This window comes from Ostrea edulis, chromosome 1, assembly GCF_947568905.1.
Source record: "Ostrea edulis chromosome 1, xbOstEdul1.1, whole genome shotgun sequence".
Classification (NCBI taxonomy): domain Eukaryota; kingdom Metazoa; phylum Mollusca; class Bivalvia; order Ostreida; family Ostreidae; genus Ostrea; species Ostrea edulis.
Genome location: NC_079164.1, coordinates 77,170,307 through 77,242,395, shown reverse-complemented (window position 1 = coordinate 77,242,395; position 72,089 = coordinate 77,170,307). Strand labels below are relative to the sequence as shown.

The window sequence follows — 72,089 nt, the reverse complement described above, 5'->3', positions numbered from 1 at the left end:
GAGGCTGTCCTTTGGATGAGACCGTAAAGATCGAGGCTCCGTGTCACAGCAGGTGTTGCACAATAAATATCCTTCCCTGCACAAAGGCCCAATATAGGCCTAAATTTTGCAGTCCTTCGCCGGCAATGGTGACGTCTCTATATGAGGGACAAATGCTCGAGAGGGATGTTGAACAATATACAACCAACCATATATTTTGTCAATAACAACCTCATACCGTTTCAATGTATTTCATTTTTTCAAAAAATCGGATCTTTCACCTTGACATAAAAACAAATTAAATTACAAAATTTATGTATCAGAAATAAATGCCTAGTTGACTTGTATTCTAAGAGATACGAAAATTCACACATTGACAATAGATGAAGAATTCAAGATAATTAGCAGTGACCAATCCAACAATTCCTATAAAGAATACAAAATAAAGAGTAGCGCAAACAAAGACCCCACACACCAGGGTTGGGAACAGAAATAAGCATCTCCTGTTGACCGGTCAGATATATGTAGTATCAAAATTGAAATACTCACTTCATGCATTTGTTGTTAAACTTATTGTAACTTGACATTGTAATGAGTCCTCCCCACGCCGGACCAAGGGAATAGAAAACTTGTATTCCTGCTTCCATCCACACCTGAAAAAAATATTCCCATTCAAAGCAGGAAATCCATGGTTTACACTTTATTAAAAGGTTGCATTCAAATGTTTATTGCTCACTTGAAATTTTGAAATTTTAGTAAAGTCTGGTTTCAGGTAAAAAATTATCCCATCCACAGCACCATCAAGCATCAGACCACGAATAAGGATGATGGTTAACAGTATGTACGGAAATGGTACGGTCACATATGCAACCTTATAACAAAAGAAAATGTGAATAAACCTGCAACTAATTGCAATTTAGAGTTGTTTTTAAAATGGAAAGTATAAATATGAGTACTACAATATGTATTTAGGCAGAACAAAGCATTGTGGTCATCACATTTCTACGAACACAATATCACTCATATTTTCTCGCACAGTTATATTTTAAGAACAAATATGAACTGAACCAAGATTCTTTCAGTTAAACGGTCACCATACCTTTCCAACTGAATGTATACCTTTGATAAGACATACAAACGTTAAAATCCAGGCCAGAAGCAACACCAAAACGAGGTGCCACTGAACAGAACCTAAATGTTCGATGCCATCCGAACGTCTCAGGACATTATGCCTACAATGAATTAGACAAAATCATATTTATTACAAGCAACTTTGAGGAGCTCTTTCAACTAGGCTACCAATTATGTACCCTCTTTGTTATAAAGATATTAAGATGCGATTGTGAGACACGTGTGGAATTTACATATTACGTAATTACAAAACATAAGCAATAATTACAAAACCCAAGCAAGTTTGGTTATATACATACTGCCAAAATTCAAATGCAGCAGTGTTGTATGCCAAAGACCGGTTAGGTTGGGAAGCATTAAAGTAGTAGACAACTTCGCTTTGATTAATTGCTGCTGTAGATAGGTTCCTCAAAATAAAAGATTCATTTAGGACAAGTCTCTCCTTCTGACTGACAATACACTGATCTGTGTTCCACCAATTATCACACGTAGCCCATGGAATCTTTGGATAGAATGAATGGAGAAAGTAATAGATAACCCAAGCAATGACTGTGTTGTCGTACCAGGACACCACGAAGGAGATCGTCATCATCAGCCAACCAAGTCCTAAAACACCACAGACAGAATTGGAAATCAATGACAGCAGGGAAATGATGTTATCAGATTATTGAAAATTCTTTTCTAAGATATTGAAATCCATAACTTTGCACATATGAAATTCTGAAAAGCGAAAATATGTACACGTATTTATCAGAAGGATGATCTTTAAAAGTTGGTCAACTGAAAGTTATGAATTCCAAAATAAATCAACTGTTTGAAGATTCGTATAACTTTCTTAAAGCAAAGTAAAGAAGTAATACAGTACCTTTAAATAGGGGTGATATGGACCATACCACTAATGGGCTCTTTCCCGTAAATTGCCCCAAGGATACTTCCAAGAAGTATAGGGGACCGCCACAAGAGAGCAGCAAGATGAAGAAAGGAATCAAAAAGGCACCTGGAATACGCGGATTCACACGAATTCAAAAACTGTCATATATTTCTTTGGTGTATGACTGAAATACGACTGATGTTATACATTTCAAATATCGAACATATCGTAAAATACTTTTATATGAGGATCAGATAATGCACTTCTAAATGTTATGATCACAAATCATTATATAAGATAAATCATAATCAACAGATGAAAATGTTGTTGGATTCCGTCATGTTTCATGTCTTACAATCATTTTCCAAATGCCACGAATCGTATTATCTAACATATCTTTTGACAGATATCACAGAATGTAGTACAATTCTATCTGATCACTATAACTGAATTTTTCTGTGTTTATAAATTCAGAAGGCATAATTAAAGAAAGAATTTTGTAACCAGTGTTTTAATTCATTATGATTATTATTCATTTAGTCATCAATTGATTATGAAGATTTGATCCTTCTTTCTGTACATCTACTGATTTGTACGCACTCGCAGCGAGTTCTGGGCTATTCTAGGAGGTCCGATTACTCAGTTCAACAGTGATCAAATATGGATGGAGGATCGAAACGTACCGGTGACATGACGTATACTACCTTCTCCGAATGTATTGAAGAAGCTACAAAGAGAGTGGGGGTGGACATTTTTGTTTGTTCATTTGTTTAAAAACGTTCCACTCATATTGATTCATATTCACTAGCTGTAGGTGAATTGCCACAAATTTATACCTATGCATGTCGTTTAAGGCCGCAAAAGTGAAGATTTTGAACGTACCAACGTCTACTGCGACGTGAAATCTTGGTTTTGAAGGACTCATTCGAAAGACTAGCTACCCTTGCCTCTAAATGCTGAAGAGTTGGTGATGGAACAATCACTACCTATGATTAGATCTGAGAATGATAACGGCCAAAACACGACCTCACACTTACGCTTCAACCACCGAACGGGAGTGGGCCTCGTAAACCGAGTCGTTAAAGCCAACATGACAATCTATACAAAAATGGCTACAATCTTCAATATAATCAATATTTGGAAGAGGGTAAGAAAACGGAATAAAACGTGAATATTTCCGTGTCCTTTTCAGATTTTCGACCCAGTCCAAATATCACCTATGTTTCTAATCAATTACTATATAGTTTGTGTCTTTTTCAACACAACACAATACCAAGTCAGAATCTTTCTTTTACTTTAGAAAAGTAACAAAGTTCTACCTCTGATATCACAGTGTCAACTGAATCGCACAATTGATGGTATTTTGCATGAAGATATATCCTTTATCAGAAATATAAAGCCGGGTCATGCTATTCTTATGATTTCAGAGGTGTCAGCAGTCTCGTTTGAAGTCAGCATTTCGCACATTCTATGGTCGCTATAACGATCTAGTTTGCCAATACAATCTATCATTGGGTCAAATGCTGTCTGGCGTGTTTCATACCGATTGTTAGACCGTTCTTGGCACACTGACTTTGACTACGGTAAGCTCCGTTTACCTGATCAAGATATAGGGCTCACGGCGGGTGTGACCGATCAACAGGGGATACTTCTCCTCCTAGGCACCTGATCCCACCTCTGGTATATCCAGGGGTCTGTGTTTGCCAAACTCTCTATTTTGTATTGCTTATAGGAGTCATGAGATTGATTGAGATTTGCAAAATGCTGATTTTAATCGAAACTGTTGAAAACTCTGCACCATCACCGTGTTTGTCAGTAGCTTGCTTCGATTTGAAAACTGACCATAAGCAAAACAAGCTCTTGCGTATCGAATCAGTTGAGAGATATAAACACCATATACAGGTGGTGATGGAATATTGCTGCATAAATATGGGAAGCTGACGATGCAGAAGCTGAAATCAACCCATTTGGCACAAAGTTGAGTTGTTAATATCTATTTTGAATAAAATATCTAAGTATGAAGCAGAAGTGGACGACTCTGTGGTGTCTTTTATTTCACATGGATATACCGAATCGACATATGAATGGAAATTATTATTGTTAATAGGTAAAACATCGTCGATATATCTAAATGTCACTTTGAAGGCCATGGTGAGATATTCTTACCTCTAAATATCTACTAGCCATCAGCTACATTCATAACCGTAACAATACGGATGACCCGTGTGCTTTATTCCTAAATCAAAACGTCTTAGCAGAAGCTTGTAAATTCAAAGCATTACAGGATGTTTAACAACCTATTACAAAGACCATCTGGTATAAAATATCAGAGACATTTGAAAGAGTTATATTTAAATCAATGTTTTTATTAACATTTAATTGCTTTATAAAACTTATAAAATAACATCTGGCCAGATGTCGAACAAACATGTACTATTCTTCAATAAAGGTTGCATTTACATTCACAACAGTCATCATATGGACAAACCATTTTCCTCAAGTTATTGTCCAATGCAATGTCTTCAGGACTATATAAGCATAAGAGGGAGTGCAAAGTGGGCCACTTTTCCGTTATGTTTCAGATATTCCGGTTTCCATGTGTCAGTTTGTGATAGTAATAAAATTTAAATATTCTTTAGTTTTTTTTCACCATCATGTTGCAAAAATCATTTGTCAATCATTTAGGATTAATATGACGTCTCATTACACAGATGATGGCATGGGTGGCACTAAACCCGACTTTAAGGTCGTTGGAAAACTGACGTATTAAAAACTACATCAGACCATTGCATTCACATTAAGTGTCCTTTAATGATGGATGTTCTTATGTCATTTGCAAACCTGTCGATAGCACTATTTAGGGACGCATGGTTATTTCCTGATAACATAGATAAAATACTGAAATTCGCGATATGTTTATTACTACTCTGAGTGAAATTCGCGATATGTTTATTACTTCTCTGAGTGATTTTCGCGATATGTTTATTACTACTCCGAGACATGTTATACAAAGAGGGCATGTATTTTACCCTGTGTTAACTCTCATCTAATTTCGCCCAGTTAATTTCTGATGGGTATCTCATTTGTACATTGTCAAGTACAATGCTCTATGCAATATTCACTTAAAATATATCTTTTGATTGCATTATATTTATATACATGTATGTATATATTTGTGTACATGTTTATAATAAAAATATTACAAAGCCGAAATTTTGACAATCTGGTTATTCGTGTCGTTATATATATACTGCCTAAAGGTTAGAGCGTTCGAATCCCGGCCGCGACAGACCCAAGTCGTTAAAAACAGGTAGTGACAGTTCCATCGCCAAACGCTCGCCATCACGTGTGAATGTCCTCAGAGATGACCTTAAAAACGGATGTCCCGTGTCACGGTAGGTGTGGCACGCTAAAGAACCCTCACTGCTCATATATATATCCTAAAAGATCGTATATATAATCAATATTGATGTTCATTGGTGGAAAGGAAATGTCGATTCTGTGAAATTCTGAAAAACCTTTTGTATGTTTGAAATCTCAAATCAACAACATCAGAACGGATGACTTTTCATCACTTTTCATGATCATTCCTCACGATACACGACTAGACTGTTTGGCATCACAGACAGTTGCTTCTTCAATAGAATTAGAAAATGGAAATATTCATATCTAGCGATCAGTCATCCCAAAAATTGCTTCTTAAACACCACTCTGATTCTACTCAGTCTACTCACAAGTACAGAGAAGTTGATATCAGAGAGATGCTGCTGTTCCTCATTGACAAATATTTTCGTATAGTTTTTGGCGATCAGGACTTTCAACAGTCTGTTGGAATTCCCATAAACATAAATTGTGCACCTTTATTGGCTGACCTTACAATGCAGAATGCATTCAAAAAATTCTACATGAGAAGAAAAATATCCTACTGTGCCCTTCAAATCAACATTGACATTTATTGACGACGTTTCATCTATCAAAGATAATAATGTTCATTCATATATTGATTTGAAATATCCCAGTGAACTCAAAGCAAGACAACACAGTCTTCCACATCTGTTTCGTTCTTAAATATTTTATTGAACATAAATGTTAATGGCAAACTAACAACTCATGTTTATGAGAATGAGATATCTTCAACTTTTCCATCGTCAACTTCACATCTTTATATAGCAATATTCCATTATCATCTGCATATGGTGTTTATAACTCTCAACTGATTCAAAATGCAAGAGCTTCCTTTGCGTATGATCAGTATTTAAATCGAGGCAGGCTACTGACAAATAAATTGATGCCACAGGGGTTTCAACAATCTCGTTTAAAGTCAGCATTTTGCAAATTACCGGATCAAGATACACGTATAGGGCTCATGGTGGATGTGACCGGTCGACAGGGGATACTTACTCCTCCGAGGAACCTGATCCCAACTCTGGTGTGTCCAGGGGTCCGTTTTTACCCTTCTCTTAATTTTGTTTAATTCTATAATACTACTAGACTACATGTAAATCTAAACGATTTTTGTATACATCAATTGCACATAACTGATAGTTGAAAGAAAATTTCTAAGTAACGTGTTCGCATTGTGTGACGTGTCACTGAAATTCTCGTCTTATCGATAGTCCTTATTTGCATTTGTTAAAAAAGTAATTTGCCTTATATGTAAGAAAACAGTATAGATTATCTTGCATGCACAATTTTATTACTGTAAAAACATGAGTTAAAATTGCGATGCGGAGGCATTTATAATAAACTATGAAGCGCAGCAGCTTTTTTGTGAGCAACACTGCTCTCGTGATCAACCAGAGCAGTCATGCTAAACGTTTTACATATTGTTGGAAAGGATTGTGTTTTTTTTTTTAGGTTAGATGTCGTGGAAGAACGATGGAGCCATAACGAATAGATTATATTGAGAAAGTCATTATACTTTTCTCCACGTATGTCAGCCACATAATCACCACTTTCCATCGAACTTACGTGCGGGGCTGTTAGCTTCATAGTTTTTGCTTTAATTTGTTTTGCTTGGAATCATTTGTTGCCTCTGTATTTTTCAGTCGAAAGATTTCAAAACCGAAACTGTAATACATATATAGATATACCAAAACCAATAGACGCGGCCTCGATTTCGTGTTGCGGTAAGGTATTTAACACGTTTTTCTTTTATCATATTTGAAGTAGAAAAAATTGAATCTATGCTAAACTTAAGTTTTATATCATTTTGAGGCAGGTTACTGGCAAAGAAGTTGATGCCACAGGGATTTCAACAATCTCGTTTAAAATGTCTTTAAAAATACAAATTCGGTAATTTTATTTCACACATACCTCCTCCATTTCTCATACAGAGATAGGGAAATCTCCAGATATTACCAATTCCTACACAATAGCCAAATAAGGAAAGAAGGTATTCTATTTTTCGACTCCATACCGGTCGGTCCTGGGGACTAGACGTGTCTAATTCTAACAATGATGAAGGGACGTCTCGTACATCCATGGAGACGAATTTGTTGTCCGACACCTTGTATGATCTGATATAAAGAACTAAAGTTTTCAACAACCGTCTTATAGCTTTTAGTAAAAAGGGGCACAATCGATCGAACAGCAATATATGTATTAAATAAAATGTCTCAGTTACCCTTGGTTTAGCTGATATGTTGACGTTGCCAACGTTATGTGGGCACAGGTACATATAAATCCGATGATCCATAATTCTTTTTTAAGGGAGTGGAGTTAACCTCATATAATTTATTTCTTATTGTATCCTTGTCTCTGATTGATCAAATTCCAATTGAGGAACGCAAGTTATTTTTGTATAACCTGGTTTGGTATGGGGACACACCCCTTTGACAACCAGATGCCGGAACTATTTTTCTCTCTCTCTAAATTTACATCGCAGCATTGTTTTCAGCCTTCTATGGAATAGAAAGTCAACGTGTACAATAAGATACTTCGGTTTGGTACACATGTTTTCTCGTTGTCAATATTAATTAGCATCTACTTGTACGCAAATCACTGTTGTGAAACATCTTTCTCTGTATGTATGGCCGAATAATAGATTAAAACAAAGATATTATATTCGAATTAATGATTTGCCAAGTAAGCATTACCCTGTTCATTTTGAAATACATTTCTCATTGGGGAAGGTTGTTTCATTGCTTGATCCGTCTTTCAACAAAGCAAACAAAAATTTATACGTCACATTTTATCACATGACGTCAGACACATTGACATGTGGATTGCGATTTGTCACTTGCTTACACATTTTCTTGTGTCGGATTTACTATTAGCGACAACGTTACACACAGGGGTAAGTTTTCATGTAGTAGTAGTTTTCACAGAGTTAAAAGCCGCAAATTATTGCATTTTTTGATATTTGAAGATTTATTTTGAGTAGGCCTAAACAATGCAATTTCCCGTATTTTCTCAATCTGTCGGAGATAAGCCACTTCAAAGTCAATCTCTATCTCTAAAGGGCAGCGAAATACGCATTGCATGCATAGTCTACACATATTTTCTATCATGACAAACTTCACTTTCGATACAATATATTGATAAATGGCTAGGCTCCGTAGAACTAAGATTAAATATGACGACCTTCGTGAACAGCTAGACGCTTCGTCGTTGTTGCTAAGTGAATCCTTGCGCGCCTCAGTTGACTTGTATTTTTCCGAGTTTATGTACATTTTGATAAACGAAGGTTAGTATCTTTGTCTCTTGCATTAAATTATAAGGAATGACTATAATTCTGGGGCAAATTATACGAGTATAACCTGCTTTGGGCGAATTTACGCTTTTTTATAATCCGCGAAGCGGATTATAAAGCGTAAACTGACCCAAACCAGGTTATACTCGTATAACTTGCTCCAGAATTAAAGTCATTCCATAAGTAATTTTTCTAGGGTGATTCAATATTCAGGTTTAACAGGCATGGGGATAGACAAATATCATATTTTACCGGCCGCGGTAGGGAGAGTGGGAGAGTGTTTCTTCGTAATCGGGAGGTTGTGAATTCTAGCTTCGCTCTTCCCATGGCTGCGTCAAACCTTGACATAGGTAGTGGCCGCTCCTTTGCCGAACGCCCGGCATCTAGAAGTGAGAATCACGGGTTTCTCGGATATCACCTTAAAACGGAGATCCCGTATCGTGGTAGGCGTTGGCACGTTTAAGAACCCTCACTGCTACAGCTTTTAGCGCTATGCATAGATCTTTTGTGTTACTTTATCTACAAGTGGTGACGTCTCAATATGAGTGAAAAAATTCTTGACGTGACGAAAAAGAATCAATCAATCAATGAAACCAAATTTGGGACGGGTGGGACCTTCGTCCTCTATATGCGCACCTGACATTACCTTTACCAATGAAATAAATATGTTTAATAGAACAAATATGTGGTGTACTGAAGATCGTATATTAAGAGAAAGAAATAGTCACATATAACCTAACTTTTTAATTGATAGTCCCCATGTAACATTGATAATGTTAGAGGGATTTCAACAGCGTCGTTTAAAGTCAGCATTTCACAAGTTATATAATTGATTGATTGATGTTTTCCGCCACACTCAACAATTTTTCAGTTATCTGGTGGCGCCCATTTTTTTTTATTGGTGGAAGAGAGAACCCAGATACAATGTACCTGGGAAGAGATCACTGATCTTCCGAAAGTAAACTGAGAAACTTTCTGACTTACCGGCGCGAGTGGGATTCGAACCCGCGCCGAGAGGGGCAAGAGGCCGTGTGATTTTGAGCGCGATGCTCTAACCACTCGGCCACGGAGTTGTTGAAGTATTGATTTAATTTACAAATGCAACCTGTCATTAAATCGAATACTGTTTGTTTCATAGTAATTGTTAAACTCTTCATTACGTACTGATTTTGACTACTGATTACTCCGTTTAACTGATTACTATACAGGTTCACTGAGGATTTGACCGTCAACAGGGGATGCCTACTCCTCCTAGGCACCTGATTCCACCTCTGGTGTGTCCAGGGTTCGTGTTTGCAGTAATCTTAATTCTATTTTGGTATTTATGAAATCAATTACTATTCGTTATATTCACTTTTTAATTTAACCATAGAACATGAATATTGCTACATAAATATGGGAAGTTGACGATGGAGAAGTTGAAATCATCCTGTTTGTCTTAAAGTTGAGTTGTTAGTTTGCCGTTAATATCTACTTTGAATATCTAAGTATGAACCAGAACTAAAAGTTCTTTAGAATTTTTTAGAATCCACATTTGATTTACACCACTTCTGGCGTATATAGTCGCACAGTACATCTGAAGTTTCTCCTTCACAGCTGTTAATATTTTCGAGAGGATGAAAGATAGGGGCTTAGTAGAACAGTTACTGGATCCAGCAATGTATCTTTGTTTGTAAGGGTTTTTATGAAGTTTAGGAATGCAGTATAGGTATGGTATGGTAACTCATATTCATCCGACCCATTGACTGGGATATTAAATGTGTCTAAAACTGAAGTATGGTTTTGAAGAATTTCATCTTTTGAAAGGGAAGTTGGAATATAAGTACGATTACCAAAAGTAGAAGTAATGCCAAGTTCGTTAAAAATACAGTTGTAATAATGAACCTTACAAACGAAGACAATGTTGTTACAAGCTTTGTCAGTTGGAACCAAAACATATTTCTCATGTAACCTATCTAATTCGTTTATCACTTCTGGTTTACTAAACACAGAAGGACAGATGTTACGTACTTTGTTTTCATATGTCTAATGCCGAATTTTAATATTCCTCGTATACTTTTAATCCTTTTTGACAATGTGTTAAGTTCTTTTTCATATTTATCCCATCATCTGGCATAATCTTCGACAGAATTCATAATAGAAATGAAGTTCTGTCGCCAATTGAAAGACCGATATTTTATGTATTTAGGACCCTTTAGAATAAGTGATTTGAGGTAAGAGCATACTTAAAATTTTCAACACCAGAATGCAGTCTGAAATCAGGATTATTGATGTTACCCAAAGCAAGCCTTTAAACCACCGCGGGATACGGATGGTGATCCTTCGCCGTCAGTTGTTTAAGCTTACATTCACTAACAAAGAAATATATGCCTCAGACTGTTGGAATTCCCATGGGCACAAATTGTGCTCCTTTGTTAGCTGACCTGTTTTTATATTCATATGAAGCAGAATTTGTTCAACAACTTCTACGTGAGAAGAGGAAATCTCGTGCTGTGGCCTTCAATTCAACATTTAGATGAAAGGTGAAGATAACGAACAGTATGATCAATCTCATAACTCCTATATGCAATACAAAATAGATAGTTGGGCAAACACGGACCCCTCAACACATCAGGGGTGGGATCAGGTGCCTAGGAGATATATCGACGACGTTTTGTCTATTAACAATAATAACTTTCATTCATATATCGATTCGATATATCCCTGTGAGCTCGAAATAAAATACACCACAGAGTCGTCCATTTCTGCTTCATACTTAGATATTTTATTGGACGTAGACATTAACGGCAAACTGACAACTTAACTGTATGAGAAACGGGATGATTTCAGCTTCTCCATCGTCAACTTCCCATATTTATGTAGCAATATTCCATTATCACCTACATATGGTGTTTATATCTCTCAACTGATTTGATACACAAGAGCTTGTTCTGTGTATGGTCAGTTTTTAAATCGAGGCAAGCTACTGACAAACAAGTTGATGGTACAGGGGCTTCAACAGTCTAGATTATAGTCAGCATTTCACAAATTATATGGTCGTTATAATGATCTAGTTTGCCAAAACAACTTACCGTTGGGTCAAATGCTGTCTGACGTGTTTCATACCGATTGTTAGGCCGTTCTTGGCACAATGATTTTGACTAAGAATAACTCCGTTTACCTGATCAGGATATAGGGCTCACGGCGGGTGTGACCGATCGGCAGGGGATGTTTACTCCTCCTATGTACCTGATCCCACCTCTTGTGGGTCCAGGGGTCCGTGTTTGCCCAACTATCTATTTTGTATTACTTATAGGAGTTATGAGATTGATCACTGTTCGTAATCGTCACCTTTCACTCCCTCTCCACCTTCTTATTTAAATCGGGAATTCAGATCTATTCCAAAGCACATGTGATTAATCAAAGTCAATCATTTAATGTAAAACTTGCATGTTATGCTAAATCGACCCTAATGTAATGGGTGTTTCACATCACAGGGTATACCAAGGAGTTCAAAGTGGTTATTTGATATTTTCATTTTATGATGTAGAGAAACCACAGGTTTGCATTTTCAAAGTTGTCTCTCTGATGTCAAATCAATCCTCTTATGCCAACAATAATCGATACTGCATTTCGTTATACATTAGGCCTAATGTGGCATAATGCATTGTGTAATGAACTACAATACTACATGCAGGATAAAATTGAAATAAATCGGAAGTTAACAATCTCAGGTAAACGAGACATGAATTTGCGAGATAAACAGGACGGTCCTCAGAATTATGGGAGTATTACTTTGACTTGAAAATCCACTGGTCTATGAATGTTTAGACTAGTTGTTTCTCCGGCCTAATCTTTAGAGCTTTCTGCGCTCGCTAAAATTCTAATGTACAACCTAAAATTTTTGATTTATTGTTAAAATAACACAAGAACATGGCTGTTTGTTTTATTGGTATCATGTTCTGAGATGCAGGATTGTTGCATGGTAAAGCGCATCGAAGCAAACAATACATAAGATGCAAACAACCAATCTCGGTTTTGACAGAGGTGGATCATAACACATTTTCCCACGGATAAGTACTATTTTTTTTAGCTCTTAATTTTCCATTGGTAATTGGTCCCGTGGAGACCCGGGTTAGAATAGGTCCTCAGTACCCCTTGCTTGTCGTAAGAGGGGACTATATGGGGCGGTCCTTCGGATTAGATCACAAAAACCGAGGTCCCGTGTCACAGCAGATGTGACACAAGAAAGATCCCTCCCTGCTTAAAGACCGTAAGCGCCGAGCATAAACCAAAATTGACCACAAAAAACCGAGGTCCCGTGTCACAGCAGGTGTGGCACGATAAAGATCCCATCCCTGCTCAAAGGCCATAAGCGCCGAGCATAGGCTTACCTTTTCCAGCCATTCACCGACAATGTTGACGTCTCCATCTGAGTGAAATTTTTTAAACAATATACAACCAACCAACCATTGGTAATTGTAGAGGTGAATATAATTTAAATCGAAGTAAAATTAGAAATTTCTCTTGCAAATCTAGATATTAAGCGTGATACTTCCCTACCATCCCCATATCCACTGCATTTGATTTGTTGAATAAATTATGCAGTGATGGCTCACTTTGATAAAAAAAAAAATTCCGCATGGTACAAGACGCAAGTTCCGATGTGGGAGGATTAGGAAGGATAACTTTTTATTTCTCTGTGGCAGATTTTTTAGACAAGGAAAATCCATAGGTAGGTATAGAAATAGGTAGCACATGTTCGCTCGTGAAACCTAGAACTTATGATAGAGAGATTAAATTGTAAAAAAAAAAAAAAAAAAACCAAACACCGCATGGTACAAGACGCAAGCTCCGATGTGGGAGGATTAGGAAGGGTACCTTTTTATTTCTCCGTGGCAGATTTGTTAGACAAGGAAAATCCATAGGTAGGTATAGAAATAGGTAGCATATGATCGCTCGTGAAACCTAGAACTTATGATAGAGAGATTAAATTGTAATGGTTCTAGAGAAGAAGTATAAAAAAAATGGAAAAAGTTTTAGATTAAAAAAAGAAAGCAGACATGAGATGAGTGCGATTCTACTAAAAGGTTCTCTACCCTCGTTTTCTTCTCCTATACACAAAGAAAACTGGCACGAAATTTGAAAGTAATCTTCCGTTGTGTACCCATAAAGCAGTACCGAAAACATGTGTACAGAAGCTGTCAACTGGACATGTAGAATTATAAACAAATAATAATGTGTATAATATTTACTTCCAGCGACAAAGAGAATTATATTATATCTTTAATAATGTGTATGATATTTACTTTCAGTGGCAAAGAAAATTACATCGTTTTTCTCAACATTCTTTTATCTTGGGACACCTTGTACATGCATGAATGAAAAATACATGTATCTGTAGATAAAAATCAGGAAACTGAGATGATACTTTATACGTAAATTAGATGTACTTACTGTGAAAGTGAATTAATGTTTATTATGTTTAAATACAGTCTGCGTTACTCCACTAGTTGATGTTAAAATAATCAATGAATTGGAGCTATTGTATACGTGTGGTGACTTGGGATCAGTTATTTCATTTTTATTGCAAAACATGAATTATAGATTTTACATCATGCAATATCAATGGCTATATAAGATGATCAATACAACGAAACATAAACAATTTTCATATCTTATAACATTAAAGAAAATTGGAAAGAAGAGTTATTTCATTTTTCTCTCTCTAACTGATGTAGAAAGACTTTGACTATCTAGTCAGTAATGGACGGTAAAGTAAGTGTTTGATCTCTTGTCAACCAAAAACATTCTTTTTGAGTTGATGTAATAGAAGATTATTATACATGAATTTAACAAGATCATCTGATTTATGATATTTGGTACAATTCTTACGCAAGATGGACTGTGATTTTCTGAAATCTCTGAATTGTAAATTTTAACACAGAGTATATTAACCATTCATATTACAGATACTTTGCAAAATGTCACATTGCTACAAATTCAGTTTTACGCTCTAGCATGGACAGTTATCGGTGATTGTCTCCCAGCAGATTGACTTTGATTCTATTTATCAGTCCGCCTTTGTATTCATACATTTTGTATGTCTGCCAGTGACGTTTGCTGTTGGGCCCCCAGTCAGAGTTCGGTCGAGCAAGATTCTTTATTCTCTATAGATAAAAAGAAATGCAAAATACGCTTTGGGAAGCTAAAACAAGATTGAAGAAACAGTCTCAAACTTAAATACTACTACAACAAAATCAATGATGAGTTATTCTGAAACTGAATTCTTCTATAATAAAAGGTGAAGATGACGAACAGTGATCAATCTCATAACTCCTATAAGCAATACAAAATAGTTGGTCAAAGATGGACCCCTGGATATACCAAAGGTAGGATCAGATGCCTAGAAGGAGTAAGCATCCCCTGTCGATCGGTTTCTTCTTTTAAGTTTTAGAGATAGAGGTATTACTATTTATTTGCTATATATATTTCGGATTTCCAATATTTCGGCTTAAACATCACTGAAGAGACATTTTTTGTCGAAATGCGCATCTGGTGCATCAAAATTGGTACCGTATAAGTTTTACATTACAACCCCTGGGTCGAGGACTCTGCTGGTGGACTGTTAGTCCCCGAGGGTCTCTACAGCCCAGTAGCTAAGTACATCTTTACTAGCTTAAAAATACGGATGTATATTTAATTGCTGTGATAAAATTTAGAAATTCATTTCAAAATTAAGGATTATCTCCCTTATGCATAGCTCTGATCCTTAGACGAATTTGGCTCCAGTCTTTGGGACTTTATTTATCCTTTTAGCTCTTACAAGTTTATTGTTATTTCGGATTTTCCAATATTTCGGCTTCAGCATCACTGAAGAGACACTATTTGTCGAAATGCGCATCTGGTGCATCAAAATTGGTACCGTATAAGTTTTGCATAAAGCCTCGATTTTAACTTAATAGAAGTAGCACTATATTGATTTGTAATCGATAAAGTAAAGTAATGATTTTAAGAGTATTGATATTGATACAGTGATTAAGAGAAACATTGATATATATATATATATATATATATATATATATATATATATAACAATGAAGTTCCCTGATTACCTGAACAAGTGTCCCTTTCGATCGAATGAGCTCCCAAATCATCATCACTGGTATGGGCAGGAGAGGAAGTACTGCGAAAAACTGTCCGATCCCGATGGCAAAGTCAGGGTAGGTGTAGGTTGCAGAATTTGGTGGCGAGTACATAATCACTGACGTCAGGAATAACACCTACACAAAGAAATACAATTACAGAAAAGAGTACGCAATCACTGAAGTCAGAAACAGCACCTACACAACGAAATACAATTACAAAAAGAGTACATAATCACTGACAACAGAAACAGCACCTACACAATGAAATACAATTACAAAAAGAGTACGTAATCACTGACGTCAGAAACAGTACCTACACAAATAAATACAATTACAGAAAAGAGTACGTAATCACTGACGTCAGAAACAGCACCTACACAAATAAATACAATTACAGAAAAGAGTACGTAATCACTGACGTCAGGAATAACACCTACACAAAGAAATACAATTACAGAAAAGAGTACGTAATCACTGACGTCAGAAACAGTACCTACACAATGAAATACAATTACAAAAAGAGTACGTAATCACTGACGTCAGGAATAACACCTACCCAATGAAATACAATTACAGAAAAGAGTACGTAATCACTGACGTCAGAAACAATACCTACACAAATAAATACAATTACAGAAAAGAGTACGTAATCACTGACGTCAGAAACAGCACCTACACAAATAAATACAATTACAGAAAAGAGTACGTAATCACTGACGTCAGAAACAGCACCTACACAAAGAAATACAATTACAGAAAAGAGTACGTAATCATTGACGCCAGAAACAGCACCTACACAAAGAAATACAACTACAGAACAGAGTATCGCCAAACTATAGCTTACTGGAAGAAATCCCGTTCTTCCCATTGAGTAAACAGTTGATTTTCTGTGGTTGGTCTCGGTTGGAATCGGAGCTACTTTACATGACCGAGAACATGGTCATGACTCGCTTTAACTCGAACAAAAAAAAAAAAGAAATTTCTGAGTAAAATGTACTTGACGAATATCATAGAAAGCCACATGGTCCGGACGTTTTTCTACAAAGAGAGCTGTAATTCTATCAGGCCTTTTTGATTTGTCCTAAACACTTGTAGTTTATGCCTGTCGTACTTATGGAAACAAGCCCATGTTCAAACAATAAGTGAATTTGGAGCACTCAAGCAATTATAATCCAATATCATTGAAGAATGCAAATCCATAAGAGGGAATCCAGGGGTCCGTGTTTGTCCAACTATCTGTTTTGTATTGCTTGTAGGAGATATGAGATTGATCACTGTTCGTTATCTTCAACTTTCGTTTTAGATATGTTCAGTTTAAAACGACGTAGTTATTCAAAAACATGTCAACTGCATGCCCAGCCTAGATAAAGGCAGATTTCAAAAGTGTTTCTCAAACACTAGAAAATCATATTGAACTTTGGAGGCCGGGATTTAAACATGAATTTATGTAGGACCTGCTTGTATATAACATGAAGACGGTTACCCATAAAACTTAACAGAAAAAGACAAAAGCTTGACTTATTTCATAAAAAACTTCTCTCTCTCTCTCTCTCTTTCATTAAATAGAGTGTGTAATTTCCAGAACAAAATGTCTCGAATGAATATGAAAGGTGGAGATAACGAACAGTGATCAATCTCATAACTCCTATAAGCAATAAAAAAATAGATAGTTGAGCAAACACGGACCCCTGGACACACCGGGGGTGGGATCAGGTGCGTAGGAGTAAGTATCCCCTGACGACCGGTCACACCCGCCGTGAGCCTTATGTCTTGATCAAGTAAACGGAGTTATCCGTAGTCAAAATCTGTGTGCCAAGAACGGCCCAACAATCGGTATGAAACACGCAACACAGCATTTGAGCCAATAATAGGAATACAAATCTGACTAATTACAATTCTTACCAACATAAATAATGGAGAAATTATGCACCAGCTAATCCTCATGGCGAGGGGGATACTTCTTCCTGTCATGAGTTCTATGTCACGATTGAAACGCTCCGCGCCTGTAAAATCGTTATTGTATTAAGATTATTTAGTATATAAAACAATGGCTACAGATAGACATAGTTTATATTCCTACTGTATTACGTACCGTACAGATAGATATATTATACTCCTATTGTATTACGTACCGTACATATATATATATTATACTCCTACTGTAGTACGTACCGTACAGATAGATATATTATACTCCTACTGTATTACGTACCGTACAGATAGATGTATTTTATACTCCTATTGTATTACGTACCGTACAGATGTATTTTATACTCCTATTGTATTACGTACCGTACAGATAGATATATTATACTCCTATTGTATTACGTACCGTACAGATATATATATATATATTATACTCCTACTGTAGTACGTACCGTACAGATAGATGTATTTTATACTCCTACTGTATTACGTACCGTACAGATAGATGTATTTTATACTCCTAATGTATTACGTACCGTACAGATATATATATATATACTCCTACTGTAGTACGTACCGTACAGATATATATATTATACTCCTACTGTAGTACGTACCGTACAGATAGATGTATTTTATACTCCTACTGTATTACGTACCGTAGATCCAGGATATAACGACGGACTCCAGGAATGACCCAAACGTGATACAAAATGAGGCAGAATACCAGTCTATCAACTGGAAGAGGTATACACCTCCCTAAACAGAGACATAAGGTGAAAATGTATGAAAGATAAACAGAATAGCATTATCATTGGAATGTTATTTCTTTAAAAATCTTTCCGGATTATGAATAATTTGAACATATTTTCATTATACAGTATATATTAAAAAGTTCTAAAACCTTAAGGTAGATCTATTTTCGCACTATTGATAAGTTTAAAGTTGAAAAATGCATTTATTTCCATTCGATATAGTTTATTGTCATCAATAATCTAAGAAAATGAATATGTTACTTTCTTTTTAAAAATGTCTATAGTTTAGATAAACTACTACAGTGTACTGGTACTTGATAGAGATAAGGATATAGGGCTCAATAGACCACAGTGGATATCAGGACAATCATTATACATGTACAACATATATACAATACAAACAATTCCAGCATAGGAGTTGTAGTCCTTGACAATGATATCTTGATATCGATAATTTATATTAAAAAAATATATAAACATTTCAGTTTATCAGATTTTTTTCATTGTAACCCGGTGAATAAAATTCGTACAAAAGATACATTTCTATCATGCACAAAGTTAGTTTAATTAACACTTTGCTGAAATCTTACACGTTACATGAGGGTAAGTTACCTTGGGTGTTCTTATATCTTTACGATAGTTTCCTTCTATGAAATACGAGATTATCAGTAAAATGAAATATCAACATATGTGGTGCATGTATGAAAGGTGAAGATAACGATCAGAGATCAATCTCATAACCTCTATAAGCAATACAAATTAGAGAGTAGGACAAGCACAGATCCCTGGATATACCAGAGGTGGGGGTTAGGTACCTATGAGGTGTAAGCATCCCCTGTTGACCGGTCACACCCGCTGTAGGCCCTATATCTTGATCAGGTAAACGGAGTTATCCGTAGTAAAAATCAGTGTATCTAAAGAAATAGCAAATCTTTATATTTATTATAATAAGTGTGTTGTTACGAATCATACTACGGTTACTGCAAAGATTAGAGGAATACCGGCATTATTATTCTGCGATATACTTTCATACGTAATAACTGATTCTGAAAAAGTCGATTTCGAGATCGATGAACATGTAAACAGACATTAAAATGCACAGACATGTTGATTCTCTTCCACGTATAGGTAGTTTTCTGGGACTGTGTATAAAAACAGATGATATAATCCGTCACCATAAAATTAGATACTTGAAATATTAAAAATAAAACATTCCGAACTTGATCAAAAGTTTTTGATGAATCGCAAAATACCATTTAAAGTGGATTGATCCTCATGTGACTTATCAATATTAATGGTTAAAAGTGGAAAAACTGTATTAGTTTCCACTCAATATAGTTTAATTTCATCAATAACCTAAAAAAATGTGTATGTTGCCACCTTTTTAAAGATGTCAGACATACAAAAACAGAAGTGAACATCAACATAAAAAAATCACATATTTTCGTTAAAAAGATTAATGAAAATTAACAAAAACTGGTTGAAATGACAAATTTAAATGTCAACAATATAAGAAAACTGCTAATTCATGCAGAATGTAGATATATATAAAAAATAATTGTGGATATTAGAGAAATCATTGTGTCATAGACATGCAGTAGAGGACATTCCAGCATAGGAGTTGTTGCCCTTGACAACATTTTAAAAACTATAAATAATTGATTATCTGTGGAAAATAAAAACTTTTTCAGTATCAAAAGTTTACCAAATTTTTAAATTTTTTAAAATTCCTCTGAAAGATATATTTCTATCATGGAGAAGATTTTGCAAAGACCTATGACATCATATGATGATCGATCAACCTTAACATGATTTACCTTCATCGATACTCTTTAAGATATTTTGGTATGTCTGAAAAAGCTGAAATACCTGCATATCTTAATATCATATCAAAATAACATTGTGTTTAAAAACAATTATTTCCATAATCTTATTATCGCACTTAAAAGAAAAACAGATTTCTAAATCGTAGTAAGATACTCATGTTTGAAAAGAGGCAACACGTGGGCAGTTTCCCAATAATTGGGAAGTATTTTCTGTAATCGATTTGTTAAGAAGCATACAGGGAGTCTTGGAAATTGTGAATATTGAATATTATTATTTTATGGATTATTTTAGGAACAATCTTTATTAACAGAGAGAATCCAAGAGTGCAATAATAGTCCTTGGACACTATGTTATATAGTTCGCGGTATGAAGAAGAAATATGTCAACTTCCCATATTTATGTAGCAATATTCCATTATCACCTGGATATGATGTTTATATATCTCAACTGATTCGATATGTAAGAACTTGTTCTGCGTATAGTCAGTTTTTAAATCGAGGTAAGCTACTGACAAACAAGTTGATGGTACAAGGGTTTCAACAGTCTCGATTGATGTCAGTATTTCGCAATTTCTATGGTCGTTATACCGATAGTTCGTGAATACAACCTATCATTGGGTCAAATGCTGTCTGATGTGTTTCATACCGATTGTTAAGCCGTTCTTGGCACACTCATTTTGACTACGGATAACTCTGTTTAACTGATCAGGATGTAGGGCTCACGGCGGGTGTGACCGGTCGACAGGGGATGCTTACTCCTCCTAGGCTCCTGATCCCACCTCTGGTGTTTCCAGGGTTCCGTGTTTGCCCAACTATCTATTTTGTATTGTTTCTAGAAGTTATGAAATTGATCACTGTTCCTTATCTTCACCTTGCATGTAATGAATATTTAGATAAAATATTTTTAAATGATAAGTTCTTAGTAAACCAGCTACTCCTCTAAATCGACCGTTTTTTCTGTCCGAAAACCGGCCAGTTTAAAGACGTTTCACTGTAATTAAAAAAAACCCAGTAACTCGGTCGTAATATTTCAAACAGTGCTTAGAGTTTTGTTTTTATTTTTTTTTTTTACTCCTATGAAGCAATAATCTTTACAAATTCACAATTTGAATTGATGTGTATCAATTGATGTATATCTGTTAAAAGACACCACATAGTCTTCCATGTCTGCTTCATATTTGCATATTCTATTGAACATATATGTGAACGGCAAATTGACAACTCAGCTTTATGGTAAACGGGATGAATTCAGCTTATCTATCGTCAGCTTCTAAAATAGTACGGAATCTCCCCTTTTAAGGAGGTATGCTACACCAGAAAAGAAATTTAATATGTATGAAAAGTGGAGGATATGTACAACAATATTTTGAAATTGTGAACTTTCAACTTTAATTCATTTAGTCAAAAAATGCAGTTTTGGTTAAAAGCAATCTGAGAAAAATTCAAAACCCCTGCTGGACTCTAACACGTGATCCACAGTTCAGCAGTCGACGTTCTAACTTACCTACTGAGCTACTTAGTTGTGTAAGATGTTTTTAATGAATAAAGAAATATTGCTGATATTTATATTTTCATTCAGTTTTAAAAGGAAGTCAACCATTATGACGATGTACCTCCATAAGCATTCGGCAAACTGCGGCAGATCCCGGTACCCTACATTTAGATGGAATCGCCCGAGGTGATCCGAGTGCCTCCATAAGATCATATATTCATAACTTGGCTTGAAAAATCAAATGCATGCATATATCATGTACACCATTTCAGATATTAAGACAAACCTTCAAACTCCCAATTTTCTGCATGATTTACATTTTCAAAGACTTAACCTTATTTGTGACGTCATAAATCATAGTCATCAACACTGTATTGATATTTACTACCTTTATACAATTAGTATCCGTTCCTTATTCTAATCTAAACTCCTTGACCTAAACAAATGTAGCTATTTCAGCCTAATCTCATTTAATATGTGAATGAGGTAAAATATTGTTCGAGAAGTCATTAAACAATTATTACAATCTGGAACTTACATTAGTGGTGAAAGGGATCCCCAACAGAAAGAGAAGGATACACAGAATGGCTGTAATCTGGGTTTTTCGGGAATTCAGCTGTTTTGGAAATTTGTCCGCAATGCCACTAGCAACGGTCTCAAACATTGCAAACTAAATATAATGGATTGTAAAATACTAGAATTAGATAAGTGTAAAATCACTGATGTTCTATTAGTGTAAATATTGAAACTTTAATTTCCAAAATATGCATAAAAATACACTCTAAAGAAAGTGTCATCGATTTTTCAACTTTCAATTAAAAAATTCTGCATACGATTTTGTCAGTTTGAATTTTACCTGGCTGTCCACTCCGACAGTAATCAACATGAGAAAGAAAAGAACTCCCCAGATATGTGGCATGGGAAGTCTCGTAATGGCTTCTGGGTACGCCACAAATGCGAGACCAGGTCCTAAATTTAAAATCATCCATGTATAGTTATACTGTATTATTCTTAAGATCTTCACAGAAGTGAAATATTTAATTTTATCCTCACTTCATACGCATAGTACCTGAAGCTGATTTTGAAACTTCTTCCACTGTCATACCGACGTCATGTGCCATAAATCCCAAGATAGAAAACACGACAAAACCAGCATAGAAACTTGTCAGACCATCTACTAAAGCTCCATACCAAGCGTCCCTGAGAGAAAATGACGTGTTGAATAGACAACAGTAAACAGGCATTCCATTAGATATAGTTCTGCCAAATCGAATGAGTGAAATCGATTGGTATATATATATATATATATATATATATATACAATTATATATAGTTGTAAAAAGAATTCAGTATTTGATACAGTGAATGCATCCAATAATAAAAGTCAAGAAACACAAAACTCGAATAACATTTCACTGTTAGCGCTTTCGGCTTTAATGCCTCTTCAGACAGTTATGAAATGAAATACAATTGCTAAGTAACGTCAACATATTGGGATTAAACAATTGTATAAAGTAGTCCTTTGTAACTCTGGTCAAAAAGACTGGAGGATTGAAAAATGTTCAATTATTTTAGCACAGTATAGTCACTGAACATTTTGGCCCCACCTTAATACCAAACCCTCTACCCCTATGATTATGGCCCCCGTGGGGATACGGGTTAGAATAGGTCCTCATCAACCCTTTCTTGTCGTAAGATGCGACTAAATGGGACGGTTCTTTGGATGTAACCGCTAAAACTGAGGTCCTGTATCACAGCAGGTGTGACATTAGAATGACCCCTCCCTCCTCAAAGGCAGTAAGTGCCGACCATAGGCCTAAACTTTTCAGCCATTCACCGTCAATGGTGACGTCTACATATGAGGGAAATATTCTCAAGCGGAACGTTAAACAATATACAATCAACCAACCTAGGATCATTAAATTTTCAAATTTGGTAAAAGACTATTTACTCCTTTTAAATAATCATTTACTTTCCATTTAGTATAAATAGCATTAATTAAGGACTATCTCCCTCATGCATAGCTCTGATCCTTAGACGAATTTGACTCCAGTCTTTGGCACTCTGTTTTTTTTTTTTAGTTCTTACAAGTTTATTGTTATTTCGTATTTCAAATATTTCGGCTTGAGCATCACTGGAGAGATATTATTTATCGAAATGGGTATCTGGTGCATCAAAATTGGTACCGTATAAGTTTTACATTACGACCCCTGAGTCGAGGCCTCTGCTGGTGGACTGTTAGTCCCCGAGAGTCTCTACAGTCCAGCTTCGTTACTAGCTTGAAAATACGGATGTATATTCAATTGCTATGATAAAATTTATTTCAAAATTAAGGATCATTTCCCTCATGCATAGCTCTGATCCTTAGACGAATTTGACTCCAGTCTTTGGCACTCTGGTTTTTTTTTTTTAGTTCGTACAAGTTTATTGTTATTATTTCGGCTTGAACATCACTGAAGAGACATTATTTGTCGAAATGCGCATCTGGTACATCAAAATTGGTACCGTATAAGTTTTACATTAAAGAAAATTTTTAAAAAATGTTTTACACATGGATGAAAGGTGAAGATAAGGAACAGTGATCAATTTCATAACTCCTATAAGCAATACAAAATAGATAGTTGGGCAAACACGGAACCCTGAACACACACGAGGTGGGTTCAGTTGCCTAGGAGAAGTAAGCATCCCCTGTTGACCGGTCACACCCGCCGTGAACCCTATATCCTGATCAGGTAAACAGAGTTATCCGTAGTCGAAATCAGTGTGCCAAGAACGGCCAAACAATCAGTATGAAACACGTCAGACAGCATTTGACCCAATGATAGGTTGTATTCACGAACTAGATCGTTATAACGACCATAGAATTTGCAAAATGCTGACTTCAATCGAGACTGTTGAAACCCCTGTACCATCAACTTGTTTGTCAGTAGCTTGCCTCAATTTAAAAACTGACCATACGCAGAACAAGCTCTTGCATATCGAATCAGTTGAGAGATATAAACACCATATGCAGGTGATAATGGAATATTGCTACATAAATATGGGAAGTTGACGATGGAGAAGCTGAAATCATCCCGATTGTCATACAGTTGAGTTGTTAGTTTGCCATTAATGTCTACTTCCAATAAAATATCTAAGTATAAAGCAGAAGTGGACGACTCTGTGGTGTATTTTATTTCGAGCTCACAGGGATATATCGAATCGACATACATGTATGAATGAAAATTACTATTGTTAATAGACAAAACGTCGATATATCTAAATGTCGAAGTGAAGGCCAGAGCAAGAGCTTTTTTCTTCTCACGTAGAAGTTTTTGAATAAATTCTGCTTCATATGAATATAGAAACATGTCAGCTAACAAAGGAGCACAATTCGTGCCCATTAAATTCCAACAGACTGTTGGAAGACCTGATCACCAAAGACCACGAAGATATTGTCAATGAGGAATTGTAGCATATTTTTTATTTCAACTTCAGAGTACTTGTGCGTGGAATCAGAGTGGCGTTTAATAAAGTTTTTTTTAGGGTGACTGATCACTAGATAAGAATATTTCCGTTGTCCTTTTTGTTGAAGAAGCAACTGCCTTTGATGTCAAAAAGTCCAGTCTTTAATTAATCGTGAGGAATGGTCGTGTAAAGTGTTGAAAAGTCACAGGTTTTGATGTTATTGATTTGGGAAAAGATTGGATACTACATACCAAGTTTGGCCCAGCCGTGGAGCCAGGACCTCTACCTCGGGATCATAAAATTTACAAGTTTGGTAGATGTCTGCCTGCTCTACATCACTATGCATTTAGTTTTTTTCATGTGGTTGTAAAGAAGTTTTAAAAACTTGTCAATTTGTGACAGTTTTTGCATCACCTCTAATTAATTAATTAATTAATATCCCTAATATCCAAGGGGCAGAGGAGTCCTGAAATTTATAACTAATGTCTCCGTTGTTCCACCGATGCTTCATGTCAAATTTGAAATGAAATGAACTGGAATGGTATTTATAAAGAAGTTAGAAATGTGCAATTGGTAATGTAAAATGGACGACGTACGACCTAAGCCGAAGACAAGTTACAATTTATTCAGGTGACCTAATCAAATGTGGACCCCCAAATAAAAAATCCAAAAGTAAATTTTTCACAAAACATTTCTCAAATCAATAAAATCAAAACGTACGACTTTTCAACACTTTCCATGACAATTCCTCATGACTAAGCGTTTTGACTTCTTAAACAACATCTTCGTCAACAGAAATGGAAGAAATTTTTTATCTTGTCAGTCATCCAAAAATGTCTTTGTTAAACACCACTCTAATACTACGCAAAAATACTCTGAAGTTGATATTAAAACATGCTGAATTTACTGATTGACAAAATCATTACGTAGATTTTGGTGATCAGATCTTCCAACAGTCTGCTGGAATTCCCACGGGCACGAATTGTGCTCATTTATTACCCGATCTTTTATGAGATTCTTACGAGGCAGAACTTATTCAAAAGCTTCTGCAGTAGAAGACAAAAATCATCATTTTATTGAACACACATACGAAAGGCAAACTATATTTTCAACTTTATGGCAAACAGGATTACTTCAAATTCCTCATCGTAAATTTTATATATTTATGTAGCAATATTTTATTATCACCTGAATATGGTGTTTATGCCTCAGAGCTTATTCGAGACCCATGAGTATGTTCTGCATGTAATCAGATTTTAAATCGAGGCAGACTACTGACAAATAATTTGATGGGGTTTCAACAATCTCATTTAAAGTCAGTATTTCGCAAATTCTATGGTGATATATCGATTTAATTTACAAATACAACCTGTCATTAGGTCGAATGCTATCTGTCGTGTTTCATGCGAATTTTAATCCGTTGTTTATATACATGTCGAAAATGGTTCAACCATATTGAGATGTTACCAGCTGTAGGTGAATTACCACAAAATTAGACCTATAATGCATTCAAATTTATCAAATGTTTTGTCAATAATGACGTCATATTGTATCAATATATATCATAGTTCAATAAAAGCAAGAATCTTTCATCTTGTCATAAAAGTCAAATTGCGAACTATAAATATCAGGATAAATGTCAAGTTCATATTATAAGAGATATGAAAATTCCAATAATACACATACTCTATTTATCCTTAAAATTAAATTGAAATACTCACTTCATGCATTTGTTGTTAAATTTATTGTAACTTGACATTGTAATGAGTCCTCCCCACGCCGGACCAAGCGAATAGAAAACTTGTAGTCCTGCCTCCATCCACACCTGAAAATAAAACAAATTTAAAGCAATGAATCCTGAGTTTACATTTCATTTACATTTCATTGAAATATTGTATCCATATGTTCATTGCTCACTTTAAATTGCAGAATTTTAGTAAAGTCCGGTTTCAGGTAAAAAATTATCCCATCCACAGCACCATCAAGCGTCAGACCACGAATAAGGATGATGGTTAACAGTATGTACGGAAATGGTACGGTCACATATGCAACCTAATAACATAAGAAAATAGGAACAGAATAAACCTCTAACTAAATGCAATTTGCAGTATATCCAATGGAAGGCATAAAACATGAGCATTACACATATATTTGGTCAGAACAAAGCATCGTGGTCATCAATATTTCAGTTTATAGTCAACTTACAAACACAATACCAGTCATATTTCCTGCTACCACACAGCTAAAAAAAAATAAATATCGAATTTTTCAGTCAAACCAACACCATACCTTTCCAACTGAATGTATACCTTTAATAAGGCATACAAACGTTAAAATCCAGGCCACAAACAACACCAAAACGAGGTGCCACTGAACAGAACCTAAATGCTCGATGCCATCCGAACGTCTCAGGACATTATGCCTACAATGAAATAGACAAAATTATATTGATAACCAGCGACTTGGAGGAGCTCTGTTATCCTAGTCAAACCCGCAGATGAGTCAAAAAGTACGTGACACATCGTCCAATAGCAATACCTTAGCATGTCGTATAATACTGGCGGAAAACTCACACTATAGCAAACATTTCCCCGAAGATTGTTGAACTTTTAAAATCTTTATCTGACGTAGTTATAGAACCTTAGAAATCAAAATATAATGAAATATATACATACTGCCAAAATTCAAATGCAGCAGTGGTGTATGTCAAAGACTGGTTATGTTGGGAAGCGTTAAAAGAGTAAACAGCTTCACTCTGATTAATCGCAGTTGCTGCTATAGATTGGTTCATCAAAGCAAAAGATTCATTTAGGACAGGTCTCTCCTTCTGACTGACAATACACTGATCTGTGTTCCACCAGTTATCACACGTAGCCCATGGAATCTTTGGATAGAATGAATGGACAAAGTAATAAATAACCCAAGCAATGATTGTGTTGTAGTACCAAGCCAAAACAAAGGAGATCGTCATCATCAGCCACCCAAGTCCTGAAACACCACAAACAGAATTAGAGACCAATCTCAGCTGGGAAATGATAACAACTATGGTTTGAAATAGTAATACTGGCATAACGTTATATTCGAATTTTTAATAATTCTTTTGTAATCTACTAAAATGCATAACGTTGAACTTAGCAAGACATTCTGGAAAGCGAAAAAATATACACTTATTCACTCACAAATAATGTTGATTAACTAAAACCTATGGATTATAAAATAAATTCATTGTTGTTCTAATTGTTTGGATATCCATGGAGGAAAGGAAAATAATTCTAATTGTAACGGGCACCGTTAGGGATGTCCCCCAAACTCCTCCTTTTAAAAATAGTGCCATTCTGCTTAAGCACAACCAATCATCTTATATTCCACGTTTTTGTAGTGTGTACCTATAAACAATAACATTCCACTTTAATAATTTTAAAGGTTTAAAATATAAGCCAATCAAAATTGAACGCATGTGTTTGCGCGTGTAAGTGATTTAGGCTACTCGGTAGAGAGTCCAAGAAATATCTGCCTCATAAATTTCAAACCATTTCATTGAAATCTCAAAATGCTATGAATCAAAACTTGTTGAGAGAAGTTAAAAACTACAATGCAGGTGCATAGGTGCATTCATGTGAGAACAATCTGTGGTTCACATCATTCCTTAGGTATTCATAATGTAAACCTACCGCATTAAAAAATATTTTATTTCAAGTCTTTAATTAGAAAGTTACAGTCATTTTAGCACCAAAAAATGAACGAAAAGCAATGCACGTGCACAAACACACATTTTGAATATTACTAAGCACTTTTGTTGAGATCATTCATTATGTATTTGTATATGTATGATATACCTACAGTATGATCACTATCATAATGTTTGCATCCATCAAAAAGTTATATGGTGATCTTATGATCGTCTAATCAGAATTCAGCACACGTGCATTCACGTAATGGCCAGTAATTTCAACGTTATCACATTGTGAAGATTACCAAGATACACCCAAACCATCAACTTAAAAAGATTTTAATGAAGAACAAAAACGTTATTGTGTTTCGTGTATCAAAAATTGCAAAATTGAACCTTTAAACAAAATCCATTACCTTTAAATAGGGGTGATATGGACCATACGACTAACGGACTCTTTCCCGTAAACTGTCCCAAGGAAACTTCCATGAAATATAGAGGAACTCCACATGAGAACAGCAGGAAAAAGAAAGGAATCAAAAAGGCACCTGAAATTCACAGATTCACAGGACATCTTTGGTGTATGACTGAAATACGACTGATGTTTTACATTTCAAATATATCGAACACGTCTAAAACAATTTAAAAAGATGAATCAGATCCTGTACTTCTAAATGACGTAATTACAAATTATTATAAGATAAATTATAATCAACAGATGTAAAAGTGTTTGTATGCCGCCATCGTTTCGTCTTACAATTATCCGAGAATGTCAAGAGCACATATTTATATAAATATCACGGAATGTATGTATGTACAATATACTTTATCAGTGTTGTATTTTTGTCTTCGTTCAAAGGTCGCATTTTATATGGCAAGAATTTAGCCATCAGGTCTTTAATTTAGTATGGATATTTTATTCATGAAAGCATCAATTTGCTGATCATGATGGTTGGATCCATGCAGCTATTGGTTTTGCGGACTCGTAGCGAGTTTTGGGCTACTCCATATTCAGGGATTCCAGTCACTTAGAAATCTTTCACTCACGTTTTTCTATTCCGCGCTCTCTTTACGATAACGTTTTCATTTTTGGGCTACCTGAAGGAGTCCGTTTCTATTTGGGGCTGGCCTGTTGATGACGTATTCATTTTCACGAGGACGTATTCATTTTGCATTTTGTTTGCTTGTTATTCAAACAGTTTGGGAAAGGTGAAGATATCACACAGGGATCAATTTCATAAATCCTATAAATAATAAAAATTTAAGAGGAAACACGAACTCCTGGGTACACGAGAGGTAGACCAGGTGCATAGGAGGAGTAGGCATAACTTGTTAACAGGTTACGTCCGCCGTAAGCCCTATATCAGATCATGAAAACACAATGATCCGTAGTCGAAATTAGCAGTTAAAGAACGGCTTATCAATTCGAATAGAATACACGTCAGAAAGCAGTTGACTCAATGATAGGTTGTATTGACAAACTACATCACTTATAACGACCATAAACTATTCGAAATAATGACTTTAAACGAGACTGTTGAAACCCTTGTCACATGAACCTTTTTTGTCAGTAATATGCCTCAATTGAAAAACTGATCATACGCAGAGCAAGCTCTTGTATATTGAATCAGTTGAGAGATATAAACACCACAGGCAGGTGATAATGGGGAATTGGTGTATAAATATTGGAAGTTGGTAATATGGTGTTGGCAGGTTGAGCATTTTGCACGAGATTAAAAGATTTAACAATTGATATTACCAAGCCCTATCTTAAATTTGGCGCGACAGATGGCGTGTAGGGGTTTGAATATAATGTCCATTAGAATAACATAATTATTGCAGTTTTGGAATTCTATCCAATTATCATTGCGGTGCTGCTTTGGTCAAAATACCCAGCCAATAATCACAATTAACCTATATGTAGCTTTGGTTCATGGCATTAATGATAATACGCCCAAAGAAAACATATGATTTGCCCCATCAATTAATGTAAACCTGTTTGACAACGATGCAAGGATTACTAGACTCCAATCTGACTAATGTCATCAGCATTGTCTATTCCCATGTATAGAAATTTTCATGTGTATAGACATAATATGCAATTGTTTGTCATCCTCACCTGTTCATTTTCATCAATAAATCATGTACACGGCTTATCTGCTCTAATACATTTGCAACCGCAGTCATCATCGCCAGAACGATTAAATTAGTTAACATAGACTACGGTGCTACTATTTCCATTCCGAGTTCCAAACACAGATAAAATCTAGTTTTATTCATCTTAGTTTTCATTTCAAACTTTGTCAATATGTGATTGTTAATATTTTTGAGACCCGGACTCGGTGAATATTGTATTTCCCAGGGTTAGGGTTAACCCTGAGATCCGACTCGTTGAATATTGTATTTCCCAGGGTTAGGGATAACCCTGAGATCCGGACTCGGCGAATATTGTATTTTCCAGGGTTAGGGTTAACCCGGAGATCCGGACTCGGTGAATATTGTATTTCCCAGGGTTAGGGTTAACCCTGAGATCCGACTCGTTGAATATTGTATTTCCCAGGGTTAGGGATAACCCTGAGATCCGGACTCGGCGAATATTGTATTTCCCAGGGTTAGGGTTAACCTTGAGATCCGGACTCGGTGAATATTGTATTTCCCAGGGAGCTAACGCATCCAATTGACCTTGAGAATAATAATAATCATTTTCTCATTGAATAATTTATCAAAACTTACTATGAAAGTTTTAGGAGAGATCCATCTTTGTGTACGTTTAGACTAGAAGACCCAGTCAAAAAGTGTTTGGAGACACAATTTTTTCTTTACTAGTGCATTTGTTCGTAAAACTTTATTATGTTCTAGAAAATTTGAATTGAAATGATTCGTTTGCTTTCACTGAAAATTTGTCCAAACTGTCATCTTAGGCTAAACTGTTACTCATAAATCACATGTCGTTGATTTTTATGACAAGAAATGTGTGATGCCTTTCATAAAATGATTGCCATGGCAGTTATCTATCTGCAAAAATCTTTATTTGAATCTTCATAAGACGATTTAGTTAGTTTTGAATAAATTTTTCTATACATATAGCTACTATCTTATTTCACACCTACCTCCTCCGTTTCTAATACAGAGATAGGGAAATCTCCAGATATTACCAAGTCCCACACAGTAACCAAACAACGCCAGAAGGTATTCTATTTTTCGACTCCATACCGGTCGGTCATTGGGATTTGACGTATCCGATTCCGATTCTAACAATGAAGACGGAGTGTCCTGTACCTCCATGGTGATTTTGTTGCCTGACATCTTGTATAATCTGATACATAAAATTAAAGTTTTGAGCAACGGTCTTATAGCTTTTGTAAGACAAGACGTAATCGATTAAACAGCAGCATAATGTAATTATACATGTACAGATATGAAAAAGAAATTCTAATGAATAAATTCAAAAATTCTAATGAAAAAAAAAGTTAATTACTTGTTTTATTTTTAAGGAAACGGACGACATAAGTAATACATGAAGGTTTTTGTTGTATTGGTATAAGGTACTGTGAGGAGAATTATGTTTAGATATTCAGAGATTCTTGACTGAGTATGACAAAATATGCCCATCTGAAGTCGTTGCACGGTAAATCAGATTAAGTTTGCCTTTTGCATCGCATATAGTAGCAGAAGATATCATTATTTCTTTAACAGATGTGACATCATGACAATCAAGTCCATTTAAGAAGATGTGACATCACAATTGATGCCCCCAAACATTTACAGATTTTTTTAAAATAACAAATAGAAAAGTCTTTTTATTTCAAGATTTTCCTAGATAAAATACATCAAGGACAGGGTAATGAAAACCATTTACTATATTCTATTACTTTTGTCGATTACATTTATTGTCATCAATTAAAAAATATTTGCAGTGGTAATTGTGCTATAATGGAGACAAAAATGAACAAATTCAAAATTTTCGAATGGGTGAATAGAGTGGTATTTTATTGACTGGAGGAATGCGACAACCTTCGTTAAACAGTATCTACGCCATCTGTGTTAGCCTCAGTGTTGACAGAAGTGGATAACACATATTCTCCCCACTGCTTTTAAGTTCCCATATGTAATTATAGAGGTAAGTACCACATGTGAAGCGAATTAAATTAGAGATTTCTTTTGTAAATCTAGAATTTACTAGCAAACATGTGTTACACCCATACCATCCATATACCCTTTGAGGTTGATTTGTTGAACAACCTATACAGTGCTGTCTCACTCTGATAAAACCCATACATGAAGCATGTTACATGTATTTAGGAAGGATAACTTTTTATTTCTCTGAGTTGTTAGGAATCCATAGAGTTATAGAAGTAAGTACATATAGCATCTGTTCGTTCGTAAAAAACGGAATTTATGAAGAAAAGATTAAATTGTAATGATTAGATCAAAATAGAATATGAATGATTTTAAAGATAATATATCCAGGGGTCCGGGTTTGCCCAACTCTCTATTTTGTATTGCTCATAGGAGTTATTAGATTAATCACTGTTCGTTATCTTCACCTTTCATATGTTTCTTTGAGAAATATCTAAATAGCCTAATGACGTATTTCATATCAAAATGCACGTTTTTCCGATAAATGTCGGAGTAAGAAATTAAATGTAGAGCAACATGAACAAATGAAGATAACGAAGGATCTTATAAAGAATGTAGAATTAAGAGAAGGTAAACACGGACCCCTGGACATACCATAGGTGGGATCGGGTGATGAGAAAGAGTAAGCACGGCATGTTGTCCTGTTGACCGGTCACCCTATATTTTGATCATGTAAATGGAGTAATCCTTAGTCAAAATCAGTATGTAATGAACGACCAAAAAACTGGTATGAAACACGTCAGACAACCTTCGACCCAGTGACAGCTTGTATTTGCAAATTAGATCATTATAACGGTCATATACTTTATAAAATGCTGACTTTAAAGGAGACTGTTGAAACCCCTGTCGCATCAACTTGTTTGTCAGTAGTCTGCTCCGATCTAAAACCTGATATATTAATATATTATATGCATTAAGATTTTTTAAAGAATGCGATACCGGTCCACGAAATGTTGGTACAATCCTCCTATACGTATCAGATGGTGTACTTTGGAGTTTTTAATATACACATGTATATTGAGGGGTAAACAATGTCAAATTACATTCATGTCACAATACCTTCACCTTTCATTCATGTCTTCAAAACATCAGGGTCTGGGCCCAGGAAATTTAGATGAGCTCACTATTGACTTCGTCACACTTTTACATAACACATTGTTTTCATAGGGCTCAGGGCGGGCGTGACAGTTTGACAGGGGATGCTTACTCCTCCTAGGCACCTGGTCCCACCTCTGGTATATCCAGGGTTCCGTGTTTGCCCAACTATCTATTTTGTATTGCTTATGGAAGTTATGAGATTGAGCACTGTTCGTTATCTTCACCTTTCATAGAAGCAAGAGTTACATCAAAAGTGTGTTTATCTTAGTTTTATGACCCCAAGGCCAGCTGCACGGGTATTATTACATGTCATCATCTACTTCACAAGTGAACTCAGAATGCCAGATGTAGATTTTATTCGGAATCTTTTTAATAAAGATATTACAATCTATTTATCTATGAAAGGTGAAGATAACGAACAGTGATTAATCTCATAACTCCTAAGAGTTGGGCAAACACGGACACCTGAACATACCAGAGGTGGGGCCAGGTGTCTAGGAGGATTAAACATCCCCTGTTTATCGGTCACACCCGCCATGAGCCCTTAATCAGGTAAGTGGAATAATCTGTAGTCAAAATCAGTGTGCCAAGAACGGCCTAACAGACAACATTTGACCCAATGATATGTTGTATTGGCAAACTAGATCATTATAACGACCATAGAAATTGCGAAATGCTGACTTTTAAGTGAGAAATCCCTGTAGCATCAACTTGTTTGTCAGGAGCCTGTCTCGATTCAAAGCTGATCATACGCAGAACAAGCTCTTGGGTATGGAATCAATTGAGAGATATAAACACCATATACAGATGGTAATGGAATATTGTTACATAAATATGGGAAGTTGACGATGAAGAAGCTGAAATCATCCCGTTTGTCACAAAGTTGAGTTGTTAGTCGGCCGTTAATGTTTTGCAATAAAATATTTAAGTATGAAGCAGATGTGGAGGACTCCGTGGTGTCATTTGTCTCGAGGTCATCGGGATATATCGTATCGACCTCATTTTCACTGAAAATTATTTTAGTAGATAAAATTGTCAATATATCTAAATGTCAAGTTGAATGCCACAAGATATTGTTTCTTCCCATGTAGAAGTTTTTTTTTTAAATAAACTCCGCTTCAGAAGAATATAAAAACATGTCATCTAATACAAGAGCACAATCCGTGTCCATGGGAATTCCAATAGATAGTTAAAAGACCTGAACACCAAAGACCAAGAAGATATAGCCAATGAGAACTCCAGCTTAGTTTTATTTCAACTTTAGAGTACTTGTGAAGTGTTTAATTAAGTAATTTCTGGATGACTGATCACTAGATGTGAATATTTCCTTTTTTCTATCTATCTTACTATCTACTTACCTATATTTATCTATCTATCTATCTACATGTACCTACCTACCTACAGTACGGGCAACGCGGATCCCGTATTAGACTGCGCTCCCCCCGCGATATGTTAATCCTTCCCGCGCTATCCCGCCGAGGGATTTCATCGCGGGGCAGAGTTACACCGCCGTGGTGTGAAGTATCGTTGTTTACCTGTTAGGGCTATCTACCTGTACAATAGCTATTTTATTCGTCGGCAGAAAATTATTACGGCTTGATTATCGTCAGCTTTCTGGCATTACATACCGGCATATAAAATAAATCATTTAACAAAAAATAAAAACGGGAACGTTTATTAGTCCTTACTAAAACCAGATATACTTAGGATTTACATGTATCATATTTAATAGAATGTAGGACAGAAAGTCACAGGAGAAAAAGTCACTGACAAAAAGTCGCGGACAAAATGACCATGGACAAAAAGTCACAATAAGAAATTTTATGAAAGTAGCACAAAATGTCACAGGACAAAAAGTCAGTTTTATAGGAAAATAAGACAAAAAGTCATAATTAGAAATTTTATGAAAGTAGGACAAAATGGCACAGGATAAAATCACAGTTTATAAGAAAATATTAATTTTGGTATATATTTGAAAACATATCTGTTCTTTTTGCAAAGTTTAAGAAAAAGTATATGCAAAATTTATATTTTCTATGAGAATCTATATAAATTTCAAACTATATAAATTAATAATAATCTTTATTCCTTTTATCATATTTATTGTAAAATATTAATTAGATTTTTAAAAAAAGAGAGATATTCTATTGATATAAAATAATATAAATAAAAAAGCTTTGTGATCATTTGGTTTACTAGTATACATGTACTACATATTAATGATTGTCAAAACAAAATCTGATGGCAGAATGATGGTTGGCTTCCTTTCACTCCAGATTATTGTCAAAACAAGAAGTAAGTGAACTGTCATATAATAATTGCTACATGAACAAGTTATTATTATTATTTTTTTGTTTCTTATTCTTTAATAATGAACTGAAAGTGCGAAATGTTGCAAAACAAATAACAAATGATATGAATGATGACATGCATTCCCTTAATCTACCTCCCATCCACTGTAAGAAATGACTGGTGTCTGAACAATGGCTTTAGTGAGCATTTGGGTACCACCTGTTACATTTAGCTTAAAAGTATATATGGGGTCTCATTTGCTAAGTAATTTTTGTGACTTCTGCCCTACCGATTTTGTGACTTTTTGTCTTGTGACTTTTATCCTATCTAATCAAAAGTCATCATTGTGACTTTTTGTCTTGTGACTTTTTGTCCGTATATCATTTAATACACCTCAATTTTTTTTTATTCTAAAAAAAAATCCGTTATTGAATTTTGTTTTTTTTTCTCCCTATTTTTATGCTCCATATAATGATAATGTACATTGGATAAGAAGCTGTGTGCTAATGATATTTATATTGAATTTTTTTTAACAAATGACCGTATATGAGTGCAAGATTAATATGTTTTTTATGTTTTAATGGCATTTATGTAGACTTTGAGAATTGATTCAAAAATTTATTTATAACAAAATACTATTTTGTATTTTTTAGGAATAAAAAAATGTAAATATTATATTATGCTAAAAGATTTTGTCCTCCCATTTCAATCGAACTTCGTTTATATGTACACCTGTTGGGTCCGTGCTGCACGTGTTCTTAAAACAACACACGGGGGAGAAGTGGACATGATAAAAATCCGGTGTGTATATGTTCATATAGGACGTGAAAATTGTAATGTCTCAACTCAAGAGCATGCAATCTGCTTTCTTAATTCTTTTGATTACGGTACGAATGTAAGCAACATCAAAGCATAGCATATGTTTAATCAAAATCCGACATATTTTGTAGACTAATCGCACATAAGGCGGGTGGCGTATACCCCAAAAGTGCGTTATGATTCATTTTCACCTAGCTAAAATTCTGAAATTGTTATTCACTGTCAGAAAACAGACTATAGGTTACCTGTCATTATTTTCCTATGTTCTTTGACACCCTTACCTGTGCACCATTCTTGTCTAGCTAAAACCAGTCACCCGTACAGATTTCAGAATTTTAGCTAAGTGGGAAGACACCGTTGAAGCAGACAGGAAGCGTTATGTAACATATATACACATACATTGTACCTAGATATAGACGTACCTGAAGCCTCTCCAGCAGAGCGGGCGCACGCGAGTGCTCACGGATTATATTGGGAATGTTCGCGGGCGCCCGCTCTGCTGAACAGGCTTCTGTTTTCATAGATATATACAGTATGTTGTTGTTTAATAGTCAAAAGCAAATACAGCTTATAGACATAGTATACAATGTAATAAATCTAAAATCATATAAAGGTCAAGAAAGAATAGAAATTGTGCTTATACATTGATATTTCTAATTTCAAAGGAATTCTTAATAAATTTACCCAAGTTACATAATTCCTTTACATTCTGTGTCGATAAAAGTTGAATTAATTTAAAGACAGAGGGTCTGATATAATAATATTTTTTCAAAAATTTGATTCTTAAATGACTGTAATAGGTACACTTAAAGAAAAAATGAAACTCATCTTCTACATCTAAGGTACATAAAGGACACAAACGTCTTTCTAAAGGAACAATTTTTGTATCTACCGGTTTCAAAAACTAACCAAGGAGACGATAATCTTAATTTACAAATAATTTTTTTTTATACTGCATAGGAATTCTTTTAGTTAAGTAGGATTGCAAAGTAAAATGGTCAATCAAATGTTTATAAATTCTACATTTTGAGGAAGAGTTGATTTCAGAAAGTATTGTTTGTTTACAATTATCAAAATACATTGCTTAGCAACTGCAAACATGTATTGTGGCTTCAAAGTACATTGATTTAACCATAGGTTCATCAATCCAACATTTGACAAAATACCTTTAACATTTACTACCCAATTTTTACAGTTTTGTTTACTACTCATTTCATCACACATATAGTCATAACATGATTTCAAGATACAATTTTTTGTTGACAAAAGCTTTAACCAATATTTTTAAAATTCTTAATTTCCTCACACATTGCAATGGTAATCTACCAAATTCACAATAAATCATTACATTAGGAGTAGCACTTTTCACACCCAGTATGCTTTTACAAAAATCCATGTGAACTTTTTCGATATCAGGAGCTGAATGAGCACCCTACACTTCACATCCATAATTTGCAATGCTTCCTACATATGTATCAAATAAGAATATTAGTGTTGTGAAATTCAAGTTCATATTAGAACATTTTCTTTTTAGTGAAAATAAAGCTTTCTTACATTGTAATGATAACTGTTTTTGTGCGACATAAAATTTTCCATTAAAATTCAACAATAATCCAAGATAACAAAATTTATTTACTATTTCAATTTGTTCATTATCATAGAGCCATTTATCGTTTGATCGTAAAATACCAATACTTTTGTTTTTTCCAACATTAACCGTTAAAAACCATTTTTCAGTGTAAATTTCCAATGAATTCAACATAAGTTGCAAGTCAGGGGCCGATTCAGCTAATATAACCATATCATCTGCATACATTAATAGAAATAAAGATAATAATTGTAGCTCGATGGGAGCATTGCCCTTAAGCAAAAAGTCCTTCTCACAGTCGTTTACGTTCAAAGAAAAAAGTAGGGGAGAAATTATCTCCCCTTGTAAAACGCCAATATTATTTACAAAGAAATCTGATAAATTTCCCTTTAATAGAACACATGACTTAATATTATTGTACAATGATCGAATAATCTTAAGAGGCTTGCCTCTAATACCTAGCATAGAAATTTTGTTCCACATTTTAGCTCCGTTTACCGAATTAAACGCACGTTTAAAATCTATAAAACAGCAGTAGAGCCTCTTTTTCTTAGAAAGATATTTATCAATTACAGTTTGCAAGGCAAAAATGGCATCAACAGTTCCTAAAGAAGGTCTAAAACCGAATTGTGCGTCAGAGATGACATCATTATGTTCCACCCAAACTATAAGTCGTTTATTCAAATTTGAAGTAAATAGTTTAGTTAAACAGCTCACCAAGCTAATTCCCCTGTAATTCGCTGGGTCATTAGTACTTCCCTTTTTGTATATAGGAACAATAAGCGATGTGCATAATATGTTAGGAAAATATCCAGTGGAAAACATTGCATTAAATATGGTATGTAAAAACGGTAACAGAATGTCTTTAAACACAATAAAATACTCATTTATAATACAATCCTTTCCGTGACTTTTAACCGTTTTTTAACTTTTGATAGCATCCTCAATTTCTTCTAAACTAATTTCCTCTTCTAATTCTTCAAAAATAACATCATCTTCATTATTTAAACTATCTTCATGGGTGAGGTTTACATCAGAAGCCAAAGATTTAAAATGCTCATGTAAATTTACTTTGTTTTCTTTTTTGCGAATTTTGAGAAAAACAAGTTCGGATTTGCCTTCCTAATTCTTTCTAGCATATTGCCCTCTTCATACAAATAGTTTCTTTTACATCTCTGTTCATGAATTTTATATTTTCGTTTGCTTGAAGTTAAAAAACAGTGATTATCAACAGAAATCAAACAGCGCTTTATAATAACTAACATAAAGACGCTTACATTCACGATCAAACCAAGGTTGACTTTGTTTTGGTTCAACAACACTTCTTTGTTTCTTATGCAAGGTGAAGATAACGAACAGTGATCAATCTCATAACTCCTACAAGCAATACAAAATAGATAGTTGGGCAAACACGGACCCCTGGACACACCAGAGGTGGGATCAGGTGCCTAGGAGGAGTAAGCATCCCCTGTTGACCGGTCACACCCGCCGTATCATTATCGTAAAAAATAGGTACCTTGTGAAAATCGAACATCAAATTAGCTAAGTTTTCAACAAAAGACTTTACACAATTTTCTAAATGATTTCCCTGTTTTACATCAATACCATTAAAACAATCTTGAAGTAAATATACATTCTGTTCTAAAAATTATTTACAATCTTCAGTAAATTCCTCATTCCAACGGTATTGAGAATGATCATTGTTATATACAGTTTTGTCTTCTCTATCATCAGACGCATTTACAGTTACTTTCATTTCAATATGTAATGGTGCGTGATCTGAGTAAGTATTGAAACTACCAACAATAAATTTGTGAAAATACTGAAAGATGTCAACTGTAGCTAAAACAACCAATAACACTGCAACCGTTAACACCACAATATGTAAAGTCACTGGCCAATTTACCAATATGCCTACCATTCAAAATTCTCAAACCGGTTTCAATACACAACTGAATCAACTTTAACCCATAAGTATTTACTGATTTATCAGGACAAATTCGGTTAACTAATATATCGTCCTCTTGGTAATCACAAAGCGGTGATAAGTATTCAGAAAGCCTATCGTGTATTCTATCACATTCAATGTAATCATTCAAAGTTGAACATCTGCTATTCAAATCTCCAACAATAATTATTTTTCCTTTCTCAGAACATTCTGCAATTTGATTTTCTAATTCGTAGAAAATATCACAGTTATATTGTTTAAAGAAAGATGATTTATCAGGAGGAATTTATGTACAACAAATATATAAATCTTCATTCATGGCATGCGCTGTACTATCTAATTTAAGCCAGACAATGATATCAAAATAAACCTCTACTATTTCTAAGTATTTCTGTAATTCATTCCTAATGCATAAAGCCATTCCACCTCCTTGTTTCGATCTACATAATTTTCTGGGTACAAATATACAATTAAAACCTGGTATATCATATTCAAAATTGTTTTCTATCCAACACTTTGACAAAAATATCAAATCATATATACATATAAAATTCAAAAATGATGGATCGTTCAATTTTTTCTCTAGCCCTCCGTTTGTATTCCATGCCAGGAACTTAATGTTAAAATCACAGTCACAGTCATTTTGCCTTTGGCCCTCAAGTCTGTCCTAACTAGATCGAACTCGCGGACGTTTACGGTTTTGTCGCTCATGTGGTGATCCGGTGTTCTGATGTACGGTTAAATCGTCACGATCTTCTGCGGGTATGTACTCAACGCCGTCGATATACAGTCGATCACGGACAAGCTTCACTTTCTTATGCTGTCGTCGGGCATCACGCATAACAGGAAACAGGGATTTTCGCCGTTGTTCCACCTCGGCTGGAAACTGCTCCTGGACGTAGTATCCCGTACCTTTCAGGGTTGTAGGAGCTTGTCTCCTCACCAGTTCTCGGTCTTTGAAGCGGAAAAACTTCGCCACGATGATTCTCGGACGCGAGTTAGGCTTGGTCGAGAATTTTCCGATGCGGTGTACTCGTTCAAAGTCAATTTCCTTTGTGACATGCATATTTGTCTTTATGAATTCCCTCACAGTCTTCGTTTTCTTCCTCCGGTATCCCAGAAAAAAGGAGATTATCCCTCAAGGATCTACATCTCAGATCGACAACTTCCTCCCTTAGATCATTACAAGTGTTCACAAGCTCCTCCTTCATATCTTTAAGACCACTACTACTGGCTGAAACACTGACTTTCATATCTCTTTCCATACCTTTGACATTAAAGTATTTGTATGTATAAACTGACAACGCAAGTAATCGTTTATATATGTATTCAGTGGTAATCATACAAGACTTACAATATTATTAATGTGCAATCGTTCCACAAGGATACACAGCAACACACCACCATTCACTTTCCAGACCAGACGACAACAACCTCGTACATGCGCATCACACACGGTGTCTAGTTAACTCGTACCTGTACACACTCATACCACACTACATTCATAGGCACAGGTGTTGATGTTTATTCTAAAGGGACTTCCTCTCGAGTTAGACATCATGATATTGGGGGGGGGGGGGTGAAACAACAAAAACTAATGCAAGATTTATTTCACAATACAAACAAATGATAGATACCTATTCAAATACGTAAAAATACGTGTGAATATGACGAAAGTTATTCAATTTAAACAATTTTCAACCGCCATGGTCTCGCATTCGGTATCCTATACCATGAGCCCAATGATGTGCACGTACTGTACTTTACGGTGATTAGCCTCACCACAAATTCTCAAGAAATTGCACAAAAACAAAAACAGTGGTTAAACCGAGAAATATTACTGACTGAAGCACGGTAATAAATCTGGAATTCGCCTAACTTACTACAAATTATTGCTTATTATGTATATAATCTACCGTGACTACATGTAACGCCTGGCAGTTTCCCGCCACAAGAAAATTCAATACACAGTTTCTCGTGCAGAATCGATTGCTCGCAGCGCCAGTAAAGTATTTGTATGTATAAACTGACAACGCAGGTAATCGTTTATATATGTATTCAGTGGTAATCATACAAGACTTACAATATTATTAATGTGCAATCGTTCCACAAGGATACACAGCAACACACCACCATTCACTTTCCAGACCAGACGACAACAACCTCGTACATGCGCATCACACACGGTGTCTAGTTAACTCGTACCTGCACACACTCATACTACACTACAACATCTTTCTTTATCTCAGTGCTTATTATGTTCACTTCTTTTGACGCACCATCAAATAAATTGCTGAGCCCATCCAGACATGTTTCCATCTCACTTTGATTCTTTTTCACTTCTTTTAAATTCCTCTCAAGAGCAGATACTGAAGACTCGCACTTTTTCAACTGGTTCTCCACAATTTTTATGCGATTCATCATATCCTCGATTTTGGCGAGTTTTGATTCTAATGAATCATTTTTGTTTAGTTTCTTGTCCATCCTCTTTAACATTTCTAAAATAGTGTTCAAATCCTGCCTGTTATCCTTCTCAATCGGTACATTTTGACTTGTTCACTATTGTTAAACTCTCGTGCACAATTTCAGACGTTTCGGACATTGAAGTGTTGGCCATTGTTCACTGACTGATGCGTGAAAACTACTCACATGTAGCAACAATCCAAAAATTAGAAAATGTTTCTCCTCAAAATCTAGAAAAACTGTGCTGGGAAACGTGAAATCTTGATGTAAATCCACTCTAGATAACAAAATACCGCATCCTATATACTTTTAAAAACACGAATAGCGTTTAAATAAGTGTTATAAAATTTAGAAATTCATTTCAAAATTAAGGATTATCTCCCGCATACATAGCTCTTATCCTTAGACGAATTTGACTCCACTTTTTTGGCACGCTGTTTTTGGCTATAATAACTCTAAAACTTCATTGTTATTTCGGATTTCAAACATTTCGGTTGAGCATCACTGAAGAGACATTATTTGTCGAAATGCGCATCTGGTGCATCAAAATTGGTACCGTATAAGTTTTACATTATGACCCCTGGGTCGAGGCCTCTGCTGGTGGACTGTTAGTCCCCGAGGGTCTCTACAGTCCAGTAGCTAAGTACTTCGTTACTAGCTTGAAAATACGGATGTATATTTAATTGCTGTTATAAAATTTAGAAATTTATTTCAAAATTAAGGATTATCTCCCTCATGTATAGCTCTTATTCTTAGACGAATTTGACTCCACTTTTTTGGCACGCTGTTTTTGGCTATAATAACTCTAAAACTTCATTGTTATTTCAGATTTCAAACATTTCGGTTGAGCATCACTGAAGAGACATTATTTGTCGAAATGCGCATCTATGCGCATCTGGTGCATCAAAATTGGTACCGTATAAGTTTTACATACAACACTTTTCTTAGGAGCCGAAGAACACACCACTTTCTCTCAACTTAACCTTTGACACAATAAACAGTATGCATGTGCTAAAATCTTGCAGTGTCAAATTTTACCATTTGTTATTCTAAGAGGAAAATCAGATTTAAAATACGGCTGGATGTTTTGCTTTCCTGTTGAAAATGAGATAAAAAGGGTGTCCGGGTAGCGCAGAGGTAGCGCTCTCGTTCCTCACCGCTGTGACCCGAGTTCAATCCCCGTGATCGGCAGTGGTTGTATGTGAGAGGGTATGGCACTCGCCCACTCGGACACGTGGGTTTCCTCCGGGTACTCCGGTTTCCTCCCACATAAATAACCCCCTAGCGCAAACATCCGTGCACCAAAGGACCCCATTGGAAATAAGCTTTCGAGCTTTCATGGGTTATCCTTGGTATTTATATATGTATGTTTGTATGTATGTATATACCGAATAAATATTTATTTATTTATTTTAAAATTATTCACAGAAATCATCAATGTTACAAAAAAATTGAGGAAGCATTGGAGAAACAATTTATTCATAAGTACATCTGATCATGTTTAAAAGTAACAAATAGATCAAGAGAACCACACTCAAGAAATCACATCCTCAACTGTAGAAACTGAATTAAACTTTCCAGATTTTCTAGATGATGCTTTGAACATAATACCGGATATTCTGCCGGATAGTGTTCTCGAAAACAAAGAAAATTTTGAAAACAATTACATGGCTACCAACAATGTCCAACTCCCTAATTATAACGCTACCAACAATGTCCAACTCCCTAATTATAACGCTACCAACAATGTCCAACTCCTTAATTATAACGCTACCAACAATGTCCAACTCCCTCGGAGTTTTTCCATTTAAAATATCAGTGGATCTAATATTCATTTCCATCTTAATAACAATTAAATTGCCAAAAATGATTCTTGTAATGTTAGAATGGAATTTTTTGTGTAAATGTTAATTGGTTAACTTATTTGTTATTGTTGATTTCAAAACTTTATTAAAGTTAAAAGAAGCTATATGATGTCTTGCCTTACATTGATGTGTCTGACACAAGTAAAGTTACTTTGGTGTAATAAAATACCTATTTACTGGCTATGAGGACAATAGCAAGTTTATTGTCCCCCTCAACAGCAACTATTTCCCGAGGCGCAGTTTAAGAATGTGAAAATTAAATGCACTGCAAAAATGCATTCCTGTAATATAACACAAATGAGGTCGTGACTCGATAGTTGCAAAACATGTGCCCCGTTTATTTTGAGTATAAGATGGGCGTATTCTACTAGTACCTTACACCAGCACTCTCCCTAATTATACCGCTACCAACAATGTCCAACTCCCTAATTATAACGCTACCTTTAAGAATAGTCAGTATCTAGATTGAAATTCTTTTCTTTTTTCTGACATTTTTTTTGTCCCTGTCAGAGTCTAATTTGCATGATCACCAATGCATTTTTTTCATCTCGATAGAGTGTTTTGTGTAACCATTTTATAATCATACGAAAATCATTTTGTATTTTTCGATAAGCATGTACGAAGTAGACTAAAAATTCATCAGCTACAGGACTAGTAATTTGAAAACTGGAACATACCTGACGTAGCCGTGTTAGATGTCAGAGTGTAACCGGGTATCTAGACAGAAAGTTGTCGGGGCAATGGTTCAGTGACTTAAAGCTGACATAAATTCTGAATAATCGTTGTTTTAGGTTTTAGTTAAATTGCGATACTGTCGTATAAAGCACACTTTACGATGTATTGATACTGTACTAGGCATATTAATTAGATCGCACAATAACGTATTTTCCAAGTGAATATGGCAAAAATTTAGAGGTTCATACGAAAACAAAACCGCATACATTGATACACAGAAGGATATATAGTATATACTCAGTATCACTGACAATGACAAAACCGCATACATTGATACACAGAAGGATATATAGTATATACTCAGTATCACTGACAATGACAAAACCGCATACATTGATACACAGAAGGATATATAGTATATACTCAGTATCACTGACAAAGACAGTTGAATTTTCTCCTCAAGACTCTAATAGTTTGGTGTGCTATTTTGGGAATGATTTTGTCCTTTGTTTCTTAAAAGTTGTACAGGGATTTCGTCTCCCATGCAAATGATTCCTTTACAAAATTGTGGACACTCTACTTAAAATACTTTAAGCAATCCACAATCAATTACTTAACTTTTTTATTTAAAGCTGGTTATTTTGTGATATGATTTTCCTCATCTAATGTAGAGAGTGAAAAAACAACGGGGTAATGTCAATCATACGCATAAATTAAAAATAGTGAATCATTCACATACTCGGAATTACTTTTAGACAAACCATTTAACTAATACCTTTGTTATGATACTATATTAGAGTATCATAACATAAGATTTAAGTAAATCATTAAGTATTTCAAAAGTAAATTATTTTTCTCTCTCAAATGCCTTTACCGTGATAAATGAGTCAACTTGTTTTTTGTTTTTGTTTTTACTTATGTTTCATTGAAAAAAAAGTTTGTTTAAAATAATTCTGAAGTCATTTATGTTATAACTATTTTAAAATCTAAAGCATTTATTATGAAATATCTGGACGTGGATATTCAAAGCTTTAACTAACAAATACAGAGATACGACAATTGAAATTCAAACTTTTAGCACTCCATTTCGTTGTATAATCCTTCGTAAGAGTAGAGTGAAACCCTGAGTGTGCATGGAGTTACGAGTGTTCATAAAAGAGTTCAAACAAATTGAATATAATATAAAAATTCAGACCATAGATGATTTGATTAAAATAGTTAAGAAAAGTGCCTTTTTTCAAGAAATTATATTGTGAAATAGAACATAACCCATCTATGGCACGACTCAGTATATTTTAGTCATGAATATGTTGAACATTGCATTATGATTGTTGATTCAATCGTCACACATGTACGATGTAATTGTCTTTGTGTAAAAATAGCATTATTACATTACTTCTCAATATCAATTATTATGTTACTAATCAATACTTTAAAATTAATTAATATTGATAAGTAAGTTAATAATTAAAATTATTAACTTACTTATCAATATTAATTATTACGTCAAAACCGAGATAGAATATTCATGCTAATCAATTCCTTTTACGTTGCGTATGACTTTTCTCTTTAGTTCACATTGGTCTATCATCAGTGATCTTATCTTACGTGTCATTTTGTAATATATGTGCATCTAAGACAGATATTTCTTTTTTATTAAGAGTATGTATAGAGGTGGGTCATAGGAATATCCCTGTGTCTCATGTAGAATAAAACCAGACCAAAGGCATTTCATATTGGGATCTTGATATGATATATATAGAGGGTACCTAGGCCTCGTGATCTTCATATGATAGTTATATATAGAGGGTACCTAGGCTTCGCGATCTTCATATGATAGTTATATATAGAGGGTGCCTAGGCCCCGCGATCTTCATATGATAGTTATATATAGAGGGTACGTAGGCTTCGCGATCTTCATATGATAGTTATATATAGAGGGTACCTAGGCTTCGCGATCTTCATATGATAGTTATATATAGAGGGTACCTAGGCCTCGCGATCTTCATATGATAGTTATATATAGAGGGTACGTAGGCTTCGCGATCTTCATATGATAGTTATATATAGAGGGTACCTAGGCTTCACGATCTTCATATGATAGTTATATATAGAGGGTACCTAGGCTTCGCGATCTTCATATGATAGTTATATATAGAGGGTACCTAGGCCCGCGATCTTCATATGATAGTTATATATAGAGGGTACGTAGGCTTCGCGATCTTGATATAAAAGTTATATATAGAGGGTACCTAGGCCTCACCAGCTGCCAGGAGAAATATGTAACAACTAGTACTACAAGTTCTACTGATCAACTTGTGTATTTAATTCAATGGACAAGACTGCAGACCGTGTTGCGAATTCATTAGATATTATGAGATTGAGATTGATCACTGTTCGTTATCTTTACCTTTCATAGCAATGATCCAGCATATGAACTCTTAGTTAAAAAAGACAGTGAATGTTAAAAGTAAAAAAGTGATTCCTCTTCCTAGTATAGAATCTTCTGGAAAGAGCTATTCCAGTTGTGTGATTTGTTAGAGGAGATACTAAGTTTACGTCCACATCATATTCGCAGAAAACTTTACTCTGTTCCATTGAGAGTTTTACATACGTTATTTCAAGAAGCCACAGCTAGTCTATACTTGGACTTTTCTACACCTGAATATAGACTGAACTCTGTGATTATGGATGTTGCCAATCACAGGCTCTTTAAACCGTTACGGGTCATGGATGATATCCCCTCCAAATAATGCCGGCAGTTCCTTAAGCTCAAATTTACAAACAAAGGAGTAGATGCCGTCAACAACAAGCAACATTCTTCGTCATAAAAGAGTTCAGTCGTGTATTCCAACTTATTTAAAGTTCAAGTCTACACTCAGTATTTCCTACAAATATATTTCTACAAACTTTGCAGTGCCTAGATATAGACCATCTTATACTTAATCCACCTACGTGTTCTTGTTCTTCATCTCTGGTGTGTCCAGGGGTCCGAATTTGCCCAACTCTCTATTTTGTATTGCTTATAGGAGTTATGAGATTGATCACTGTTCGTTATCTTCACCTTTCAAGAGCAAAATAGGGTGTTTGACATTGGGCAAATTTTGGCCCTCAATGTTCCTAGTTCTTTTTTAACACAGTTCGTACATCTCCAAACGTTAAATAAAAGAAATATGATACAATATTTACCTGTCGGCAAGATGATTATCTGATACTTTCAATGGTATTGAGATCCTGTTGTATTTAATGTACTTTGACCTTGGGGTACGCCGTGGGTTTGTCATTGATTACTTCATGCGAAACTCAGCATTTCTTTCATGCTCCAATAAAGTCCAGTATTGGTGTTTTTAAAATAGTTGTAATTATGTGAAAACATTTACCATATATGTGTTTATAATGAATTTTTCATGAAAAGCAATAGTGAAAATCCGAAAAATTCTGGATTTTATGTTATTCTTTTATCATTACGTGGTATCTGTTTACATGTTATGCTTTTTGGGGTGGAATTATACTTATGAAGTTAAGTATCTATTGTCAACTTAATGACTTACATATGTATTTTGTATCATGCTTTGTTTCAGTTTTACTGAACCCTGCTCAGATTTGCCTTGATGAACCTCTTAAGATTTCTGCAGTACTGTGATAAGTGTGTCAGTCTCGTTTATAAGCATTGCTGTCAACCAAGAATGAAGTTGTTCAACGAAATTTAATTGAGCACACCGTCAATCCCTTTAGGCACCGTAACAATAATCCTAAAACGACAATAACACCGGCACCGCGCACTCTGTCGTACATGTGTAACTAGCAAAAAAGCCACAATAGTTATTTTAAAGTTTCCTTGGATATACCTGATCAAATTCATAAAATGCTCAGGTGAGAATATGATCTCTGGGCGGAATACATTACCGCTACATTGCCAACAATTACATTTTTCATCTCGATTTCAGACGTACTTTAGCGCTGACTAAAGATAACAATATTTAGACCTGATGATGAGCATGTGGGGGTAATTTAAAGCAATCTGGCCTCTTATGTTAGTATTTCATATAATTAACCCATACTTAATAACGAATAAATTCATAAGTTAATAGATAATGCATTATCTTTGAAAAGAAGTTGTGGAAGGAAGAAAATATCCTTACTACCAACACAAATATATTCTTGTTGCATATGACGATTTATTTTGTTCGTCATTTTTTCCACCTCATTTGCCCCTCAAGGTAAAATAAGAATATTCTGAAAACTTATTGCACATCTAAAGGACGCCACCAATCATATCCGAAAGATGATTTGGCTACTGTATAAAATGTAAGAGGATTCCAGAAACCATGTTTTCCTATTTAAAAACATTGTTTTTCAACCCATAACTGGTTTCTGATGTGAAAATGAAAAATCTGAAACCTTATTGCACATATATAAGACATCATCAATGATATTCCAAAACATTAAATGGCTACTGCGTAAAATTTAAGAATTCTGGAAACCAGTGGGGTTGTATTAATAATAAAATAAAAGTCGTTTTTCGACCGTCATTGGGCTCCAACTTAAAATAAAAGAGTGGTTTGAGGAAGAAGAAAGCGTGGGAGAGGGACGGACCAGGGTAACACCAATATACCTGAACTTTCTTTAGATAGTGCGGGTATAATTATCAATCGCACGTTCCCCCCCCCCCCTCTTTTACTTCTCTACATCAACATAATATTATACTTATTTCGTCATTTTCAAAATGTCAACCTATTTTGCCTTTTATAACTTTTAATTTAACTTAAAATGTGCCCCCATGTTTTACTCAATCTGTGATACCAATAACTTTTTATCGACACGTGTTTTTAATTTTATGCATACAACTGTATTACTATAAGCTGCTCTATAAAAATTCTGCAAATATCATTTGTGGTAAATGCTCCTTACAACGCACTTTGGATTAATGTTATTATCCTTGGGCAAAACACCTCAGAACAGATTAGACAGGGTTAGCATAAAACATATGTTAGCATGTGATGTTAGTAGGACGATGGCAGAGCTGTCTAAACGCTTCCTATTTTCAAGATAACATCTAGATACATGTATTAAATATAAAACTAATGTACTTTCACTGACATTAAGTTTACTCTATTTAATTCGAAGAAACGGAATAAGATGGTTTGAATGGAACAAAATATATTACCCATACAAATTATTAATGCGCTATAAATGTGCATATAGCGAAACACATTCATCTATGATATTATGTATGCAATACCTTTGCTGCAAGAAGCAAAACTTAAATAGTCATTTAAGAGAAGTGATTTTCAATTTTGAAAATAGATGCGGGTATGAACTGCAAACATGAACAGTATGGTAAAAAGCATGTCGTTGCAGTTCATATCCTTAAATAGTTAAAAGAATTAAAATTATTCTTAAGTTTACAATCTACTTTCATTTTTGTTGGGATTTCCAGCCGCTCAAATAAACGTACTGTATTTATGAAAGACATTTAGTTTTGTATTCATACGCGCATTGTGTACAACAGCATCGCGTTCATGTGGAAATTCCTGTCATTTCAATTTGTAAAGATGTTATAGGCAAAAACATTGGAAATGTAAATATGATAATATATTTTTGTAGACATATGCTCACAATATAAAAAGATCTTTATAAGATCTTGCAAGTAATTATTTACAAGTCAGTAGAGAAAGGTTTAATTCAAAATCAACTTCTGGGGTAAATTGGCAACTAATACCCCTGCAACATCCATGCTATCTTCATTCTCAAAGCTTGAAGACAAAAATACCTAAGCTGTAATACTGCAAAATACATGTAACCATCATTCTCATATATTGAAAAAAGAAACTCAAAAACATACACATCTCTACATTTTGTATATTAGACATTGTAAACCAAGGTTAGCTACAAAGCATGTGTTTCCTTGTCCTGTTTTATTTCAACAGTTATCGGCGATTGTCTCCCAGCAGATTGACTTTCATTCTATTTATCAACAGTTATCAGCTATTGTTTCCATGCAGATTGACTTTAATTCTAATTATGTAAACTTGGTAAATACCTATATAGATGTTCATCTATTAGATCCCAGTTATTATAAGACTATCCTCAGTATGAAAGGTGAAAATAACGAACAGTGATCAATCTCATAACTCCTACAAGCAATATAAAATAGATAGTTTGGCAAACACGGACCCCTGGACACACCAGAGGTGGGATCAGCTACTTAGGAGGAGTAAGCATCCCCTGTCGACCGGTCACACCCGCCGTGAGACCTATATTCTGTTCAGGTAAACGGGAGTTATCCTCAGTCAAAATCAGTGTGCCAAGAACGGCTTAACAATCGGTATGAATCACGTCAGAGAGCATTTGACCCAATGATAGGTTGTATTTACGAACTAGATCGTTATAACGACCATAGAATTTGCGAAATGCTGACTTCAATCGAGACTGTTGAAACCCCTGTACCATCAACTTGTTTGTCAGTAGTTTACCTCGATTTAAAAACTGACTATACGCAGAACAAGTTCTTACATATCGAATCAGTTGAGATATATAAACATCATATCCAGGTGATAATGGAATATTGCTACATAAATATGGGAAGTTGACTATGGAGAAGTTGAAATCATCCCGTTTGTCATAAAGTTGAGTTGTCAATTTGCCGTTAATGTCTACTATCAATAAAATATCTAAGTATGAAGCAGAAGTGAACGACTCTGTGGTGTCTTTTATTTCGAGCTCACAGGAATATATCAAATGGACTTATGAATGAAAGTTATTATTGTTAATAGACAAAACGTCATCGATATATCGAAATGTCGAATTGAAGGTCACAGCGAGAGATCTTTTGTTCTCACGTAAAAGTTTTTGAATAAATTCTGCTTCATATGAATATAGAAACAGGTCAGCTAACAAAGGAGCACAATTCGTGCCCATGGGAATTCCAACAGACTGTTGGAAGACCTGATTACCAAAGACCACGAAGTTATTGTCGATGAGGAACTCTAGCATATTTTTTTTTTCAACTTCAGAGTATTTGTGCGTGGAATCAGAGTAGTGTTTAACAAAGTAAGTTTTTGAATGACTGATCACTAGATATGAATATTTCCGTTTTCCATTTTTGTTGAAGAAGTAACTGTCTATGATGTCAAAAAGTATAGTCTTTAATTTATTGTGAGGAATGGTCGTTTATAGTGTTGAAAAGTCATAGGTTTTAATGTTAATGATTTGGGAAAAATTCTGCGATTTCAAGTTTACTAAAAGTTCTTTAGAATTTTTTAGAATCCACATTTGATTAACACCACTTCTAGCATATGTAGTCGCACAGTAAGTTTGAAGTTTCTCCTTGACAGCTGTTAATATTTTCGTGAGGAGCAAAGATATGGGCTTGGTAGAGCACTTAATGGATCCAGCAATGTATCTTTGTAAGGGTTTTTATGTAGTTTAGGAATCCAGTATAGGTACGGTAACTCATATTCATTCGACTCATTGACTGGGATATTAAATGTGTCTAAAACTGAAGCATGATTTTGAAGAACTTCATCTTTTGAAAGGGCAGTTGTAGTATAAGTACGATTACCAAAAGTGGAATTAATGCCAAGTTCGTTGAAAGTATCTATCCTGTCCATGTACATCAGTACGATATATTATGTTCTGTTACTATTTCATTGTATAGTTTGTTGTTGTATATACTTTATACTTATGAACGGTGTTTGGTCAATAAACAATGAATACAATTTATCATTACAGTTATCGGCGATTGTCTCCCAGCAGATTGACTTTAATTATATCTATCAACAGTGATCGGCGATTGCCTCCCAGCAGATTGACTTTATTCTATTTATCAACAGTGATCGGCGATTGCCTCCCAGCAGATTGACTTTAATTCTATTGATGAACAGTGATAAGCGATTGTCTCCCAGCAAATTGACTTTAATTATATCTATCAACAGTGATCGGCGATTGCCTCCCAGCAGATTGACTTTAATTCTATTGATGAACAGTGATCGGCGATTGTCTCCCAGCAGATTGACTTTATTCTATTTATCAACAGTTATCGGATATTGCCTCCCAGCAGATTGAGTTTAATTTTAATTATCAACAGTGATCGGATCACGTGGGGATCCGGGTTAGAATAGGTCCTCAGTACCCCTTGCTTGTCGTAAGAGGCGACTAAATGGGGCGGTCCTTCGGATGAGACCGCAAAAACCGAGGTCCCGTGTCGCAGCAGGTGTGGCACGATAAAGAACCCTCCCTGCTCAATGGCCATAAGCGCCGAGCATAGGTCTAAATTTTGCACCCCTTCACCGACAGTGGTGACGTCTCCATATGAGTGAAATATTCTCGAGAGGGACGTAAAACAATATAAAATCAATCAATCAATCAACAGTGATCGGCGATTGTCTCCCAGCAGATTAATTTTAATTATATCTATCAACAGTTATCGGCGATTGTCTCCAACCAGATTGACTTTATCAATACTTACATCTAATTCGCATTTGAATTAGATGGTTTTATCGAAGACAGTAGAATACGCAGTTATTCCCCGTGTGTCTAATTCACCGAAGTCCATTCTGATTATTTCCTCTTGGGCTATATATAGGCGGCGGGGCGTTGTCTGCCTCTTCCTTTTTCAAACTTACAGCATCATATCAGGTCGGTGATGAAATCAAAGGGTTTTTGTCTGTAAAACCCACCCTCCCTCCACTTTATTTGCCTTTTCTGCGTCGTCTGTTAATTTCTACTTTCAGGAAAACCTCGTCTTCCATGCCGATATCTCAAACGGAGGCGAAGGTGTCCTAGTTCATCAACTTTAGCAAATATTGCATTCCGGTACGACTGTGTGCGGTGTGACGTTGGTATCTGGTTTTAGCACTTACGAGCGGCACTGTCAGAACTTATGATGAAATGTGAAAATCTACAAGTCCTTGACCTCTGCACCTTCCAGGGTCTAAGGTCATGAGATGTTTGACCTCTGTACCTCCCAGGGTCAAGCACTCTTTGATATCCTTTGAACTGTGAATGTTCATATTTTTAAACTTTGAATTTTGACTTTGCAAGAGAATATGTTGATGTTGAATTTGCTTTTGATGATGCTTTTGTTGTTTGTTGGAGCCTGCACTTGATCATGCTGGCGGTCCGTCTCTTTCGTGTTGTAAATACAGCTGTGCCCATAAACGCCATAATAAAGAAATAAGTATTCATATATATTTTTTGGTTCATTGATACACTGTTCGGAGATAATTCTATTTATCAACAGTTATTGGCGATTGTCTCCCAGGAGATCGACTTCAATTCTATTTATCAACAGTGATCGGCGATTGTCTCCCAGCAGATTGACTTTATTCTATTTATCAACAGTGATCGGCGATTGTCTCCCAGCAGATTGACTTTAATTCTATTTATCAACAGTGATCGGCGATTGTCTCCCAGCAGATGGACTTTAATTCTATTTATCAACAGTGATCGGCGATTGTCTCCCAGCAGATCGACTTTCATTCCATTTATCAACAGTGATCGGCGATTGTCTCCAAGCAGATCGACTTTAATTCTATTTATCAACAGTGATCGGCGATTGTTGATCCCAGCAGATCGACTTTAATTCTATTTATCAACAGTGATCGGCGATTGTCTCCCAACAGATCGACTTTAATTCTATTTATGAACAGTAATCGGCGATTGTCTCCCAACAGATTGACTTTCATTCTATTTATCAACAGTGATCGGCGATTGTCTCCCAGCAGATTGACTTTAATTCTATTTACCAGTCCCCCTTTGTATTAATACATTTTGTGTGTCTGCCAGTGACTTTTGCCATTTGGTCCCCATTCGGTCATGCAAGAGTTTTATTCTACACGAATCAAAAGGTATGTACGTGTATTAGAGCTATTTGACTTAGCTATTTTACTGACAACGGTATGTACCTGATTCATAGCCCGATATTCAAATGGCCGTGACATAGCGTTGATCAATTACTTCTTCAATTCCGTCTACCCGTCTTCTGCCCGTCCGTCGTCAATCTTTGAGTTTATTTCATTTCTTTATTAACTTAGGGAGATGCCTTCATCAAACATTGTATATAAAAATCTTGATGAAAGCATTGTAATTAGGCACACGCTTTTGAAAGTTGATCTGCCTCATGACCTTGACCTCACGTTAGATTTTTTATTTGTTTTTCGACTCATACACATAGGCGCCTGGGTGAAGAACATTGCTAATGCACTATAACAAATGTAAACAATGGGAGAAATTTGAACCATGACTAAATATTTCTCTCTGACTTATGTTGTCTCGTTTGACATTTGTTTATGTTTCAGGAAGCTTAACTTCTTGTGTCATTACCACAAAAGTACAGAGGTGTCCATTCGGCGTTTGTAATCGATGTCTTAATTTCCCATTCTCTGTAAAATGTAAACATAAACAAATAAACACCAGACTTGAGTATAATATTTACTTCCAGCGTCGTAGACAATTACATCGTTTTTGTCACAATGGTTTTTGTCTTGGAGCAGCTTGTGCATACATAGATAATACGTGTATATGTAGATAAAAATCAGGAAACTGACATGATGCTTGATGTATAAATTAGATATACTGACTGTGTAAGTGAACAAACGTTTAGCATGTTTAAATGCAATCTGAGATACTCCACTAGATATTACATACCATTGATATTACAGATACTTTTCAAAATGTTACATTCATGAAAATTCACTTTTCTATTATAGCAGCAACAGTTATCGGTGATTGTCTCCCAGCAGATTGACTTTAATTCTATTTATCAGTCCGCCTTTGTATTCATACATTTTGTATGTCTGCCAGTGACGTTTGCTGTTGGGTCCCCAGTCAGAGTCCGGTCGAGCGAGATTCTTAATTCTCTACAAATAGAGAGAACATTGCAAAAAGAGAGAATTGCAAAACATGTCTTTGGAAGTTAAAAAAGATTGAAAAAATAGCTTCTTCAAATACATGTACTACTGCAATAAGATAAATGAGTGATTCTAAAACAAAATGTGAATTCTTCTGAAAATTCTTTTGTTAAACTTTTGAAACATTGATATATATAAACAACAATGAAGTTCCCTGATTACCTGGACAAGTGTCCCTTTCGATCGAATGAGTTTCCAAACCATCATCACTGGTATGGGCAGGAGAGGAAGTACTGCGAAAAACTGTCCGATCCCGATGGCAAAGTCAGGGTAAGTGTAGGTTGCCGAATTTGGTGGCGAGTACATAATCACTGACGACAGGAATATCACCTACACAAAGAAATACAATTACAGAAAAGAGTACGTCATCAATGACGTCAGAAACAGCACCTACACAAAGAAATACAATTACAGAAAAGAGTACGTAATCACTGACGTCAGAAACAGCACCTACACAACGAAATACAATTACAAAAAGAGTACATAATCACTGACGTCAGAAACAGCACCTACACAACGAAATACAATTACAAAAAGAGTACGTAATCACTGGCGTCAGAAACAGCACCTACACAAAGAAATACCATTACAGAAAAGAGTACGTAATCAATGACGTCAGGAATAACACATACACAAAGAAATACCATTACAGAAAAGAGTACGTAATCAATGACGTCAGGAATAACACCTACAGAAAGAAATACAATTACAAAAAGAGTACGTAATCACTGACGTCAGAAACAGCACCTACACAAAGAAATACAATTACAAAAAGAGTACGTTATACGTACCAACATAAATATCGGGGTAACTATGCACCAACTAATCCTCATGGCGAGGGGGATACGTCTTCCTATCATGAGCTCTATGTCACGATTGAAACGCTCCGCTCCTGTAAAATTGTAATTGTATAAAATATTTCTTTTGGTATATAATACAATCGCTATAATTATTGTGTAATAGCTACAGATAGATCAATTTTGTGTTCCTACTATTTTACGTACCGTAGACCCAGGATATAACGACACACTCTAAGAATGATGCAAACGTGATACAAAATGTGGCAGCATACCAGTCTATCAACTGGAAGACGTAAATTCCTCCCTAAACAGAGACACAGGGTGGAAAATGAAATCCATTTTTTCAAAATAGCATTACATGTACAATAGATAAAAAGAATAGCTCTATCGCTTGATTTTCATTTTATTTTAATTGATAACATCGCTCGTATTAATAGATTTTTGTGTCTTCCCAAAACATTACTTGAAATAGATGTGTAATTCATGTTACAATACAAACTTTACGATATGTTCATTTGCTTCGAAAAACGTAATGAGACATGATTCATCAACTTTGGTCGTTTTTCCGCCGTTAATTCCGGAGATTGTCGAAGATTGCAAAGCGATGGACTCCAGCGCAAATGAAGTACATATAAGTCGTTCTTCAGTTAATAACTTTAAGATTCGATGTACAAGATGTATTGTCTAATGAATGGCACGCTTGCACGCTTTTGTCGCATCCACCATCATCAGCCGAAAGTAACATAATAGTATGTGCAGTGCACTGTCCGAGTGAGGCCCCGGAATATGTGTAGGCTCTTTTTTGTTTGTTCAGGAATCAAAACTTAGTTTAGAAATGGGATACTCTGTTCATTCATTACATAAGAAAAATACGTGAACGTAATAAATATTCATACATGATAGTAATGAAATATGAGGAATTATTGCATATTGTAAGTATAATCATTAACATAATATTGTGTATAGCTTTGTACTTGTATAGAAATAATCATAAATTTATTTATATGAATTAGATATTGATATCTTTGATGAATCTGTGAACAGCGCATAGAAAATATATGTAATTTTGCGCTTTATAAATGAATTAAATAATGATAATAATAATAACAGCAAAAAGAAAAAAAGAAAAGAAAAAATGAAGCGATAGTATCTTATGATAAACTATCATTGCCTCAAAGTAGATAATGTTTATCAATAAAATCCAATTCATTGATTAAAAAAACCCACCAGATTCTCGCATTGGAATAATGCTATTACAGCTGTCGTAATCGTCATGAAACAAGCTCAGTTTTTACGTTTCAGTTTCTCTATTTCTTTAAACCAACAGGATCATCAGATTAAACATACATGTACATGTGATATGTCCCAAATAAGTGAGTTACGTGTACAGATGAGTGACCCGACAAACTACCAGCTGGATATTAATATAACAAACTGTCCATAATTTTACTGACGCAACTCAAATGAGACACGGGTTTGTAGTTATTGGTTAGAGACGAAGTTTTTCAAAAACTGGGAAGTACTCTATCTGCTAAAGATTTGTTTAAAAAACATACAAAGAGTTTTTGAAACAGTTAATATTACGCTTGATATTAGATATTCACACAATCCATGACTTACAGTGTTATCCGTTTTGAAGGGCATATTCGAAAGTCCCATTACTCTCTCATTTCTAAATACCGAGCACCTGCTACTGTAGTATTTTTACGTCTTAATGGTAGGAGTAGGGCACGTACCCGATCACGAAGCCAACACCCTCATCACCGACCTACCACGACATGTCTAACAACTGAACAATCTCACAAAAGTATCCAAATACCTTCACAAAATGCTTTTAGATGATTTGGCTGTAAAAATTAAAATTCACATCTTAATACTACCGCTATGTTTCCAAAACTTACAGTATTATCAAATGTACAATATCAAATATCTAATGATAATTTAATTTTACTAATAACACGTAATTTGATTGGCTGAACACACTGAAAAAATTCGTTGATATTGTGTAATGTAACTTGGTATGAGGACACGCCCCTTTGACAACCCCAAAACAGCGGTACTTTTTTTCCCCATTTGTTTTACATCGTAGCACCTTCGTAGGTCTTCTATGGAATAGGAAATCAATGGAATAAAACGTGCACAATAAAATATCTTTGTTCGACGTTTTTCTCGATGTTAAAGAAGGCGCATATTTTTTTTTTACTTGTAAGTACACAAAACATTAGCGGTAAAAACTCAATACTAACTCTGATACAATAATATCATTTGCGAAATAGTGGTATATCAAGTACTTGCAACTTTGCTGTTTCATTATAAAATATATTTTCACTTGGGAGATTGCTTCATCTGCCTATGAAAGCATAAAATGCATCATGTTTTAGAAAATTTACCAGATGACCTCACGCCAAATCGATTGACATGTGGATCGCATTCTGTGGTTTATTTTTTTTTTTACATTTAGTTTAAACTTTTATAAAGTCAAAAATCCGCAAATCATGTAGCATTTTCTGATGCATGAGATATTTTGTGTGACGTCAGGTTTAGAATTAAAAAAAACACTTTCCGGTCTGATATTTTCTGTTGGAGCAACTCAAAAGTAGATCTTACGCTGTGCAGTAAACATGAGGCCTAAATATGTAGCCTACACATATCTCTTGTTGTCAAGATTCCTTGCAAACACCATTTTGCGTTTTCAATTTTGATTAAAAGCACATCTTCCGGTTATGCGAAGAAAGAGGATGGTGGTTATCTCGGTTGACTCTTCGTCAGTCTGTCGCTACGTGAATCTTTGCGAGGTAGAAGTGATTTCTATTTTTCAGTGTTTGTTTACTGTTTTGTATAAATGAAGACTTCCTCAGTGTAGTTTTGTCTTTTTACATTTAAAAATCATAATGAAGCTAATTTTGGAAGCGGAATATAAAGCGTGAACGGCACCTAGTTACATTATATCGTATAAAATAGGTCAAAATTAGCTTCATTTCTTACATAACCTTGAACTTATCAATTTTTTGCTTAATTTTTACCAAAAATGAAGATGAAGCTATATTCGTGACGTCATGATTAATATTCACTAATATCTTATTGCTGTTTATGACAAACTATAACATCAATATAATTTCCTTATTTGAACTACAATCATAGAGCTAAGAAAGCAGTCAGCTATTTCAACCTACCTGATACATGTATATGAAACCTGTGAATGTGGTAAAAGTCATTTGAGAAAATCTTTAAAATTTGGAACTCACATTAGTGGTGAAAGGAATCCCCAACACAAAGAGAAGGACACACAAAATGGCTGAAGTCTGGATTTTTCGAGAATTCAGCTGCTTTGGAAATTTGTCCGCAAAGCCGCTTGCAACAGTCTCAAACATTCCAAACTGATAGATGGGTAATAGAGCATGAGAATTAAAATGTGTGAAACAAATATCACTTAGTTTTAACACATCAGAAAAAAATGGTCCATGTACAACATCGCTCACATGAGTCACCATGGTCCATGGGCTATTTGTCAATTTTGTTTTTGTTTAAAAATTTTGACGACATAACTAAACTTGATTTCTCACAACATGGGCTTGCCTCAATTTCAATGACTAGCATGACCTTACTGTTCTGGAGGAGGTCAAGGTCACAATGTCAACAATGCATAGTTTGAAATTAAAAGGTTTGCAAAACATTTCATATACAAAAGATGAAAGCTTCACCTTTTAAGTAGTTCAGGAAATATTGAATAAGTTATGATATATTAAAAGTAGTCAGACTCCGTGTAAAAAACATGTGACAAACTTTGGTACCATAAAAAAGTTCTTGTCACCAGGAATATACTATAGATACGAGAGTCTTAACAGTCACCATTCTAAAGTTATGAACAAGGTTGACAAGGTTGAAGTTTTGGAAAGCCAGACAGGACAAAAACAATATATCCACGACTATATATAGTCATGGGGCATAAAAACTTGAATCCACAAAATTTGGGAATATTTCAATTTTGAAATGATTTAGTGTGACCCTGCTTCTCTTAAAAATAATTTGTTTTAATTTATTGGTATATATTTCCATATAAAACTTGGATCTCTTGTTGTGTCCCCACACTGTGATAGCACTTGAATTGAATTAGATGTAGATGCTTGCATATCTTAAAATTATTATGTTGTTATTGAGATGAAGATTTTTAAAGATATTTCCATGTAAAACTTCGACCCCCCAATTGTGCTTCACAAGCCATAATTTAAACAAACTTGAATCTGCACTACCTAGGGATTCTTGCATATCAATATGACTAATTACGGCCATGTTTGTTTTCTTTAGAAGATTTCCCCCAATATATTCGCATATAAAACTTTGATCACCTACTGTGACACCATCCCACCCCGGGGGACCATGATTTGAACAAACTTGAATATATTTATATCAGCAAAATTTTATGTAAATTTCAACTTTTCTGGCCAATTGGTTTTTAAGATTTTTAAATGACCCCACCCTAGTTTTGCCCTTTCTTAATCATCTCCCATTTGGAAAAACCTTTCATTTGAACAAATTTGAATTTCCTTCACCCAGAGATGATTTGTGCCTATATTGATTGAAATCGCCTGAGGGGTTCTTTCTTAAAGGTTGCTGCAAAATTTTCACAAATTCGTAATTATCTCCGCTTCGAAAAGAGTGTGGTACTTCATGTAAACATATGTGGGTTCTCTTTACGCAAACATATTTTATGGGAAGTTTGGTTGAAATCAGCCTTGTGGTCCGGAAGAAGAATCGAAAATGTTAGAAGGTTAATTAATAAAGGACGAACAGAAGAACGTCATGCAAAGGGTGATCAGAAAAGCACACTTGAGCTTTCAGCTCAGGTGAACTAGAAATAACACTCCAAAGGAAATTTTGCTGATTTCCCAACTTTTTATAAGTGAAAAATCACGTATATAAGAACATGACCAGTACTCTGCACACACTGTTATCAGTTTTAATTTTACCTGGCTGTCAAGTCCAATAGTAATCAACATGAGGAAGAAAAGAACTCCCCAGAGATGTGGCATGGGAAGTCTCGTAATGGCTTCTGGGTACGCCACAAATGCGAGACCAGGTCCTAAATTTAAAAATTATGCATAATTTATGTATAACTACATGCAAGGCGAAGATAACGAACAGTGATCAATCTCATAACTCCTACAAGCAATACAAAATAGATAGTTGGGCATACACGGACCCCTGGACACAGCAGAGGTGGGATAAGGTGCCTAGGAAGACTAAGCATCCCCTGTTGACCGGTCACACGCGCCATGTATACTGTATCATCCTTAAGTTCTTTACGGAAGTGAAAGATTTACTTTTATCCTCACTTCATACACATAATACCTGAAGCTGATTTTGAAACTTCTTCCACTGTCATACCAACGTCATGTGCCATAAATCCCAAGATAGAAAACACGACAAAACCAGCATAGAAACTTGTCAGACCATCTGCTAAAGTACCATACCAAGCGTCCCTGAGAGAAAACGACGTGTTGAATAGACAACAGCAAGCAGGCATTGCATTAGATATAATATAGTCCTGCTTTAATGAATGATTCCGTGGTTGTCTGACACAAAGATTACAATATATCGACATTCATTTTTAACCTCTATTAAATAATGCGAATTTTCTATGTTGTCAAAACATATCGACAATAGATTTTCATGTAATACATTTTGATTTTACCAAACGTTTTTTCCCATGCTATTTCATTTCTCAACAAAAGCAAGAATCTTTCATCTTGGCATGGAAAAAAAAATTAAACAATGAATGAATATCAGGAACAAATATTTAGTTTATGATATGTACTTCTATAATATAAACACCCACGCATTTATCCCTTAAATACTAATAACATCACAATTGAAATACCCACTTCATGCAGTTGTTGTTAAACTTGCTGTAACTTGACATTGTAATGAGTCCTCCCCACGCCGGACCAAGCGAATAGAAAACTTGTATTCCTGCCTCCATCCACACCTGAAAAACCCGCCATTTTTGAAGCAATGAATGCTTGGCTTACATTCTGTTAAATTTATCAAAAGGTTGCATCCAAATACTCATTGCTCACTTGAAATTGTAAAAGTTTGGTAAAATCTGGTTTCAGATAGAAAATTATCCCATCCACAGCACCATCAAGCATCAGACCACGAATAAGGATGATGGTTAACAGTATATACGGGAATGGTACGGTCACATACACAACCTTATAACATAAGAAAATGTTAATAGAATAAACCTGCAACTAACTGAAATTTACAGTTGTTTTCAAAATGGAAAGTAGAACATGAATACTACATATGCATATGGTCAGAACAAAGCATTGTGGACATCATCATTACATATCATTGTCAATTAAAAAAATATCGGTTACCTTTCCTCCTACCCCACAATTAAATTTCAAATAATAATATAATTTCGAGTCTTTCAATTCAAACATTATACCTTTCCAACTGAATGTATACCTTTAATAAGGCATACAAACGTTAAAATCCAGGCCACAAGTAACACCAAAACGAGGTGCCATTGAACAGAACCTAAATCTTCGATGCCATCCGAACGTCTCAGAACATTATGCCTACAATAGATTGGACAGAATTTTAACCAGAGAGTTGGAAGAGCTCATTCACTTGGGTCAAATAAAGTTAAGAAAATGGAGACAATGTGATTGTGAAAAACTCTGGATCCATGTGTAGCATAGTGAAAGCAATATTGGGTCATGAAAGTAGGAAACACACGATCGAACAGCGAGACATTGACACATTTGACTTTAATTCAATTTTTTAATCGAGGCAGGTCACTGACAAATAAGTTGATATTACGGGAGTTTCAATAGTCGCCTTTTACTTCAGCATTTCTCAAATTCTGTGGTTGCTATAATGATCTAATTTGCAAATGCACCCTGTAATTAAGTCGATTGTTGTCTGACGTGTTTCATTCAAATTGTTAGAACGTTCTTTACATACTGATTTTGAGTTAGGATTACTCCGTTTACTTCAAGATCCAGGGTTTCAAGGGTGTGTTTGACCGGGAACAGGGGACCCTTACTCCTAGGCACCTGGCCCCACCTCTGGTGTGGTTAGGGATGTGTGTTTGCTTTATTCGTAATTTTGTATTTCTATAGGATTTATAAGATTGATCACTATTTGTTTCATTAATATGTCGTATAACATTGCCGAGGAAAGAAAACTTTCACTAAAGCCGATATTTTTCCTAAGATTGTTAAAACTTTATAAAATACTCATCTGACGTAGTTACAGAACCTTAGAAATTAAAATATAATCAAAATTATAATGAAATATATACATACTGCCAAAATTCAAATGCAGCAGTGGTGTATGTCAAAGACTGGTTAAGTTGGGAAGCGTTAAAAGAGTAAACAGCTTCACTCTGATTAATCGCAGTTGCTGCTATAGATTGGTTCATCAAAGCAAAAGATTCATTTAGGACAAGTCTCTCCTTCTGACTGACAATACACTGATCTGTGTTCCACCAGTTATCACACGTAGCCCATGGAATCTTTGGATAGAATGAGTGGACAAAGTAATAGATAACCCAAGCCATGACTGTATTGTAGTACCAGGCCACCACGAAGGAGATCGTCATCATCAGCCACCCAAGTCCTGAAACACCACAAACAGAATTAGAGACCAATTTCAGGTAGGGAAATGATAATATTTATGGCACGAAATAATGATATTTTCAGGGACAATGACGTTTTTAAATCATTCTTTTGTAAGCAACAACATGCAAAAAGATAATGTTCTTCAAAATGACACCTGAAAAGAAAACAATATACACATATTCATAAGAAGGAAGCTCTTTAAAAGGTAATAAAATAATAGTGCTCTGAATTGTAAAATAATTTGATAGTACATTTATTTGTTTTAATGTTCATACAACTTTCTACCATACAGAAGCAAAAAGAAACAAATACAATACCTTCAAATAGGGGAGATATGGACCACACGACTAATGGACTCTTCCCCGTAAACTGTCCCAAAGAAACTTCTAAAAAGTACAGGGGAACTCCAGAGGAGAACAGCAGGAGAAAGAAAGGAATCAAAAAGGCACCTGGAAATCACAGATTTATGAGAACTTATTGGTTTTCTCCTAAATGTCATAATAACAAATCATTTCAAAATAAGTCATACCGGAATCATCAGATGTAATTCTTTTGGGATTCCTTCCCCTTTTTTATACCTTACGATCATTTTCCGAATACCTAGTACCACGTAGGATTGGTCGAAACTTGGGGCAGATTTTATTACCATACAGTTAGCTGAAATGTTGTTGAATTCAATGTTCTGGGACAATAATTCATGGTAGTTTGTGGCCTGTGGGCTGATTTTAAAAATGTAGTTTTGATGATTATTTCATGCGCAGACGTGTGAACGTAGATTGTGTGTGAATTGCTCAATGTATGGACTGAAAGACACATGTTTTTCCCTACACAACACATACCTTCTCAATCCATATATATATACAGCCTGTCTCTATACATGTCATTGCTTATTCTATATTCATTGATGTCTTATCTCGCTACCATCTTCTCCCAAGTACAAGTAAATAGCCACAGTTTCCTATTTTACTCTAGCATAATATCTTGGATGACTAGATGCAGCCTCAGCTCATTTGTAATGCAAAAGTTTGTGTTATTGATACTGATTTATGATTCACTACATAGGTATTTCTAGAATTGTAGTTTTGCCTATTTCCACGTACCAGACATCGTCTGCTGTATGTTACATTGTTTACGCTTGATTCATTGATTGTACATTGTTAACATTTTCACTCATATGGAAATGTAATCATTGCCGGGACCTCGGTTTTTGCAGTCTCATCCGAAGGACCGTCAGAGTTTGTCACCTCTTACGACACGCAGGGTGTAAATTCTAATCCGGATTCCCATGGGACTGTTTATGCATGACATATACATATTTTATAATGAAAGGTGACGATACCGAACAGTGATCAATCTCATAACTCCTATAATCAATAGAAAATAGAGTTGGGTAAACAAGGACCCCTGGATATGCCAGCTGTAATGATTAATAGTTATAGTGTATTAGGTCCATGTCTTCCAAACGCAGAAGTGATATATAATTTGGAATAATCCAAGGACCTGATCGCCCCTTTTGGATAGACATGGTCCAGTAGTATATAAGAGCCTGCAGTCGAGAAATCAGTCAGTCTGATGTGAACAGCTCAAGAAGCAAGAAAGAATAATAATAGGTAGGCTAAAAATAGAAATAGGCTAGGGAGAAAAGGAATAAGCACAAGTGAAAAGAGCTTAAGGAATTGCAGTGGGGTACTGGGTGCAATTATCCTGAATAAGGGTGAGGCACCCTGTACTTTCACTAAGCAATAGGAACTTGGCTCAGGAACACAGTGCAAGTAGCCCAGCCAGCGAACTACCCTCTGTGTATGATTAGAAACCCGAGATAAGTAACTCGATACCAATCGAAGCTCGGACAGAGAAATAGAGAAAATTGTTTTAATGATAAATCAACAGCTCAAGTAGAGTAAGAGGAAAATTATAAATATATGACCCCATCTCTTGTAAAGAACCCAGTAACACGTTACATTTTGGTGGCAGCCGGTCAAGGGATGGGGTATATTTGTGATTATTTTTTATTAATCTATTAGAATTTGTATATTTGCTTTGAACCTCAGTTTTATATGTTTCATTTGGGTTGTTAGTGCACAAGTGTAATACACGTAGTTTTAACACCATAACCAAGTACCGGGTGTTAAATTAGGGGACGCGGTACAGTATACGGTGTTCGGTGTACAGAGTGCTATTTAGAAATACATACAATTTAGTTCATAGTACAATGTAGCAGTGTTGTGGGGTTTTTGTTATTCTTCATTATAATACATTTGAATTGCTGAAATGACTGAGCACGGGTCAGATCTATGGGATGAGCTAGGTGCCATTGACGCAAAGCGACAAAAATTAAAGGAAACTTTGGACAGACTTAGTTCAAAGCGTCAATTCATCAAGGCACCTAGTTTTCCAGATTCAGGGTTGATATACAATCAAAGGTGTGTGATACAAGTATAGAGGAATTGACAGGAAAGAAAGCCACAGAAACACGTAGTACAAAGCAGTCTGCGGGTCAAACCGAGCAATATACACCAGGTTACTTGCCCTGTGACCCTGATGAATGGGACAATCAGGACGAGAAGAATAAATACAAGTTGTTTAGTCCATGTACATCAGCTACACGTCCTTTGGTTTCTACTGAAGAACACAGGGTCAGGCAGTCAACACCAAGAATTAGCTGGGATACTTTAGGGACAGACAGAGTATCACATGATCTCGATAGGAAAGTGTCAAAGGATATCATGCCTCCTATTTCACACAGACCAGTGCTAGATTCTATCGTCAGTGGTGGTGACGGTGAAGCTCAAGGTAGAACGGTTATGAAGCCTGCTACTTTTGATGGTACTGGGTCATGAATTGACTATAAGGCACACTTTGAGGCATGTTGCAAGATAAATTCCTGGAGTATCAGACAAAAAGGACTATATCTGGCAGCGTCGCTTAGGGGACAAGCACAAACGGTTTTAGGTAACATGAAATCGGATGATGTCTGTGCTTATGGGGACCTTTGTGAGGCTTTAGAAGCGAGATTTGCCCCTGCAAATCAGACTGAGCTCTATAGAGCTATGCTTAGAGAGAAACGCCAGAAACCCAAAGATACTTTGCCTGAACTAGGAGAAAGCATTCGGCGATTGGCGCATTTAGCGTACCCGACAGCACCTAGGGAGGTTACAGAAATGATTGCAAAAGATCATTTTGTGGACGCACTCAACGACTTTGACATGAGACTTAGAATACAGCAATCCAGACCCAGAACTCTGAATGACGCTATTCGACTTGCAGTCGAAATAGAAGCATTCTGTAGGGCAGAAAGACAACGAAGGCAAGATATCGGTTTTGTCAGAGGAGCTAATAGTGTCAGTAATGAATCTAAAGATTTGGATTCTAATGTGCATGTGAATCAAGAAATCAAATAACTGCGTGATGAATTAAAATCTTCTTTAAAGGCTATGGAGGACAAAATAGCTCATTTGACTCTGTCTAAAGAAAACACAAAGCAACATAGCGTAAATGAATTTACGTCTTCATCGCTGAGTTCTGGTAATGCTTTCCCTTTTAGATGTCACAATTGTGGAAAGCGGGGACATAAAGCAGTATACTGTTACAGCAAAAAGAAATTAAGTCCAAGAAAAAGAGATTATGTACCAAGTAAACCAGTGGAACAATCTGAGACACGATCAGATGATAAAGGGTCCAGGACTACAAGTGGTACAATCACTCAATCTAGAGTAGATATTCAATCTGGATTATTCACTGAGGCCACTGTCAACCAGGTTTCTTGTCGTTTATTGGTTGACACAGGGGCCACTATGACAATTTTGTCGCATAAGATATTTGAGAAAATTGAAAGCACAAGAAGGAATGAATTGACCCCTGTTACACAAGAAATAGTGTTAACAGATGGAGCTCCATTGCAGGTAAAGGGTAGGTGTAAGCTCCAAGTATCACTGGATACCTTCTCATTCAATCATGACGTGGTCATTGCTGATATCAGTACTGAGGGAATATTGGGCCTAGATTTTCTTAAACACCATAAATGCCTCGTTGATGTGTCATTGGGCAAACTATATGTGGGAGGAATTGAGCACGAGCTACAGCTTCAAGGTCACCTTGGGTGTTTTAACATAAGTCTGAGGGAGACGGTAATAATTCCACCCATGAGTGAAATGATCTGCTCTGGTCGTTTACTGCTGCCATCCGATAAAAATATCGCAGGATCATTGATGGTGGAAGCTAATGAGAAGTTTCAGAAATCGGGAAAAGCCCTAGTGGCTAGAACTCTCATAAATGTAAGGGAAGACGTAGCACTAAGACTTATGAATGTATCTGGTCAGCCACAGAGAGTGTATAGGAATATATTAGTTGGAAAAGCATCTGCAGTTATGAATGTCATTGACTGCCCAAAACAATCAGCCGAAACAAGCTTTGAGAATGCCATACCTACTCATTTGAAAGAGTTATATGCGGAGACAACCAGAGATCTGAGTGCGGAAGAGGCTGCCAAAACAAAGAACATATTCCTGAAGTATCAGCATATATTCTCTAAATCAGAGGATGATTTTGGAAAAACCTCTTTCATTAAACACAGAATTAACACGGAGAACGCTAAACCCACAAAACAACCCCCACGAAGGCTACCGCATCATGCAGCTGAATTTATAGACAAAAAGGTTGACAACATGATTCAAAAGGGAATAGTAGAACCATCCTCTAGTCCTTGGGCTTCTGTGGTTGTCCTTGTTGAAAAGAAGGATGGCACAAAGAGATTCTGTGTAGACTACAGGTCCCTCAATAGCAAAACAGTCAAGGATGCGTATCCTTTACCAAGAATTGACGATTCTTTGGATCGCTTACGAGGAGCAGCTTGGTTCTACACATTGGATCTGCACTCTGTCTACTGGCAGGTAGAAATGGAAGAGTCAGATGAGCCAAAAACTGCCTTTGCCACAAGAAACGGACTTTACCAGTTTACGGTCATGCCTTTTGGGCTATGTAATAGTCCTGCAACATTTGAGAGACTTGTGGAGACAGTCTTGGCAGGGTTGATTTACAGTATATGTCTCGTATACATCGATGATATCATTGTGTTTGGTAGTACCTTTGAGGAGACTCTTAATAACTTGGCTCAAGTATTTAGCAAACTTGAAAAAGCAGGGCTTAAATTAAAGGCCAAAAAGTGTTCATTATTTAAAAAGGAAGTCTTGTTTCTGGGATACATAGTGTCAGGAAGAGGAGTGCAAACCGATCCTCAAAAGATCAGTGCCATTTCAAACTGGCCGACGCCTCTAAATCCAAATGAAGTGAGGTCATTTATTGGACTCTGTAGTTACTATCGCAGAGTCATTTATGGCTTCTCCTCTCTTGCGAAACCTCTGTTCAAACTCACCGAAAAGAATAGAGAGTTTAAATGGACCACGGAGTGCCAAGAAGCATTCGAGAAGTTAAAGAATCACCTGACCACGGCACCAATACTATGTCACCCAGACTTCTGCTATTCCTTTATACTTGATACAGATGCCAGTCAATTTGGACTTGGTGCTGTCTTATCGCAAGAAATTGACGGAAAGACACGAGTTATCTCTTATGCCAGTAGAACATTGTCAAAATCAGAGAGGAAATACTGTGTCACACGCAAAGAACTTTTGGCTGTAGTGTTTGGATGTAAGCATTTTCGACATTATCTATATGGTCACAAGGTAATTGTAAGGACAGACCACAGTGCACTTAGGTGGCTTCTAAATTTTAAGAATCCTCAGGGCCAGGTAGCAAGGTGGATAGAATTTCTTGGTACCTACGATATTGAAATCAGACATAGACCAGGTGCCAAACACTGCAATGCAGATAGCTTAAGTAGGCACCCCTGTCATCAATGTGGTTTCCCTGAAGACTGGGAAGAGATCAATGTCCATGGCAGTAACAAAGATTCTCGTTCAAATTACATACGTCAGATTAATACTGTATCTGAAGGCAACCGGAACTGTGTTACAGGGCATGCAGGATAATGACCAGGAGCTGTGCAAAGTAAAGCATTGGGTAGAAACGAAGAAACGCCCAAACTTTTCAGAAATCAAGCATGAAAGCAGAGTTATCAAATCACTTTGGTCACAATGGAATCATTTGGAGATTAAAAATGATCTCTTATGCAGGAAATGGATTGGTGATAAACAGGTTTACCACCAAATCATAGTTCCCTTGTCTGAAAGGAGAGATATTTTGAAAGAATGTCATGACTCGAGGACATCAGGTCATTTGAGTGTAAACAAAACTCTACAAAGAGTTAGAGATAAATTTTACTGGACAGGATTACAAAGTGATGTACGTAGCTATGGTATTGGATGCGCACAGTGCAGAAAGATGAAAAATCGTTCGGCAGGCAAATCTTGTATGCAACTGGATCAAAGTGGCAATCCAATGGAACGTATAGCAACAGATATAATGGGACCACTACCTGAATCTGAGGAAGGCAACAAGTACATTCTCGTAATATCAGATTATTTTACGAAATGGACGGAGGCATTTCCACTTAAGAACATAGAAGCACAGACAGTGGCAAGAGTTATAGTGGAAGAATTCATAACCAGGTTTGGGGTGCCAGAGGTAATTCATAGTGATCAAGGTCGCCAATACGAAAGCCGACTATTCCAAGAGCTCTGTGACTTGCTTGGTATACGAAACACAAGAACAACAGCATTCCATCCCAAATCAGATGGGATGGTAGAGAGGTTTAATAAAACCTTAGCTACCATGTTATCTGCTTATGTTTCGGATCATCAACATGATTGGGACCGACATCTACCTTACGTTCTAATGGCATACCGGTCCGCACAACATGAGAGTACTGGGTATAGTCCTAATATGCTTATGCTGGGGAGAGAAGTTTCCACCCCACTGGATCTCATGTATGAACTCCCTAAAGACATGATACCGTGTAATGTCCATGACTACGTTTGGAAG

At 35.6% G+C, this 72,089-nt stretch overlaps 3 protein-coding genes across 7 annotated transcripts in view; all 3 read right to left on the bottom strand.

Annotated features, from left to right (window-relative positions):
• LOC130048167 (sodium- and chloride-dependent glycine transporter 2-like) overlaps nucleotides 1-1,699 on the bottom strand; it is a 13,136-nt gene extending 11,437 nt beyond the window's left edge. The window contains exons 1-4 of the mRNA XM_056144513.1: nucleotides 1,410-1,699; nucleotides 1,079-1,211; nucleotides 716-850; nucleotides 529-632 (exon numbers count right to left, since the gene is read on the bottom strand). Coding sequence (XP_056000488.1) covers nucleotides 529-632; nucleotides 716-850; nucleotides 1,079-1,211; nucleotides 1,410-1,699 — 662 coding nt within the window. The remainder of the gene's footprint in view (nucleotides 1-528; nucleotides 633-715; nucleotides 851-1,078; nucleotides 1,212-1,409) is intronic.
• Nucleotides 1,700-14,223: 12,524 nt separating this feature from the next.
• On the bottom strand, nucleotides 14,224-45,859 carry LOC125680472 (sodium- and chloride-dependent glycine transporter 1-like). 5 transcript variants are annotated; one of them, XM_048920102.2, is made up of 14 exons: nucleotides 45,809-45,859; nucleotides 32,029-32,234; nucleotides 29,335-29,466; nucleotides 27,924-28,236; nucleotides 27,538-27,670; nucleotides 27,166-27,300; nucleotides 26,970-27,073; nucleotides 22,871-23,001; nucleotides 22,658-22,770; nucleotides 22,340-22,471; nucleotides 18,388-18,487; nucleotides 17,705-17,805; nucleotides 15,770-15,937; nucleotides 14,224-14,824 (listed from the first exon to the last, which is right to left on the bottom strand). In XM_048920102.2, exons 2-14 carry the CDS (start codon nucleotides 32,222-32,224, stop codon nucleotides 14,684-14,686), a joined length of 1,899 nt encoding a protein of 632 aa, XP_048776059.1. In that variant the 5' UTR covers nucleotides 32,225-32,234; nucleotides 45,809-45,859; the 3' UTR covers nucleotides 14,224-14,683. The 5 variants fall into 5 exon arrangements, 4 of the variants coding, with proteins under 4 accessions (XP_048776059.1, XP_048776045.1, XP_056017019.1 ...); XM_048920088.2 differs by lacking the exon at nucleotides 45,809-45,859 and adding an exon at nucleotides 42,158-42,253; XM_056161044.1 differs by lacking the exon at nucleotides 45,809-45,859 and adding an exon at nucleotides 40,133-42,228.
• A 10,420-nt stretch (nucleotides 45,860-56,279) lies between these two features.
• The window catches only part of LOC125672956 (sodium- and chloride-dependent glycine transporter 1-like), a 24,945-nt gene continuing 9,135 nt past the window's right edge, over nucleotides 56,280-72,089 (bottom strand). The window contains exons 2-13 of the mRNA XM_048909198.2: nucleotides 65,468-65,599; nucleotides 64,836-65,148; nucleotides 63,971-64,103; nucleotides 63,597-63,731; nucleotides 63,402-63,505; nucleotides 62,869-62,999; nucleotides 62,487-62,599; nucleotides 60,765-60,896; nucleotides 57,724-57,823; nucleotides 57,511-57,611; nucleotides 56,882-57,049; nucleotides 56,280-56,668 (exon numbers count right to left, since the gene is read on the bottom strand). Of these exons, the coding sequence (XP_048765155.1) occupies nucleotides 56,528-56,668; nucleotides 56,882-57,049; nucleotides 57,511-57,611; nucleotides 57,724-57,823; nucleotides 60,765-60,896; nucleotides 62,487-62,599; nucleotides 62,869-62,999; nucleotides 63,402-63,505; nucleotides 63,597-63,731; nucleotides 63,971-64,103; nucleotides 64,836-65,148; nucleotides 65,468-65,599 (1,703 nt within the window). The 3' untranslated portion in view covers nucleotides 56,280-56,527. The remainder of the gene's footprint in view (nucleotides 56,669-56,881; nucleotides 57,050-57,510; nucleotides 57,612-57,723; nucleotides 57,824-60,764; nucleotides 60,897-62,486; nucleotides 62,600-62,868; nucleotides 63,000-63,401; nucleotides 63,506-63,596; nucleotides 63,732-63,970; nucleotides 64,104-64,835; nucleotides 65,149-65,467; nucleotides 65,600-72,089) is intronic.

Bases quoted from the DNA above. Each gene is read 5' to 3' on its own strand.
- LOC125680472 (XM_048920088.2), bottom strand. From the start codon at position 42,210: ATGGTGGTGTGTTGCTGTGTATCCTTGTGGAACGATTGCACATTAATA. The intron at 29,467-32,028 runs GTAGGTGTGAAA...TGTGAATTTCAG, and splicing joins CTGTATTAGAAACGGAGGAG to GTGCCTTTTTGATTCCTTTC. The intron at 22,771-22,870 runs GTACTATGCGTA...TTTTAAATTTAG, and splicing joins AGTTTCAAAATCAGCTTCAG to GACCTGGTCTCGCATTTGTG.